This window comes from Notamacropus eugenii, chromosome 4, assembly GCF_028372415.1.
Source record: "Notamacropus eugenii isolate mMacEug1 chromosome 4, mMacEug1.pri_v2, whole genome shotgun sequence".
Classification (NCBI taxonomy): Eukaryota; Metazoa; Chordata; class Mammalia; order Diprotodontia; family Macropodidae; genus Notamacropus; species Notamacropus eugenii.
The window spans coordinates 10,080,038-10,139,447 of NC_092875.1; the positions used below are offsets into that span (position 1 = coordinate 10,080,038).

Sequence of the window (59,410 nt, forward strand, 5' to 3'; positions counted from 1 at the left end):
ATCCATTTATATGTCTTGCTTCTCTGTGTTCTTATGTATAATTTTGTACAGTGTAACAACAGCCTGTGATGTTTACGTACCACATTTTGTTTAGCTATTCCCCAGTGGATGGGCATTTGCTTCACCTCCAATTCTTAGCTATCACAAAAGGGCTACTATGAGTATTTTGGAGTATATAGGGACTTTTCCCTCATCGATGGCTTTCTTGGGGTATAAGCCCACGAATGGAGTCTCTGATTTAAAGGTTATGACCATTTTAGGCACTCTGCTTGCATACATTCAAATTACTTTCCCAAATAGTTGTGCTATTTCACAGCTCTGCCAACAGTGGATTATTCTTCTCCAACCTCTCCAAAACTGACTATTGCTTTTTAAAAAAATTCATTTTATCAATTTGCAGGGTGTGTGGTGAAACCTGAAAGTTGTTTTTATTTTTATTTCATTATTAGTGACTTGGAGCATTTTTCACACGATTGTGAATACTTTTCAGTTCTTCTTTCATGAACTGTTTATTCATATTCTTTGATCATTTATTGGGGAAACGTCTATTTTTAGACTTATGTATCACTTTTGTTTCTATGTTTTAGATGCCAAATCCTTATCACAGAAATTTGATACAAAGCTGTGTTCCATTTTGGTCAATTTCCTTCATAATATCTTAGAATTATTAATGTTGTCTGTGGAGAAGCTTTTCAGTTTCAAGTAAACAAAGTTATCTGTCTTTTATAATGGCTTCTTTGACTTTGGTAAAGAATATACCTCCTACCCACAGCTGTAATAAATTATTATTTCTATTTTTTTGTTGATTCTCTAGGCTTTTATAAGTAGTCTATTTTATTTGCAAGAAATATTCTTCATTGCCTATGTCTATTCCTTCAAAATTTCTTTTGTTTTTTTTGTCTCATTGCTATAGCAAGGTCTCATTTCTAGCACATCAGAGTAATAGTGATGGAATCCTTGCTTTACTTATTAGATATCGGAAAGACCTCTAGTTTATCCCCACTAGAGATATCATTTGTCATATTGGGGCAGCTAGGTGGCACAGTGAATAGAGCACTGGGCTTGAAGTCAGGAGGATCTGAGTTCAAATTTGGCCTCAGACACTTACTAAGATGTGTGACCCTAGGCAAGTCACTTAACCCTGTTTGCCTCAGTTTCCTCATTTCTAAAATGAGTTAGAGAAAGAAATGGCAAACCACTCCAGTATCTTTGCCAAGAAAAGCCCTTCTCAGCAACATAAGTAAGGTTCTAAGAGAACTTCAAAAAGTTCATGATGGAAAATGCTGTCCACATCCAGAGAAAGAACTATGGAGTCTGAGCACAGATTAAAGCCAGACAGTTTGCTTTCTCTCTTTGCTTTGTTTTATTTCTTCTTTCTTATGGTTCATCCCACTGTTTCTAACTCTTCTTTACAACATGATTAATGTGAAAATATGTTCAATATGAATGTATATGTACAGCCTATATCAGATTGTATGCCATCTTGAGGGGAGAGCAGGGGAGGGAGGTGGAGAAATTTTAAAACTCAAAAGCTTATGGAACTGAATGTTGAAAGCTAAAAATAAAAATTTTTTAAATAAATGAAAGGAAAAAAGAGAAGAAAAATAATTTGTTTCCCTGCATTGTAAATTAGTGCTATCTTCTCTCTTCCCTTCAAAAAACTGATTGTCAAACTTTAAAATATAAGGTAACTAACAAGACCCCTTTGTATTTATGTATTCATTTGTAGATTATTCAAGGATTACTCAAAGTAATCTTATTTCATAGGCAAATCAGTTAATATACATTCTAGAAATTATTTTTGAAGTGATGCTTAGTGTCATTTAGGGAAAGACACAGGGAATACATAGCTCCATCAAGAATAGATCATTCCAGACTCAATTTACTTCCCTTTACACAAGATTGCTAGAATTAGAGAACAGCAGAATACTATACATTTAGTTTGCCTCTATTTTGGTAAAGTCATGCCAGCAGAGTGGAGGTGACAAAATTACCCAAATTAGTTTGTTAGGTTTAATATGCCTGTCAAAATCCTGGATTAGAAAAAGAAACAGGAAAAAATAATTATTTTATCTGTTTCTGATATAACAAAATTTACGTGGAGGAAAAAGGAGACAAAAATATCAAGTGGAAGGAAAAACAGACTTGCACTTGTTAGATCTTACTCTATACTACAAAACGGTATTTATAAAAAAAATAATTGGGTACTAATAATTGGATTAAAATAAAATAAATTGGCTAAAATAATTGGATTAAAAAATATGTACTAATGGAATAGAATAGATAATTCAGATAGAAAAAGAAAGGCATATATGAGACAAATATGAGATCATATATCTCAGACCAAGGAAATCATTATTTGATAAAATTTTGAAGGAAACTACATTGAAATGTTAGAATTAATGGTATCAGATTCAAATTTCACACTTTAGAGTAAAGTAAATTCCCAAGGAATCAATGACCAAAATTTAAGAAAACAATAACTTGTAAGCATACTAAAAAAAGAATAAAATAAAATGGCATGTATACGGCAATTGTGGCAAACAACAAATAGAAGAAATTGTAAAAGACAACAGATGTATTTGATTATACAACAGTAAAGAATTGTTGCACAATTTAAAAAATGATGCATTCAGTGGAATAAAAAACTGGTATATGAATCGAAACAGAGTTAGCTAACTTCAAACCTAAGTAACTTCACCTTGTTTTGAACAGAACTGTTGTCATTTGCTAGGAAAGCAAAAACCATAGGAATGCTTACTTGTGAAAAACTCCCTATATCCTATATCCTGTTTGGACAGATGTTTCTGTCTATAGTTAATTGCTTATTCTGCATATCTTTGAACTCCCGTTCTAATTATTTGTATCATATATCACCTATATCCTGTTTTAATTGTCAGCACCATATATTACCCATATCCTGTTTTAACTCTCACCACCACTTATACCTTATGGATAAATTAGGCTTTCGTTATCTGTGCCATATATCACTTTATATCCTATTAAACTAGGTGTTTCTTAATTGTGGGATTTTTTGCACACCCACTCATTCCTGTATCTCATTAGAGTAGGCAACCAGAATAAAGTAAATGCTCCCATTGATTTTCGTCACTTTTCTGTATAAAATGTTGTTGTGTTTGTCCTTCACTCTTGAAGAGGACCATGACATCAAGATGATGACATGACTTATAGCTGACTTTGATCTGAGTGAGGGAGGGCTGTGCAAAGTCACCAACCTCACTGTCTTCTCCTGAGCCATCTGGGTCCAGTGGGCTGATATTCATCAGGATGACTGGAGATGGCCCAAGTTCACAATAAACAGGAAGAGACATATTTTTCTTTATTTGAAAAGATTTATTGATGTGACAATTCATTTCTGAATATATCTCTTTTCATCTCCCTCCCTAAGGAATCTTCCTTTGTAACAAAGATTTTTTTAAAAAACCACAAACAACTTTCAAAAAAGGAAATACCAATTGTTAATTCCACTCAACCTCAGTCATCTTCAAAGAGATGTCAATTAAAATATCTCTGAGGGGCCTCCCCATTCCTTCTAAACTGACAAAAATGATTAAAAGCGATCAAACTGTGAGGGTCATGAGGAGCCAGGTCCACTATTTCCTGTGGGTAAAATGCTCACGTCTAGCCTCTTTCTGGAGAGCAATCTGGTGTAGACCAGGAAAAATGACAAAACCAACCTGACCTTTTGACTCAGATTCCACACAAATCAACAGAAAAAGAGTCATCTACACAAAGAATTTCATAGCAGTGTTATCTGTAACTGAGAAAAACCAGAAGCATCCTCCATGTGAGCTAAAGAAACTGTGGCTCCTTTGTGTCAGGGAACGCTGTGATATGTTTTAGATGGGACGTAAAAAGAATATGAATAAATCTGCAATGTCTCTTCATGGAAGAAGGCAAAGGGAAAGAATCCAGGAAGAAGAGATGACCCACCCAGAAATGGAGTGGGAACAATGGACTGGCCTGGAGATGAGCCTGGGGATGAGCCTGGGGAGGCTGGATCCCTCCTACATAGCTGGCCACCTCCTCAGGGTGTCTCTCCCAATGAGAACATGAGCTTCCTGAGAGCAGAAGCCCTCTCCCTCTTCTACCTACATCCAAGGCCTTGGCTCTTCCTGCCTTCTTCCTGCCTTCACTCACCTTGTCCAGTTATCCTCCATGCCCTGTGAGACCCCAGCCCTGGAGGATTCCCACCATCACCTCCTCCAGCCTACATGTGTGCTGGAGGGCACGGAGGAGTGACTCATCAGGCCCCCTCCAACCTCAGCTGCACTGGCACTGGAGGGGGGCAACCCCCTTGGTCTTCTCTGTCCGTGGCTGTGGGCCCAAACCTCTTCTCCTTAAGCCTCCCCCACTGTAAAATCCCCTCCTCAGACTGAGAAACACAAGGCCATGCCCAGGGAAGCCCCTCTTCCCCCTTTGCCTCTCTGACCTTGGTCTCCTCTACTTCAGTGTCTAATGAGGAGGTGGTCCTCCTCTTCACCAAGGTCATCCCTCTCTATGTGAACCCTTAATTCCATCCCCTACTGTCTCCTGGGGCAGATCACTACCACAATTAACTCCCTTCTCTCCCTAAACATTAATTGCTTCTTCTCCACAGGTCCATTCCCCATAGCCTACAAATACACCCAGGTGTACCCCATGCTTAAAAAATCCTCCTTCATATTTTACCATTCCCTCATGGGAAGGTACCTTTTATGCAGCCAAACTCCTGGAAAAAACTTGTCTGTGACCCACTTTCATTTCCTCTCCTCTCTTAGGCAGCTTGTTAGCACAGAGAGTAGGGGAATCAGAAAGATCCAAGTTCCAACGTGAACTCAGCCACTTACGGGTGGTGTGACCTTGGGCAAGTCACTTGACTTCTGCCTGCCTCACTTTCCTCAACTGTAAAATGGAGACAATGCTAGCTCCTCCCTCCCAGGGTTATTGTGAAGATCCTGTGTGATGAAATTGTGGGCCAGGGCACACTATGGTCCTTAATGTTTGTTTCCTCCCTTTCATCCTTCCTCCCTCCCTTCCTTCCTTCTATCCTCTCACTCACTTTTATAAGTTCCTACAATCAGAGTTAGGACTGATCTTTCTTTATCCACTGGCTCATTCCCTACTGCCTACAAACAAGATCATGTCTCTCTCATCTTAAGACTCCTCCACTCATTCTGTCCATTGTATACCTAGCGTTGCTTTTCTGGTTAAATCCCCAGAGAAGACCATCTTTAATTGGCACCTCCACTTCCTCTCCTCCCTCTTCTCATCTGGTTTCCAGCTTCTCTCCAAAGTTACCCAGGAGTAGCTGGGGGAGAGAGCGACTGAGTGTCAGACAGCAGAGATGCTGAGAAGGATGAGTGAGGACTGAGAGCAGGGCACCAGGCTGAGTGGCAGGGAGATCTCTGGAAGCTTTGCAGCAGGATGAGGGCAGAAGCCAGATGCAAAGGTCAGAGGAATGAGTGAGGAAAATAGAAGCAAGGGAAGAAGCCAGAGGAAAGAAAGTAGCTTTTCCCTCTGGGTTTGGCTGAGTAAGGAAGGAGAGGTAAAGGGTGACGGAGGGAGGAGACAATGAAGTTGGGGGAGGACGGGTGTGTTTGAAGGCCCTAGGGAAGGAACCAGGAAGTTGGGTGGAGACCAAGAATCAAAAAGAGGGGGAATGAGAGGCTTGGATCTGCTGGAGAAGACAGGGGCACATGGAGGGGCTGGCTCGGGCAAGGACTGGAAAGGAAGAGAGCTGATAATGAGGGGAAGTGAAGGGACAGCTCATGAGGAAGGAGCTCAGTTTTCTCAGGAAAGTAAGAAGGGAACCCTCAGCTGAGAGGACAAGAGAGGGCCTGGAATAGCTTCTCTGGGAACCTGGGGAGGAGGAATCAGAGAACCGCCTGCTCCAGGGAGGGCTGATACCACCACCTGAAAGCAGGTGCACATCCTTTCTTGTCTGACCTCTTCTAATCAGCCTCCTCTCCACATCTGTGTTGGGTTTTCATATTTAAATACTTTCCTTGTTTTCAAATCTCTCCCCACTCCAAGCCATCTTCCATCCAGCTGACCAAGTATGATACTCATTTGCTCTACAAACGCCAGTGGCTCCCTATTACCCCAAGGATCATCGACCAATGCCTGTTTTTCTGGGAAAGTCTCACAACCTAGCCCCAGCCTACCTTTCCAGGAACTCCACCATGCCCCCTTTGGTCCAGCCCTGCTGGCTCTCCTGAGGTTCCTCACCCACAGCATCCCATCTCCCAGAGCCTGGAAGCCCTTCCTGCTCACTTCCCCTTCTCAGAATCCCTATCCTCCCTCAAAATCCAATTCACACACGGAGGCTTTACTTCCCTCCAAGCTCTTATCGCCCTCCCCAAAACTGCCCTTTTGGGTTATTGTTAATAATAGTAACATTTATATGATACTTCAACGGCTGCAAAGCCCCTAACAAACTATCTCATTTGATCCATGGGATGCTGGGAGGCAGGTGCTATTATTGTCCCCATTTTACATATGGGGCCCAAAGAGGTTACATGAATTGCTCGGTCACGTAGCTAGTGAGGGTCTGAGGCCAGAAATGAACCCTGAGCTTCCCAACTGGCCCAGTCCTCTGGACACGTCATCTCCTCCTACACTGGGCTAGTTCCTCTAAGGAAGACAGGATTTCATTGTTCCCTCTGGGTCTCAGCCCTTAGCACAGCGCCTGACACATTGTGGGCATGAATCAATGAGTGTCTGTTGATGGCTTCAAGGAGTGGAGAGTACTGATGACGAGTCAGAGGGAGTGACTAAAGGGTTCTTCAGAACCTTCTTTAAATGTAAAGTTGGTTTAATGAACTGTCAGGATGTTTATTTTTAAGTGGCTCATAAAGAACTGGAGAAGGAGAATCGGTGAATGGATGAGTCACAAGGGGGAAAGCTCATGGGAGAAGGTCACAAGGGAAGGTCACAGGTGGGGAAGGTCACAAGAAGGGAAGGTGGGGGGGAGGTCACAGGAAAACGGCTGCTGGAGCCACGATGGTTAGGGGGCTCCATACCTGGCTGAGGGCACTCAGGCCATGGGGAACACATGAACAGAAAGACCTCAGGACAGGACAGCATTGTGCTTTACTGAGTGACAGATGAAATTCAATAGGAAACTGGCAGCCCCAGCCAGAGGAGGGGAAGTCTCTCCCTCTGGAGCCAGAGGACATGGGTCCGAATCCTGCCTCCCTCCCTCCCAGCTCCCTTTGCACCTGCTTCCTCACATGTTAAAGAAGCATTGGCCTTGGAGGTCCCTAAGGGCTTCTTCGTTCTGCTCTGGGTCTGTGAGGTTACAATCTCAGCACAAACAGCCCCAGCTCTTCCTGCAGTCAAGGCCACTTGAGGCAGATCTCCCCGGTCATCACCACCTGCCCCGCCCTACACACACACACACACACACACACACACACACACACACACACACACACACACACACACACACACACACATCCCCCACAGAACAAGGTCAAATTCATCCTGGGAGGCCAGCTCCTCCTGCCCTCCACACAGCTGTGGGCTACTTTCTCCTGGGTGGTGGAGACATCAGAGGGGTGTGGACCATGAGTTCTGCCTAAGAGGCAAGCAGAGCAGGAAGGAAGCCTAGCTGAACTTCTAAACTTTCTCTAAAACATTATCAGAAGGAGAACTTTCCAGGCATCTTCCCTGTGATGCCGATGTGTGTCAGAGCCTTTCTGATCTGCCCACATTTTCCTGAGCTAGGCAGCGCTCCTTGGGTGTGGGGGCAGGCTATCACTATCTTCATCCTCAATCAGTCCAGTTCCTCCTCATTTCCAAAAAGGGAATGAAGAGCAGAAGAGATGTCAGCTGTCTTGTGGCTGCCTGTGCTGGAACCTCTGGTTTCTCAAATAGAGATATCCAAAGGCATCTTCACTTCCTCCAGAGACAAACTGTAAGCAAAGGTGAACGTAGGATTGGTCAACACACCTTCAACCAATAAGGGGTACTATGATTTCATTTGTTTTCCTTGGGACCACTCTGTTCTCCAGCAGAAAGGACTGCTCGGAAGTAAAACCCAGGAATAGAAGAATTTTCAGTTTCTAAAAGACCTAACCTTTTGGCATCACTAATTTGAAATACAGTCGAAATGTTGTCAATATTTTGGAGAGCTGAAGGATTTGGAGTGCAAAAACATTTCTTCCCATTTTTCCTGAACCATAGGAATAGACTCCACATTTAAAGAGCAAAGCCCCAGGAGAAAGAGAGAATCCAGGTACCAGTCAGCCATCAAAAAACAGCACCAGAGAACTGCACAGAGAGCAAAGGAGATGCTCCTAGAGAATCCACAGACTGAAAGGAAGGACAACTTAGCTGTTGTAAAAGAAGGGGGACAACAATGCCCAAACATGTAAAGATTTCATATTGAAACAACTTGCTTGTGTTCTGTGTCCAGCTGTAAGGGTCAGGTTTGGAAATGATCCAAGGATGAGGGCCCCTAAAGGACAGTCATCTCCATTCAAGTGGGCAAGTGAGAGTTGTACCATTGCTGCTTTCCCAGCAGCGAGACGGGGCATCATTTCCTGACTCAGATCTCATCTCTTGGCCCATATCACTAGCAGAGGAATCGAAGAATCACCTGCCTGTTCAGTGTCATCTTCATTGATTCAAGAGAACTAAGTAAAAGGGGACATTTGGTTCTGGCAGAATGGAAGGTTGAAGGTTGGGGGAGATGGAGGTCAGTCTGTGACTTTGCATTTCCAAACCCAAGCAACAGCCTATGAGAGGGCAGCATCAGCTCACCCTACATGTCCCCTGGCCTCAGACCTTGACACAGAGTCTGTATATCACAAAGCAGTGACAATTGTTTCCCCTTTGGAGGAGATCTGAGAGAAAGATGCTCAGAGTGGATGAGTATAGGAACAAGTCTGAAGGAGGAGTATGCAAGATGGCTAACCCAGTCCCTGCATAGAAGGTAGGGAGGAGGGCTGGTGACATCTAGGATGGAACTCAGCTTCCAGAGAAGTGTTTCAGCATCCCCAGCCAGGGGAGAGAGCCCCAACTTGACCTTTCCCAGGAGCACAGAACCCGAAGACCCCAGCCTAGGACTTGTGAGAGAATGTGGCAGAAGCTACCCTGGCTAAAATCACACCAACCCAACAAAAATCACTGATCCCACAATGACAAGGAAAATCTCTCTCAATCCTGGTTAGACTGAAACCTAAAAGAACATGTGGTTGGAGTTCTGGATTACATCAATCAAACAACTGTTGTTATTCATTCTTCATCTCGAATGACATCAGGAAGGTGATGTCTTAACTTACAAGTGAATTGGGTTTAAGTGACAGAAGGATCAAGTGAGGGTTTTTTCAGAATGGTGGAGACAAAGGCAGAAGGGAATGAGCCAGTAGAGAGGGAGAGAAGGTAGCTAAGTGAGAGAGGGGGAGTGATGGAGGCAGGGCACAGCCTGGTGGAGGAGAAGGAATGGAATGAGATCACTCGGTCAGGAGGAGAGGGGTTAGCCTTGAAACAAAGTTTGACGACATACGGGTTGGCACACGGTTTTCTGTGTGCACATGTGAATGCAGTAAAGGATGAGACCAAAGTTACCAGCCTTTGTATCTGGGTGGGGGACGGCAGAAACAGAAACAGAGAATGTGACTCAGCAACAGGGACAGAGAAGTTGGAAAGAAGGGAAAGTTTGCAGGGGAAGACAGTGAGTTCTGCTGAAGGCACCTCTGGGGAGGATCCAAGCCTGGCCCCCTAAGCCTTTGGGTGTTTATTGGGAAGGCTCACAGCCCACCTTTTTGAGGACAGCATCCACTTGGAATCCCCAGCATCGTCTGATGGTTCTGTGGTTCTGTCACTCTCTCTGGGAGATGCTGAAGGGATAACCTAAGGTTCCCCACTATTACAGTTTTTTATTATGTCTTGCTCCCTGTATCTTAACGAACTTTTCATTTATGTATTAGATCCTGTGACATTCAAGTTCATTGGTATTCATTCACTATCTATTGTGCTTTATGCATTTTCTCTGTTTATTTCTTAATGAAGTCTCTTTTTGCTTTTGTCATTTCTGGGATTATTATTTCTACTTTCTGATTTCTACCGTTACTTTGGTTTCTACTTTTCTATTTCTGCTTGAGCAAAACAGGAGCAAAGTAGGTTTCGCTTCATTCTGCGTTCAAATTGTGATGTTTCAAGTGTTCTTTTAGACATATTATATTCTACTTTCTAATCCATTCTGGTATCCTCTTCCTCTTACTTGATGAATTCATCTGATTTACATTCAGGTACAATCATTTATTGTTCATTTCTTTCCAATCTATTCTTTCATATTTCCTTGTCTTTATTTCCTGCCCCTTCTTTAATAATAATGTGAGAAAGAAATAATAAATAGCTTGTGCTAAATTTGGCCTAACAATTAACACCAAGAAAAGACAGGTTCTCCACCAGCCAACACCACACCATCCATAGGTAGAACCATATCCTTCTTGTCTTGCTCAAAAGCCAAACACAGGCTCTTTTCCTTTTTTTTATATTCCTCCTCAAGATCCACCCCATATGGTTAGAATTTAACTTGCTCATGACTAATATCTCCCTTAACCTATTGTCTGTCTTCTTCCACCCCACCCCTTTTTCCCTACTGGAGAAATGTATTTCAGCACACAAGTGTGGGGGGTTTGGGGGGGGGGTATTCTTCCATCCTTTGACCAATTCAGATGAAAGATTCAGGTTGCCCACTCCCCCCACGCCTTCCTTCTTGGCATAGCTTTCTATCCTTCTGATTGCACACCCCACTTACATGATGCGACCGACTCCCCCCTCCCAGCTTCTTTAGTTAATTTGGTAACCATCAGCACAGGTTACAGATGGTAGAGGGAGAAGAGAAGGTGCCCAGGTCAGGGCTTTATGGAGATGCAGCACAGCAGGTGGGCATCATGCCCATGATCACAGCTGGCATTTATAGGGCGCTTCCAGGTTGGTTGTTGGGGGTGCAACTGATAGATCAGAAAACACAGCTGCATCGGATGGGCTTAGAGAACACTAAAAGGGGAAAATGGTGAAGGCTTCTTGGAGGGGGGCCAGGCGTTGCTGCTTCCAGACTGGCCTCAGTTTCCTTCTTTCGCCCTGGACTAAAGGGGATGGATTGCCAGAGCACTGGGGGTCTGGCTCTAAAGAGCATGCGCATAAGCCTCTCCTGGCCTCCACACTACATTTCCCAGCAACCCACCTGTGCCGACAATCAGGCTGTCTCGTGACGTAATTCCGCCACACCCTCCACAGACCGGAAGCTAGTCACTTCCGGGTTTCAGCCGTCTTCAGCTGCTCGTGGCCACCCTGATTCGTCTGGCGCCTTGTTTGAGTTCGGGTCCCGGGTTAGCCCGGGCCAGGGGAGACCCCGGCTGGGACCGAGGTAGGCCCTGGCGGATGCCGCGGTGCAGGAGGAGGCCCGGCCTCGGGCCCCGCACCTCTTGGCTTCACTCGGGCTGTGCCCGGACTCGGGGGGGCGGGGAGAGGCCGACCCAGTTTCTGCGCCTGCGCACTTCCCCCAGCCTTGTCCTGCACTTAGCCCGGGGCTGGGTGCACAGTAGGGGTTCCTCCTCCCCCCTTCACCATCTTTGTCCTCCTTCGCCCCATTTCTCCTTCCTTTTCTTAATGCCTCCCTTCCTTCCTTCTCCCTCTCGTAGACTTCCTCCTCCTTCCTTCCACACCGGCGTGTTTGGTGGCCAAACTTTCAATAAGGGATTTCAGTATGACTTTGTAATCCTGTGTGTTGGATTAATTGTAAACTATTCTGAGAACCGGTCCCCAGGCGTGGTTAGCTTCCCAAAGGGGTCCATCAAACCAAAGGATTAGGAGCCCCCGTTCTTCCCCTCAGACCCTCCTCTTCGCGTGACCACCGTGCTAGCTCCTGGGGAGCAGTGAGACAGCTTTCCTGTTTCCAAGCTCTTCCCTCTCAAATCCACCCTCCACGCAGCTGCCCCGGAGAGCCAGGTCCACAGTCCAGGGAAGCACCTCCTCAGTCTGCCCAGAAGCTTGCAGGACCGACTGGAGAGGACTCCTCTTGATATCAGTGCCTGCCCCCTCCCCCCAGTTCAGCTCCAGATTCGCTTCCCATGACTCTCCTCACCTGCTGGTATCGCAGCCAAGCTGGAGCAGGAAGCTGTTTCCTGCCCTTGATGGTCCACACCCTCGCTGCATGCATTTCTCTCAGGTCCCCTCAGCCCCCACGCCTGGAAGGCTTTCATGCCCACCTCCACCCCTGGTGATCCTCAGCATCCTTCAGGCCTCATGGCAGCCACATCTTCCATGAAGTCTGCTCCTCCCTCTAGTTTTTAGCACTTTCTCCATCTGTTAAGCATCTCCTTTGTTCCTCTCTGTACACGTTGTGTTCCCCCAGTAGAATGTAAGCTCTGGGAGGATGGGCTGCTCTGTTCCTGCTCCTGGATTCCTCAGTGGACAGTAGGATGGTGCCTGGCACTTAGTAGGCACTTCATTTGTGTTGATGGAATGCAATGGTTGGACCCTGTAATCATCTCTAACTAGGAAGAGCGTCAGGATTTCCAGGCATTGGGTCTACACACAGCAGGGGCCAGTCCCTCTAATGTTTGCTTTTTGTTCCCCAGGGCTCACCGCTGAGGATTCCCAGTTTCCCCAGAGGTGAAAGCATTAAGCCAAGCCATGGCCCTTGTCCTTCTCCCTCCTGTGGCTCACCAGGTAAGTGGGAGTAGTTTTTGTTTTTTTCTGAAATAAATACCTTAGGTCTCCACTTGGGAATGTTTCCTTCCCATATCCTCTAACCCAAGAAATTGGGCCCATGAGGAATCAGGCCAAGGTGATGCCTTAGAGATCTTGTGTCTAGGCCCCTCTTTTTATAGAGAAGACTGAGGCCCAGGAAGGGGAAATGACTCAGTCATCCAGGGTCACACAGGTTGTAAGCAGCTGAGCCAGCACCTGTGGCCCTTTCCTCTACACTGTGATGCTTTCCTAGGGGGTGTTTCTTCATTGCCTGCTGCCCCTGCCTTCCCCTCTCCATCCTTTGTCAAGCTGTTGAGGCTTAGTCTCTGGCCACCCAGGGACACCAAAAACTGTTGTGTTTCTTGATGTATTGTGCTGGTACCGTCTCAAAGAATTCAGAGTCAGACCACCTCTGATCCAAGTATAGGTATATACAGTGATTGACGCCTCTCATGGAGCGGGATAAGTTCCAAGAGGAATCAGCAACTTCAGAGAGAGCAAGATGGATTTTATAGGGTAAAGATGTATTCACATAACAGACATTGTGAATATTAAAAAGGCCGGAGGGGTTTGTCAAGGGATTAGGTAACAGGGAAGAGGTTCCTTCTATGGTCTGGTGGTTAAACATTCTGGTCATGCTGCTCTCCAGTTGGCTAGCTATTGTGGTCCTGTCTGGGGCTAAATGGATGGTGTGCTTGTGGTTGAGTGCAAGAACACACCTGCTCAAACATGTGAATTGGATGTGAGGGCAGTGGTTAGCTAGGGGCAGTGGCTATATTGAGTCTGAGGGCCTGAGGTGTGGTTAAATCAGGACATGCCTGCTGTTCAGTGGTACCCAGAAGGAAGCTAGAATGTTGGGGCTGGGGGCAGCTTTATTCAGTCCCCCCATGCACTGAGCTGAGCTGGCTGCTGAGAGGGCTGCCCCAAATGCCTAATGATGATAGGAAATACTTATATCCCACTTGAAGATTTAAAATCTGACTCACAGAAGCCTGCTGGTAATTGAAATAATAATAACCCCATTTTATAGATGAAGAAACTAAATGTCACAGGGGAGATGTTCCTTACCTAGGAGTGTCCCAGTGGTAAGTGTTGGAGCCAGGACTCCAAAGTGGAGAAGAAGCTACAGGCTTCTCTCTGCCCCCAGTCTCTTCCCCTCTCACTGTAAGACCAAAGGAAATCAGGAGCAACCAGGGAGCATTTGTAAGTCGTGTGATATTCTATAGTGTTTAATTGTTACTTCCAAAAGGAGTCTTTTAGTCAGTCAACAAACAGTAAGAATGTGCTATATACCAGGCATTGTGCCTTTAAGTCTCCTTCACAGATTCTCTCTCCTTTTTTGGCGCCACTCTTGTTGTTATGGCACACCATTGTTCACCGCCCCTTCTCCTTCCCCTTGCCCTGCACTGGAAAGCTTCAGACTTTGACTGTGCTGTTCCTGGGACTTTGGAGGTTTATTTCAGGTGATGGTTGATTGTGCTTGTGGTTGAGTGCCTCTGGTTCTGTTATATCAGGGTTGTTTACATCTCCAAAAATCCTCGGAGGATAGTGTTCTTCCAGGCTTTTCCCTCATCAGTGTTTTAAGAAAAAGTTCATTGACTGTAAAATTCTCTCTCCTTGATGTGTTTTCTGAGTCAGTTGTTTTTGATATGTGATATTTTGTTTTCTTCTTACGCTCAGTCTTTCAATTTTGTCCCACAATTTCTTTCTGACTTACGGAGCCATTGATTTTTTTGGATCTGCTCATTTTCTAGGAATCTCTCACTTTGAGTATGAAGTTTAACACTTTCTACTTTCATCTATTTTCCTTCTGTTTCTCTCTTCCAGAGCTTTTCAGGGGTGCCTAAAGGGCGCCATAGTGCACAGAGCACTGGGCCTGGAGCCAGGAGGACCTGAGTTCACATGTGGCCTCAGACATTTACGAGCTGGGTGACCCTGGGCAAGTCACCTTGCCCTGTTTGCCTCAGTTTCCTCATCTGTAAAATGAGCTGGAGAAGGAAATGGCAAACCCCTCCCGTATCTCTGCCAAGAAAACCCCAAAGGGCTCCTGAAAAGTTGGACACCACTGGAAAGCAGCAGGAATCCTTTCAGAAAATCCATAGTTTTCCTTTGAGTCCTGAGTTGTGGTTGTTGTGTAGTTGTCACTGCTTCTTTGGGGGGGCTCTCTAGGTACCCAATAATTTTTGATATTGGTATTTTTGGGTTTATTCATCTCTCCAGCTTTAGTACTGACCAGGTCCTGTGGCCCCCTGCCACACTTCTGGGTGTTGTCACTGTCCTGGGGCTCACTGTGGCTCCCCCAGATTCTTGCAGTGACTCCCCACCCCCCCAGAACAATGGCCAAGTACAGAGCGTACATATCTAAATAACAAGACTGGGCAGGGAGGCCGGCTGTTTTCAAGCATTTGGAAGGTAACCGCATGAAAAAGGGGTTGAGTCCCATTGGCGGGGACCAAATGTGAGTGAGTGAGAGGCTCAGAGAGGTAGGTTTAGTCTTGATCTGGAAGAAACCTCATCAGTAGCTAGAGACCCACTGCCCTGACCCACCAGTCAGTTCCCTCTTGTTTTATGAAGGTCTTTGTTCTGGCAGGACGAGAAGCCCCCAGGGGACGTGTTACTGACCCTTGTTTTGGCCCAGATGACCCTCCCGGCCCTCCCTCTATGACACTTTGACCATGAACATTTGGACACCATGTTGTGGTCAGAAAATGACTTGTCCTCCCCAGAGTGGGGTGTTAGCATAAGCCAATCTTCCTCTTGGGTGGCATGCCTCCAAATCTAGTGTAGACTTATGCATACAGTAGGCTCTTTCTGAATACTCAGCCTGGAGCACACTGAACCTTGGAAGCCCCACCCCCTGTGATTCCTCTGATCTTGGCCTTTCCTCCCAGGGTCATGGGCCACATAGTTCTCAGGTGGTACTCACAGGTATTTCTGCTGTTTCAGGCATCCATGACATTCAGAGACGTGGCCGTGGACTTCACCCCAGAGGAGTGGGGGCACCTGTGTCCTTCCCAGAGGGAGCTGTACCGGGACGTGATGCCGGAAAACTACAGGAACATGGTCTACCTGGGTAAGGACGCAGCCCCACCTCCTTCCCCCCAACCTCAGGACCTGTCTTTTTGGAGGGCTTTGCTTTCTTACTCTGTCACAGGTATCCTTGTGAATGCTTTTGGCTTTGAGGTTGGGTTTCCCTGTCTTGCCTGGGCTGGCCAGGCAGCTGCCACTCACAGGCCTGATCCTAATATTGCTCTGTTTCTCTGGCTTGGACTGGTTCACCCCTCCACAGGCATCTCAGTGGCCCCCTACTCCTGGGGACACACCCAGTCACCTGTCACCCTTCTGCATCTCAGAAGTCTCCCAATCTCAAGGATTCCTCAGCCTCCCCACCCCACCAACTCCCCTGTACCTCCCTGCCTCTTCCTTAGAACCAGGCACTAGAGGCATCCACCACTGTGTCTGGCTCTTGTAAGTGTACCTTAGAAACCCCATGGACCCCAGGGAAAGATTTCCTGCAGCAGCAGTAGGCAACTTCCGCCAGTCTCTGTTTCTTCCCCCAAAGTCCCAGGGCCACTGCTCACAGATGTGAAACCTTCCCATTCTCTGGGTCATATGAATGAATTTTTTTTCTTGGCTCAAATTGACCCTGTGACCCATTTCCCCATACTTCCCAGGAATGCAGTTTTGTGTTTTTCTGGGTCTTCTGTGTCCTGCCCTCTGGGTCTTCCTAATGTATCTGTTTGTCCCCAAAGAGAGGAGGGACAGGGATTCTAGTTGGGGTCTTTCTGAAGCCAGCACTTTTGATTTCCAATGAGCAGGACTTACAGCCTCCAAACCAGATATGATTTACCAGCTGGAGCAAGTTGAAGGCTCTTGGGTGCCTGAGGAAGATATCCCAGCAACCAGCTGTCCAGGTGAGTGAGGGAAAGTCAGATAGACTGGGCCTTGCAGACGATATCCCAGCCTGTCATTCTGGGGGTGATGCTTTTAAGCTGTTGGGCTGTGAGTCCTGCTCCGAGCTCTCTAGAGCTGTGGAGCAGGGCCAGGGGTGGAGTGAGGTGGGGGAGGGAGGTCTGGGCTAGAGCCTCATCTGTACTCCAGTCACCTATAGGCTGACCATGTCTACACACAGGCCACCAGGACAGGCCTGCCCATGTCACTGCCTGCTCAAGAGCCTCATGTGGCTCCCTATAGCCATATCTCTCTACTGGACCTTGAAGCCCTGCTCTGAAGGTCTCTAAATTTCCTTTCCAGGCCAGTTACCCATTACTGGCTGTCAGGCTCCACCAGAATTTTAGCCAGCCTGGCCTTTTTCCTATTCCCTGTCCCAGGATTTTCCATACCTTTTCATTGGCTGCCCCCCTTGCCTGGGAAGCCCTTCCTCCTCATCTCTGCTTCTTGGAACCTCAGGCTCCCCTCAAGGCTCAGCCCAGGGGCTGTCTCCCCCAGGCAGCCTTCCCTGATTTATCCCACCTCCCTCCCCCCATCCCTTTTCTGTTGTATTTGTTTTCTAGTTCCCGCTTGGGAGTCTGTTCTCTGTGTCCACTTGGCCCATGAGCTCCCAGGGCAGGAACTGTCTCATTCATTGTGTGTGCATGCCAGTGCTTGGCGTGGCTCCTGGCACGTGAGAAGTGCTTAAGAAATGCTTGTGATTAAATGGAATTCACCATCCCTCCTGTCTCACAGAGAGGTTCCCCCATAGGGGAGGGGTCGCTTTCTCCCATTGTCTTTGGAGGTCACCTGACCCTCAGCAGCCCTGTGCTCGCTCTTCCTCCCTTGGCCGTTCATTTATTATCTTGTTTTTTAAAAATGACTTTGTTAGTGACCGAATGATCCCCGAGCCCTTAATCAGCATCTGTTCTGTGCCAGACCCTGCCACAAGCAAGGGCGTACAGATACAAAAGAGACTACAATTCCTGGCCTCAGGAGGGGTCTGGTCCATCAGGGGAGATGTGGACGCATGCCCAGAGCTACACAGATAGCCAAGATAAACATGGGGCAGGGAGGAGAGCCCAGCAATGGGGGTGAGCAGGAAGGACTCGGTGTGGGTGCTGCTGGAACTGTGTCTTCTGTGAGAACAGAGGGCATGCCAGGCCTGGGGAATCCTAGGATGTCCTGTGATGGGGGCAGGGCAAGGCAAAGAGGGGCCCAGGGTCCTTCTCCATGGGGCATGATGTGTGTGCAGAGAGGGGCGGGGGCCAGGGCCGTGCTGGAAGGGCTGTATGTGGATTGGGTTTGTTTTGTTTTGGGTTTAGGGCGATGGACCATGAGCTGCAGTGCTGAATGTCTGTGCTAGTTCTGAAACTTACTGTCCACTCACTGACGTCTATACATGAATTTCAGCGCTAGAATCCATCAGGATTTTTTCCTTGTCCGTTTCTTCCCAGCCTACTTCCTGTTTTATGGTCAGTTTGTGTGTGCTCTGTTGTGTTGTGTGGTTCTGCCCGAAAGTCTTTGCACATTCTTTTATCTCTCCTGCCTTAATGGTGTTGTGGTATTCTGTTACCTTTTTCTTCTATGCTCCAGACTTGTTGTGTCATCCATACAGGGAACATACAGTGAGGGAACTCCCCCTGCCCATCCAGATTGGCCCCTCTTGTGGTCCTGAAGGGTAAGTGACTCATCTGTGGTCACACAGCAACTCAGTGTCAGAAGCCAGATTTGAGCCCCACTCTTCCTGACCTAAAGGCTTTCCCTCCATATCTGATACGATGCCCTGGCTCTTGTTTCTCCTGCCTGAACACTACAGAACTAACTGCATTGCATTTATCAAACCATTCCCTTATTCTTATATTCTCGTGTTTTTGTTTTTGGTAACTGTTTCAAAATGCGTGCCCCAGAATAAATGGTTCCAAGCATGTGATTATTTTTGTACCATACTGTGCATTGGCAGGGTGAGCTCAAAGGCGACTGACCGCATGTAGATTGCACTGCCACCAATGACTGGGCTGATTTCTCCTTATCCCTGACAGCTGAGCTGTGGTGCTTTTCATCCTTTGGGGGAGGGCTGCAATTGAAACGATTTGAGAGGGCACCCTGGAATTGTTCTGTTTTGCATCTCTGATTAATAATGACGTAGAATATTTTTTTAAAGGGATTCTTAAGAAGTTGCATTTCTTCTTTTGAAAATGGTTCATCTTTAATCATTTGTCCTTTGTGACTTGGGAGTCACCTTTGTACATTTTTAATAACTTGTATCCTGCTAGCTGGATGATCACAGGCAATCACCTTAACCCTGTTTTCCTCAGGCAGCTCTCTAACATGAAGTTGTAGACAGGTAATCTGCAGGGGTTCTTACCCCGGGGTCAATGAACATGTTTTTTTAATGTTTTGATAACTGTATTTTAATAATTTCATTGCACTTGGTTTGCTTTGTAATCCTCTGCATTTTACTTTGTGCGTTCAAAACCATTTTTGTCCTGAGAAGGGGTCCCAAGGCTTCCTTGAGCTGCTGTAGTGGTCCCTGACCCAAGAAAGGTTCACCACCCCTGGCACTGAGTGCAGTTGCACACTGGAAAACTCACATGCCCATGACGCAAGGGACGTTGTAGATCGCAGAAGTGAGGTTTGTACATGTCGTGTGTGCTCTCTTTAATTATGTTGGAGTGTTTTGTTTTGGCCAAAATGTTTCATTGGGATATAATCAATTATCTTTCCTGTCTCCAGTACATAGAAGTTGTCTCCTTCCCACAGCTGGCCATCCCCTTCCTTTTTAACATGCACATTAACAAAACAACAACTTAAATTATCTTTTTTCTTTCATATTCCCAGGTGATCTTTTTCCTCTGTATTTCTTAGGATTCCGTAACTGGGGGGAAGCAGATTTTTATCTAGTTGTAGACAGAGTCGACTTTCTTCCTGCTACAACAGGTCTTCCCTTATTTCATTTTGTTCTTAAATGACAGAGGTGATGAATAAATCCTGCATATGCTGTTATGTGTTCAACCATAATCAGACCCCAGGATGTGTGGATTGTTTTCCAGCCTGTTGCTATTTCAAATAAAGCTGCCATGAATATTTTTGTAGTAAAAGTTGTTTTCTTTCTGTAATAACCTTCTGATATAATCTTGTTGGAAGGGTCACCACATGAAAGGGTCTGGTTGTGCACATTTCTGTAGTGCTGCCTGAATATTGCCATGATATGTAGCAAAAAGTATTCATTCAGTCAATCAAACATTTATTAAGCACCTACTGTATGCTAAGTGCTGGGGGTACAAAAAAGAGGCATAAGGCAGTCCCTGCCTTCTAGTAGCTTATAATCTAAAGGGGGGATGGGGAGGCACAACATACAATCAAATATATGTATGCCAGTGATGTGCAGGATAGGACTTAATTAAGAGAGGGAAAGCTCTGAAATTAAGAGGAGCTGAGAAAGGATTCCTGTAGAAGGTGAGGTTTTAGTTGGGACGTAAAGCCAGGGAGGTCAGTAGTCAGAGCAGAGGAGGGAGAGTATTCCAGACATGAGGGATGGCCAGAGACAATGCCCAGAGTTGAGAGATGGAGGGTCTTGTTTGTGGAAAAGCCGGCAGGTGAGGGTCACTGGATGAAAGAGTAAAATGTAAGAAGACTGGAAAGGTGGGAAGGGGCGAGGTTATGAAGGGCTTTGATGCCAAACAGGGTTTTGTATTTGCTCCTGGAGGCAAGAGGGAGTCTCTGGAGTTTACTGAGTAGAGGACATGGCATGTGATCAGACCTATGCTTTAGGAAAATCTCTGAGCAGTGATTGTAATTGTCCAAGTTTGAAATCTTTGAAGTCTGTACCAGGATAGAAGCAGTATCAGAGCAAGGGGAGAGGGCTTACTGGGGAGATGGTGTACAGGTGAAATCTATAAAAGGCATCGATTGCCGAAGTGAAATTGCCAGGCTTTGGCAACCACTTGGTTCCCAGGGAGAAAGGGAGAAGAGTCTGGGATGACTCCTAGCTTGTGAGCTTGAGGGACTGGAAAGAGGGTGTTGCCCTTTATAGATATAGGGAAACCAGGAGGAGGAAGGGTTGAGCATACCTCTCTCTCCAAAGCTACACCAACAGTTAGTTTTACTCTTTTAAAAAAAGCCACATTTCCTTTTCCAAATTAATGGGTAGGAAGTGTCTCAGTTAAATATCTGTTCCTTTGATTATTAGAGATTCTGGATAGATTTTCAGGTGCTAGTTGACCTTTTTCACCATTTAACTTTTTTGCAGGTGGAATTCAAAATTATGTCAGTTTCTTTTAGGTTCTGAATGCCAGATTCTTAGCAGAAATAGTTATTACAAATTTTTCTTCCCTTGAACATGCTCCTTTTTCAGGGTTCTTGCTTTCTTTTTTTACGAAGGGGGGAAACACTTTTAATTCTATAAAAATCAATGAATGCATAACAATTCCCTTCTTAATAATTGTGCTATGTGTATGATTTTTATTTCAAATTTTTCTCTGTACTTTCTATTCTCTTATTTGTATGTTGACTCATTGGGAACTTCCCATAACATCCAGTGTGCGATATGGATATATGTGATAGATTGTAACATGACTATGTAATTTTATAGTGAATCTTATTGACTGATTTTCTTACCCATTGTGGCATGATCTTGGATTTGTCAAACCCTGTATCCCACATTCTCGTTCAGATTATCTTTCCCATCCTTTGATGTCTTTTCTTGGATCTTATCAAATACCAGATGATTTTGGTAAAAATTGCTTTGCAGAGTTATTTGAGATGTAGATATATAAGTCCTTTCCTTCTTTTCCCATCTGCCTGCTTCTCCTTAATGATCTTGACCATTTGTTCTTCCACATTTTAATTATTTCTATTAAGATACGTTTTGTTATGTCACTTTTATCAAGAAACTTTGATTTGGTCGGTAGTATCTGATACCTAAAAATGGATTTTACAGTGGTTCTTCCTTGATCTTCCTCAACTGGCTTGAGATACTTTATCTAAATTATCTAAATAGACTTTAATATACCCAAATCTGGATTAACTAGATCTAAGGCCTGATCTCTTAGTATAGTAACCAAAGCAGAAATGAAAGGAAGTTTAGGGTGGGATGTGCTTCCATCATGTCATGGAGTCCTGACTAGGCTCTCAGTCTTCATAGTACTAGGATTGCTGTAAATTAAGTCTGCCTGTATTTTCTTAGCCCTCCTTTTAACAACAGGTTCTAGAAACTTAGGAAACAATCAAGCTCACTGGCTTATAGGATGCAGATTCCATTCTTCTGTCCTTTCCTCATCTTTCTGTCTGTCTCTGTTTCTCTTTCCTTTTTGGTTAAAAATGAGCACATTTGTCCTTGCCCAGGTCTGTGCTGCTCTGTTCTCTAATCTTTCAGAAATTATTGTCTGGGCTGTGCAGTCCATCTCATCAGCCTGTTCTTTGGAAGCCTGGAATAGATGTCATGGATCCCAGAACAAAGAGATCCATAACTTTAGAGCTGGAAGAGGCCTTAGCAGCTGTATAGTTTGATCCCTTCATTTTACAGATAAGGAAATAGATCCAGAACAGTGAAGTGAGTTGCCTAGGATTACACAAATAACAAATGGCAGGGCCAGGATTTGAACCCAGATTGAATCCAATCCTGAAAGTCATATAACCTCTTTTGGGCTCAGTTTCCTTACCTACAATATCAGAAGGTTGGACTGGATAATCACTGTTCTCTCTCTCAGAGCTAGGTTCACCCCCCCCCAACAATTCTATAGCTGCTTATCTGATTCAGGACAGCCCTAGGTATTCAGATATTTGTTGAACTGACAGTGGACTTTCTATAGATTTCACCAGCTTGTCCCAGGACTGTCCTTGACAGTGATACTGCATGATACAAGTTTACTTGTGTCTTGGGTGCCATCTTGGAGAAGCAGAAAGTTGGACTTGGAGTCAAAAGGTCTTGGTTCAGATCCTAGCTTTGACACTTGGACACCTATCCATATGTGTCCTTGAGGGAAGCATTAAGTTACTCTAAACCTCAGTTTTCTCATTTGGAAAACTGAATGATCTATTTAGTGTCACCAAGTTGTTTTGAAGAGCAAGGTGAAAACTGCATTATCATCCGTTCCATGTTTTAAAGTTTGACAGTGGTTTTTCTGGATGGAGAAAACAGAAGATGGGGTTAAGTGTACTATGTGGGGAGCAGGGAATATTTATATTTTTAATTTCTTCCAGATTTTGAAACTAGGCCTGAAACCACACAGTTGTTACCGGAACTGGGCCTTTCTATGGAAGTACCATCCCATGAGAAATTTCTAACAGACGATCCTTGTGTCTCCCCACTGGGAGAAGACTTGGAATGTGGTGCCTGGTTAGAGAGGCAAAGGAGGAATGAAGGAGAGGAACCTTGTGGATATAATGACTGTGAAAAGGTCTTCTGTGGGCATATAAGATTTACTGAAAGAAGACTCCTGCCAGAGAAACTTGTGAATGTAAGCTGTGTGGGAAAGCCTTTCATCAGCGGTCAGGTCTTAGGGACCATCAGAGAATTCGTACTGGAGAAAAGCCTTACTTCCCATTACCGACTTCATATTGGTGACAGATCTTATGAATGTAATGTTTGTGGGAAGGCCTTCCATCAGAGGTCAGGACTTAATGAACATCAGAGAACTCATACAGGAGAAAAGCCTTTTGAGTGTAAAGAATGTGGGAAGGCTTTCTGACAAAATGTACATCTTATTGGTCATCTGAAAATTCACACTCGAGAGAAGCCTTATGTGTGTACTCAATGTGGGAAATCCTTCAGCTGCAAATCAACCCTTACTTCCCATTATAAACTTCACCCTGGTGACAGACCTTGTGAATGTAAGCAATGTGTAAAGGCCTTTCATCAGAGGTCAGGACTTGCTGAACATCAGAAAATGCATACCAGAGTGAAGTCTTACGAATGTAAAGAATGTGGGAAGGCCTTCTGACAGCATGTACACCTAATTTCCCATCAGAAAATTCACATTAAAGATGCTTTTGTATGTACTGTATGTGCGAAGTCCTTCACCTGCAAGTCAACCCTGTCTTCACATTACAAAATTCACTCTGGTGACAGACCTTATCAATGTAGTGAATGTGAGAAGGCTTTCCACCACAGAGTGGAGCTTATTAGCCACCAGAGGATTCATACTGGAGAGAAGCCTTATGAATGTAAGGAATGTAGGAAAGCCTTCCATTAGATTATACAACTTAGTCGACATGGAAGGATTCATACTGGAGAAAAGCCTTTTGGGTGCACTAAATCTGGCAGATTTTTCAACTGCAACTCCTACTTCATTTCTCATTACAGGATTCGTATCGATGACAGACCCTATGAATGCAAAGAATGTGGGAAGGCCTTTCGCCAGAGCACACAGCTTACTCAACATCAGAGAATTCATACTGGAGGGAAACCTTTTGAATGTAATAAATGTGAAAAGGCTTTCTATCGGGGGTCAGGACTTACAGGACATCAGAAAATTCATACTTGAGAGAAACCTTATGGAATGTAAACAGTGTGTCAGTTCTTTCTGCCAGAAGATAGGATTCATTTGACTTATAAGAATTCATACTAGACATTATGGACACACCTTGTATATGTAAAGTTTATGGGAAGGTCTTTCTCAAGAGCAAGTGGTTTGCCCAACACCAAAGGATTCACACTGGAAAGAAGCCTTGTAAGTGCAGAGTCTTAAGATGTAGTATGTATCAGGATTTGACCTGGACCATGCTCTTCACTGAAAAAAATTGAATTCAAACTAAAAGGAAATGCAAAAGAGAAAGAAAATCCCAAATAAATATAAAATTATAGACCTCTGTTCCCCAGTTTTGTAATAAGCTAAACAAAACAGTTGTATTGCAAACATTCTAATAACCACAAAGTTATTGTTTTTGCCTGACCCCTGTGGAGCCAAGTCACCCAAAACCTTTCTCTTTGCAAGTAATGGCCAAACTGGCTTTATTTTTAAGCTTTAGGTAGACATCAAAATATATTTTGAAGCAATTTCTGGCAGTGTTTACCCATATTTCTAACCTAGCAATGAAAATTTTCAAAGAAGGGTAACATCCACAAAGGAGATCTTGGGCTCTTAGGAATTTTGCAAACAACTAAGGTTAATAGGCAGGTAAGAAATTTGTAGCAAATTTCTCTGGTAAAGGTCTGTTATCCAAAATATTTAAGGAATTGATAAAAAATTTTAAGTACAAGGAGCTATTCTCCAATAGATAAATGGTCAAAGGATATAAGTAGGCAGTTCTCAAATGAAAGGCATGCTGTTCATAACAAAATGAAAAAATATCTAAAATGTGAATGAAAAGAACTGAGGCAACACTTCACACATCAGATTGCAGAAATGACATGCACACGAAAAGAAAAATGACAGTTGTTGATGGAGTTGTCAGAGGACAGGCTCACTAATGCACTGTTGGTAGTGCTGTTAAGCAGTCCAACTATTCCGGAAGGTAGTCCAGCCAACCAAGTCACTAAACTTGCATGTCTTTGACCTAGCAATAAAAGGCATATGTAGTGCCAAAGAATGAGTCAGTAAACATTAAGCACTAACAGATCAAAGAGAGCAAATGGACTCATATATCAAGAAATAAATGGAGCACCTTTTTTGTTGGTATAGCAAAAGAACTGGAAACAAAGTGAATGCCCATTATTTGTAATGGAATATTACTGCATTGTAAGGAATGACAAAAGGGATGGAGTCGGAGAAATCTGGGAAGATTTGTATGAACTGTTAGAGAGTAGAGTGAGCAAGATCAGGAGAACAAGTTATACAATGACTGCAACATTGTAGGAAAGACTGTGATTAATATAATAACCAATTATGACTCCAGAAGACTGACGATTAGTCATGGTTCCCACCTCTTAGCAGAGAGGTAATCCACTAGATGTGCAGAATGAAACATGTTTTCAAATGGCCAATATGTAGATCTATTTTTCTTACAATATTTATTAAAGAGGAGGGCTTATATTGGAGTGAGGATGAGGAGTAGGAGTGGAGTGGAGGAGGGACGGGACAGGAAAGTAATGCCAAAAAATAAGGAAGTCAAGATTACAAATGAAACCTTAAGAACACAATCAAAGTAGAAAGAAATGAAGAGGAGGGCATAGACAAGCCAAGAAGTGTTGTAACTACCATGTTTTTTGTTATATACTTTTGACATAAACTTTATACATCATAGAGATTTATGGCAGCATACACAATCCTCTTTCTGTTCTTTGTATAAAGAAATATCCATCGCATTTCAATGTTTGTCAAGTTTATAATAATAAAAAATATTGGTAACAAAACCCACCAAAGCTACACGGTCACACCCTCAAGCAAAAGGGAACCATTTTCCCCTCCTCTTTCCCCAAATCTGGCTTCCTGGATTGTAATCAGTGCAGCTTTGGGGGAAATTCCTGGGGTGGGACTTGGTCTCTTTTGGAGAAATTTTTAACTTTTCACATCTCGAGTCATTTTGGGTTCACAGGGAAGGTGCTTATCACCATCTTCATAGTGCCAAGATTTTGAAAAATCTGCATTTGTTTTACCATTAATACTCCAATAGCATTTCAATATGCTTAAAAATTAACTTTTTTCCCCAAAAGCAGTTACTTTGCTAGCTTTAGGATTGCAAATTTTCTGGGGCTTAGGAGAACCGCAGTAGTAGGAAATGGATTCCTAGGGGAACCTTTAGATGTATTTACATTTGGTTGTGAAAGGTAGCTTTTTGTGGTTTTTTCAAGTTACTGAGATTTTACATAGACACAAAATTCAGGTAACAGATGAATTAAATGTTAGGAGTTTTCTAATGTTAGGATTTAAAGTAATGGAAGGAGACAAGCCATTGTGCTACGTGCTTTATAAATATTTCATCTTCACAACAACCCTGGAAGGTAGGTGATTTCATTATTCCCATTATGTGATTCGTCCAGGATTGCACAGTTATCCAGTGTCGAAGGGTGGATATGGACTCAGGTCTTCCTGACTCCAGGCCCAGTGTTACATCTGCTGCACCATCTAGCTGCCCCTTGGAAAGCATTCATCAGCATTTACAAAATCCTGTCTCTAAAATAGAAATGTGTAATTCCACAGTAACAGAAGCTTCTGTGACAATTGAAGTAAGTGCAGAGAGATTATATTTACTTATGCAAAGTAAACAGTAGGCCTCTGGATGCAAAAGAAATCTAATAGTGCCTGGCTCATAGATATGATTTATCGGCTGCTTAGATCTCAAACTCATAATGTAGATAGCTTTTCATATCAGAGAATGAAATCAAGTCGCACACACACACACACACACACACACACACACACACACACACACACACACACACACACACACACACACACACACACACACACACACACACACACACACACACTTGTTTATAGTCATTTAGTTGTATCTGACTTCATGACTCCATGGACCATAGCATGCCGGTACCATCCATGGGGTTTCTTGGGGAAGATACTGGAATTCCATTTACTTCTTCACTGGACTGAGGCAAGCAGAGTTGAAGCCCAGTGTCACAGAGCTAGAAAGTGTTTGAAGCCAGATCTGAGTTCAGGTCTTTCTGACTAGACCCAGCACTATTCACTAAGCTGTCTAGTTGCTATATATGTGTATCTATATCTATATAGATACAAGTTGTTGAGTCATTTCACTTGTATCTGACTCTTCGTGATCCCATTTGGGGTTTTCTTGGCAAAGATACTGAGGTGGTTTGCCATTTCCTTCTCCAGCTCATTTTGCAGACAAGGAAACTGAGGCAAACAGGGTTAAGTGACTTCCCCGGAGTCACACAGCTAGCTAGTGTCTGATGCTAGATTTGAACTCAGGTCTTCCTGATCCCAGGCCCAGCACCACCTAACTGCCTGCTTATGGGTAGACTGAGCCAATATAATAAAAAATAACAATGCTACTTAAATTAATTTACTTCTTATAGTAATAGACTGATATCTACCAGGGTTTCCTTCTCTTTCATGTAGATTTTCCCCAAAACTTCCCTCCTTTCAAATTTCTCTGTTACTGTCAAGAGCACCCTCATCCTTCCAATCCCTCAGGCTCTTAAATTAGGTTTCGTCATCAACTCCTTACTATCCCTCATCCCTCATATCCAATCTGTTGCCATCTACAAAAAGTGATAGTTGTTTCCCCTTTGCTATACTTGTTCTTTCAATATCTTTTTCTCTCTTACAGTTAACATTTCTTGTACAATATTGAATAATAATGGTGATAATGGGCATCTTGTATGTCACTTGGTCTTCTTGGAAAAGCTAGTTTATCCTGACTACAGATAATAATTGCTCTTGGATTTAGATTGTAGGTATCCTTTCAAGGAAAAAAATCCATTTGTTCATTTGCTTTCTAGCGCTTTTAATGGAAAGGGGTATTTTGTGAAAAGCTTTTTTCTGCATCTATCAAAATAAGCATATGACTTCTGTTATTAATATGGTCAGTTATGCATATAATATTTCTCATAGTAAGCCAGCCCTGTATTCCTGGTATAAATCTAGCCTGGTCATAGCATTTGATCTTTGTGATATTTTGCTGTAATCCTCTTGGTAATGATTTTTTAAATTTTGCGTCAGTATTCAGTAGGAAAATTGAGCTAGAGTTATCTTTCTCTATTTTGACTCTCCTTGACTTAGGTATCAAGACCATATTTGTGTCATAAAAGGAATATAGTAGGACTCCTTTACCTATTTGTTCCCAAATAATTTATGTAATATTGGAATCGTTCTTTACATGTTTGGTAGAATTGGCTTGTAAATCCATCTGGTCCTGGGGTTTTTTTTCTTAGGAAGTTCCTTAATGGCTCGCTCAATTTCTTCTTCTGAGATAAGGTTATTTCAATATTCTGTGTTAGCATTATCCATAACGGAGAGCTACAGAATTGACATTTTTGAACTTTGTTGGAGAAAACTTTTGAATGTCCTTTGGACATCTAGTTGGTATCTAAATAAGAGTAATTCAGGCTATTTATTGGAAGGTCAAATATTGAAGCTGAAGCTTTAATACTTTGATCACATAACAAGGACTTTTTGGAAAAGACCCTGATGTTGGCAAAGATTGAAGGCAGAAAGGAAAGGGGATGGCAGAGAATGAGATAGATAGAGTCATGGAAACAACAAACATGAACTTGGACAGATTTTGACAGAAGGCAGAGGATAGAAGGACCTGGCTTATTGTGGTCCATGGATTCACAAAGAGTCAGACACAACTGAACAGGAACAGCAACAAAGTATTCTATTCTGCTAATCTGGGCAATTTCTATTTTTAAATATTCACTTCAGTTTCACTGGCATATAGTTGGGCAGAAGAGCTCCTAACAATTGCTTTTTTTAGCTTCATTGGTTGTGAAATTTTTCATTTTTGATACTGGTAATTTGATTTTTCTTCATTCTTTTTAAAAAATCAAATTAACCAATGGCTTAACTATTTTATTAGTTTAAAAAAAACAGCTCCTAGTTTTATTAGTTCAGTGGGTTTTATTTTACTTTCAATTTTGTTAGTCCTTTGATTTTCAAGATTTCTGTTTTGGTGTTTAGCATTTTTTAAAAATCTTTTTCTAGGTTTTTTTTTTTTAATGGCAGGTCTAATTCATTAATCTGTTCTTCTCTTTCATTTAGAGATAATTTAGAGATATACATTTAGAGATTTAGATCATATATATATATTTTTTCCTATGTACTATTTTCACTGCATCCCAGAAACTTTGATATGTTATCTCATTGTTGTCATTCTCTTTAATGAAATTATTAGTTATGATTTGTTCTTTGAGCCACTCATTCTTAAGGATTAGGTTATTTAGTTTTCAATTAATTCTTAATTTATGCTTCAGTGGCTCTTTATTGAATATAATTTTTATTGCACTGTGGTTAAAAAAAGTTGTATCAATACTTTTCTGCATTTGTTTGTGAGCTTTTTAATACCCTAATACATGGTGAGCTTTTGTGAGAGTGCCACACATAGCACCTACCAGTAGATATCCTCCTTTCTGTTCCCATTTAATATATTTCAGAGGTCTGTTATAGCTGACTTTTCTAAAATTCTGTTCATCTCTTTTACTTCTTTCTTGTTTATTTTATGGTTAAGTTTATGTAAATCTGAGAGGGGTAAATTGAGGTCCTCCACTATTCTGGTTTTACTATCTATTTCCTCCTGTAATTCAGTCAACTTTTCCTTTAAGAATTTAGATGCTAAGCCATTTGGCACCTATGTTTTCAGTATTGAAATTTATTCATTGTCTGTGGTGCCTTTTAGCAAAATATAGTCTCCCTGCTGATTTTTTAAATTAAATCTATTTTTGCTTTTTACTTTGTCTGACATTATGATTGCTGTCCCTTTCACTTTCTCTTTTCTTTCTTTTTTTTAATAGCGAAATAGATTCTACCTTTGCCCTTATTTTAATTTTATGTTTATCTTTCTGTTTCAAGTATGCTTTTTGTAAATACTATATTATTAGATTCTGGTTTTTAATCCATTCCGCTACATTTTATGGGTGAATTCAACCCACTCACATTCACAGTTATTATTGCTCAGTGTGTATTTCCCTCCTTCCTATTCTTTTGTTCTTTTATGCTTAGCCTTCCCTTTTTTACTCTGTCTCCTCTTTAAGAATGTTTTGTTTCTTACCACTGCCTCTCTTAATCTACCCTCCTTCTTATACTCTCTCCCCTCTTTTATTTTAATTCCTTTCTCTCCTACTGTTATGTTGGAAGACATGAATTTCCGTATCTGTTTTGGGGTGTGTGTATGCGCGCGCGCATGCGTGCATTCTTCCTTCCTTTAACCAGTTCAGATGAACATGAAGTTCAAGTGTTGCCTGCTCTTCCTCATTCCTCCCTCCATTGTATAAACTTTCCCCTGAGTACCTCATTCATGTGAGATAATTTTCTCTGTCCTTCCTCTCCCTTCTCCCTGCTCCCAGTGCATTCCTCTTCACCTTTCCTGTTATGTTTGGATGATGTCAAAAGAATTCTTTTGATGTCATCCAAACATAATAGAATTACATCCAGGCTCTCTTTCTAATTAGAGTCTTTCAAAGAGTCTTAATGATGATAAAATTCTGAGGGGCTACATGTATTATTTCCCCAAATAAGAATGTAAAAAAATTTAATCTTATTTAGTCCCTTGTGATTTCTGGTTCATATTTACCTTTTTATGCTTCACTTGAGTCCTCTGGATGTCAAATTTTCTATCCAGGGATGGTTTTTTTCATCAATAGTGCTTGGAAGTCCTCCATTTCTCTCCTGTAGGGGTATATTCAATTTTTCTGAGTAGGATTTTTTTTTTGTCATAATCCTACAATCTTACAATCCTACAAGCCCCAAAGTCATTAACAGTAGATGAGACAATTCTGAATCATGAGGGGGAATTGCCATTACCCAGAAACACTGGTGCCTATAGTTCTCTAGCATCACATTCCTTTTGACCTGAGTCCAGGTGGTTACTCCTTCCAGATGAATTCCACAATCACATCTTTGAATGTCACAGATGCTGAAATACCGAGTACATTCTTACTCATCCAGAGATCTGCAAATGTAACCACATGAGAACACCTGCGGTTATGTACCCAATACCTTTGCTGAGGCCTGCTGAACTTGATGTGAACCTGCATCTCCCAATCCAGTTCTCCTGCACTGATCCTGCATCAGCATCCATTTGGATTCATAGTGTGTTGACAGTTCACCTTGATCAGTTTACTAGTCTGGAAATTCCATGAGCACATAAGTTGGCACTATTAAATCTTTGTATCACCAGCTTCTAAACCAGTGTCCTACATATAATAAAATGCTTCCTGAACTTAAGCTCACTGACCTGTTTCTTAGAGAGGAGGCATAATCCCTGAGGGAATCAGGCCCTGAAATTCAAGTTCAGAAAACAAGAAGTACCTAGATAGATGTGGGAGGCTGACAATTCACAAAGAACACAGTCCCTTCTCTCAAGGAACTTAAATTCACTAACTGAAGCTCCCAAACCATCCAATTGACACTCCTCTGATAAATGGATAACACATCATCTTTCACACAGTGAATTAACCTATTTGTAATACCTGTTCTTTATTCAATTAATGAACAAGCATTTATTAAGCTCCTACTCTTTTCCCAGACGTTGTGCTTGGCACTGGGAGTACAAACAAAAACAAAATGGTCCCTGCTCTCATAGAACTTGCATGTATAGTAAACACTTAACTGTGTGCCAAGCATTGTGTTAAAAGCCTTAGGAGACCAGGAAATGGCAAAAATAGTCCCTGGCCTGAAGGCGCTTCCATTCTAATGGAGGACTGAAGGAGCGTGAATATAAATGGATATGGAAAAGATACCTCTGGAGTACATGTGATGTAGCCTTGGAAGGGAAGGGCTCCAGAAGTACAGTCATTTTTGGTGGAAGGCTCTGTAGATAGGGTGAAGTGGAAAGGGCTCTGATAGAAGGTGAAACTTTAGCTGAACTATGAACAGGAGAACCAAGAGGGAGGGAAGAGGAGACAAGGATGACCAAAGGGTACTTTAATCAAATAGATGTATTATCTTGCAATTTTATGAAGTTTAAGCTAATGAAAATCTGTATCCCCAAGCCATCTGCCCTTCCACATCTTCCTTCACCCAGAAAATCTCTCCATCTGGCTAAGGACTCAAGCAGCTCTTCTGTATCACTGTTTTCTTAGGCCCATGTACTCCCCACCTCAACCCCCCAAAAAGCAAGAGAGTCTATAAAATCAGGTACCAAAATACATGGAACATGCAATAAATGGTTAAGGAGCCCTGGGAAGAAGCAGCCCCCGAGTATCGAGGAAAGACTCCCGAGGGGATATTTAACTTGAGATATACTTAGAAGGATGGGCAACATTTTGACTGGCAGAGAAGAGGAAAGTATTTAGCTAGCTCAGTCATGCTCAGCCAGAATGGATCATAAATAAACAAGGTTGACAGAGACTCTTCATACAGGGAGAGTGACCTCTAGTGCCCTCCCAGAGAACATTTGTTGTTGAACTCCTTTTGGCCTGCAGAATGGGGTACCATCTTCTCCTTTTTCATATGTCTATTTTCTAAAAGAAGAGAGGAGTGAGGCAATTCCCAGAGACTACATTAACCCTTGGAGCGCCTTTTTTTTGGCATTCCAATCAATTCTGATGGAAATGTTTCTAAATTTATAACAGGATTTCAAGGAAGATGGCAGAGTACATGGCCTCCAGGAAGCCCACTCCACCAAGTTCCCCTGATAAAAGCAGCAGAAACTCTGAAAAGAAACCTTTCGGGGGCTCAAGAAAAACCTCATCTGCAAGGCTCTGTAGAAATGAAAACAACAAAACCAAACCTCTGAGAGAATAAAAAACAAGCAGCAAAGGAGTAGAAAATCTAGCAGAATACACCTACTGTGATGTGAGCTAGATCACTTTCCTTTTTTGTATCCACAGAACTAAGGTCAGGGACTTGAATCTAGGGACCAAGTAAATAAATAACACACGAGAAGCACTTTGCCGATCTTAAAGCTCTCTATGATTGCCAGTTATTGTTATTATTAAAAAGAAACATTTAATCAGTGTTTGCTGCTTTGAACTTCATGCTGAAGCAAAGGCAGAAGCCCAAGGAAAGGATTTCTCTCCTCCCTTGTACTCTCAGTAGCCCCACTTCCTCCTCCATGGATTTCCAGGTGCACCTCTCCTGTTTCCCCCTTTGTGTTTAGGAAACTCTTCCAGTCCCCTTTGCAGGATGATGATGATGATGACTGCCACTTCACAAACCATATTATCTCATCTGAGCCTTCTGACAGCCCCGTAAGATCATTACTACATATAATTCCCATTTCCCTGATGGGGATCTGAAAGGTGAAGTCAGTATCAGAGGTGGGATTTGAGTTCTGGACTCCAAGTCCAGCACTCTATCCACTATAGCTTGCCACCTCCCACCCTGACCATGGGCAGCCCCAAGGGATCTTTCCTTGGTTCTGTTCTGGACCTGAGATCCATGGATTTGTTTTTTCATATATAAGGAATATATGCAGTTACAAAGGAAACCAATTTGTTTCTCCAAGCTCTTTGTTTATCTGGAATTAAAACTAAACTATTCTTCCCACAAAAGCCTTTCTGTCTTTCTTCTAGTATCCATTTCATCCAGGTCGGTGGGGATATGATAAACTGGTTGGCAGCTTGTCCTTGATGCTGTCACAATCGGAATTTAACAAAAGGGGAAACTGAAGCAAATCTCTGAGCATGATAATATTTATTAATAGGGGCATGCTGCCTGCTAATAAATTGGTCAATGGTTTGTCTCCATCTATGCCCAAGATCCTGAACGAGAAGACAGTTCCCCTTCTATAGGTTTTGGGATATAAAGACCAAAGAACAGAACAGGGTAGGTGACAATCATGGGATTGAGGACATGAGAGATTATAAAACAACTACAGGGAACATGATTGATTGGAAGTTTGGAGATGGGGGCTAGTAACAATTGTCCTCCACCCTCCTCTTCTCTCATGAGACATAAGAGTTGCTCATTGTTTGAGTCCAGGTGTGAGACTGCAGCCATATTCTTGGACAGCAGACCAGACATCCTTGAAGGATAGCTTGATGGTGAAAAGATTGCAGTACCTACTCCCTGGTGTTCTCACACATTTCCCAGGGTTAGCTAAATTACTTGATGCAGGAGAACTGGATTTCTAAACCCACTAAAGGCCAGCTGTACTCTGAACTAGTTTCAGAGACAAAGCAGCTGCAGGACAAAAATCGATTACTTGTAAATAGCATCAATAGGAAAATGATACAGGATCAATCTTAATTTTCTCAGTGCTAATATTTGACAAGTCAAGGCAATGCTTTGGGGTTGGCCCTATCCACAAGGATCAACAAACTTGTTGAAATATTTGATAAACACTTCATTGTAATTGTTTTTCTCTGTAATCCTACATATTTTATGCATGTAAAAACATAATTCTGAGAAGGGGTCCATAAGCTTTACCAGACTGCCAAAGGGGTCAGCGGCACAGAAGGGAGGAAAGAAGTACTTATTAAGCACCTACAAGGCACCAGGCACCTGCTTTACAAATTTTGTCTCATCTGATCTTCACAAAACTCTTAAGAAGGAGATGCTATCTCCATTTTACAGATGAAGAAACTGAGGCAGACAGAGATCAGGGTCACACAGCCAATAAGTGTCAGAGACCAGATCTGAACTCAGGTCTTCCTGACTCTAGGCCCAGCTCTCTATCCAGGGCACCACTAGCTTTCTCAAAAAAAAAAAAAGGTTATGAAACTGCTCTGGAATCTCTCCCTGTTGATCTCACCAGTTCATATGGGTCCAATTATCACTTTGCAGATGATATCTGGCCTACATATCCAGCCTGAATCTCTCATGAGTTCAATGCCAACCATCTGCTAGCTAGAGTCCCCATCTAGACTTTCCACAGACAGCAGCAGCTCAAACTCAGTGCATCTAAAACTGTTTTCCCCCTTACCACACCTACTTCTCTGTTTCTGTAGAGTGCAACGCCATCCCCCACGTTCGAAAATGTAAACCAACAGATCCTGTCCTCATAACAAATGCAATATTTAATGACCCCTAAATAAACCTCATTCTGTCTACAACTCCATTCCTCCCAAATAAACAAGCAAACAAGTTTCTTAAGGTGGTGAATGAGGGCAGAGGATGGGGCCAGTTAGGTATTACATTTGGAGAACATAAACTTGGAAACTGCTAAATGTTATAATATCCATCCTACTATTTCTTAATGCATCCCCTCTTTAAATCTATAAAAATATAAAGCAGTGCTTTATAGAATTGGAACAGGGTTCAAGAATAATCTGACTCTATTTCCCCTTGTTTAAACAAGTCACATCTCTTGGTTTGTGTGACTGTGGCCTGGGCTGCTTTTTGGCAGTTTCTCAGGTCCCACCCATCTATACCCTGAGTAAAGGCTGATGAAAAAACACGAACGTCCTCTGGGGTCTGGCCTTTGGAGTCTGACTCCTCTCTGGCCTTGGACCTCCAGCAGCAGGACCAGGGAGGGACTGTTCTCACTAAACTCTGCTAAGGCAGCAGCGGGTGAGGGACTCTGGATCAGTGTATCTGTCTGATTAGTGTCTGTCACCTCTGTCAAAACTCTTTGCTTACTGGCATTTCTTGGTTCTTTGTGGCCTAAGTAGGAAGAGCTGCCAGCCAGCCTGTGGTGGTCCTCTAGAGAGCCCTAGTAAAACATTGCCCTAAACTCAGACTGGCTCTGCAGGGTGAGGGTGTGTGTTTGCAGCAGTGATTGTTCTGAGGCCTGGTTATCTGGACAGGCTTTCTTTGTCCAGGGTCCCATCAGCCAAAAGAAAAGATGTAAAGAGAGAGTTTTTTAACTGAAAGATTCAAAGTCTGATCTCAGAATTCCTAATTCTAGTCAGATAACATTAGATACAGCCAATTTCATTAGTCAGGAATAAGCTTTTTAATGCAGATTTCCAAGTTGAGAAATATCCTAGTGGGATTTAGAGGAATGTAGCTCCATAACATGCTTAGAAATACAAAGTTTATGAATTTGTGTACAATAAACCCAGATCTCTTTCTCTGTGTCTCTGTCTCCAGCTTTCTTTCTATTTCTGCTTCTCTCTCTCTCTCTCTCTCTCTCAGTCTTTCCCTCTGTTTTTTTTCTTTTTATCTTTCATCCTTGCAGAGTAATGAATTTTTATTGCTTTAGTATTAAAGGAAAATTTACAATTTGGTATTGGATCTCTGAGCTCACAACTACCTCTCACATTGAAATATAATTACCAATATTCCTCCCCAAACGTGACTGCAGAAGGTATTGGACAGTGTGTGTGTGTGTGTGTGTGTGTGTGTGTGTGTGTGTGTGAATAATGGGAGCCTTGTGAAATCTAACACGAGACTACAATATTTAAGAACCTGGCTTACAGAAGAACTAACCATGTGCCGTGAGCCTCCATTCAGTTTTCCACTAATTCTAGCAGCTTCTTGGTTTGTCCTTCACAATCTGTTCTGCCTCCACTTCCATCCATGCTTGAAGCCCAGCTGTTAGCTTCTCCTCCATAATCTCTTCTGCATATATCTGGCCTATATGAGTCACCTCACCCATTACAGTGGATGCTCACTGAGAGCAGAGGGTGTTTTTTTCTTCCATTCTTTGTGTCCCCAGCCCTGAGCACGGTGCCTGGCACATCATAAGCAACTAATAGAATGTTCCCAGTAATCAGTCTTCCTTGTTCTGATTGTTTCACTGTCTCTGTTTTATACAAGACTTCCTAGGCTTCTCTACGTTTTTCTCAATTATCACAGTCATATTTTCTTTTTGTACCATCAGTTTGTTATCTAAATCATCCGGGGAAAGGAGACCTGCCCATTTCTGGGTGAGTTATTTTCCCAGGGTATATGAAACCTCCTGAGAGGTCAGAGGTTTCAAGGCCTGAGCAACCCTGCACCAGAGATGACTGGAATAAGGGAGGGTCAGATAGGATGTCCAAGGCTGTCCATCTTCATAGGGTAAGTCTTCCTGGAGGCTGGAGCTGAGAAGCTATTAGACCTGAGAGCTCTCCCCTTTCCTGAAGGGACAGTGATTCATTGTAGACATGGTGCTAGGAAGATGAGAAACTTATACCTGGTACTCAGGGCCACACTGATTAAAGCGGTTATTTAGCGGAGGTACCATTGCCTGAGGTACAGGAAATAGGCAAATTTGCCCATTGAAGGCAGGTGGAAGTTTATAAATTTGTGTAGAATACACCCAGATCTCTCTCTCTGTCTCTCTCTCTCTCTAGCTTTCTCTCTATTTCTGCTTCTCTCTCTGTCTCTCTCTGTCTCTCTCTCTCTCTCTCTTTCTCTCTCCCTCTCTCTGTCTTTCCCTCTGTTTTTTTTTGTTTTATCTTTCATCCTTGGCGAGTAATGAATTTTTATTGACCATGTAGGATAGGAAGAGTCCGCATGGGTAGAAGTAGCCCTGTTATCCTTAGTTAGGGGATCATAATAGTTCCACCCCCAGAACAACACAGCATCATGGCCCATGTATCCAAAATGCCAATATGCCTACTCTCCAACCTTGGTCATTCTTGTACCAGTTTCAACCTGGTTGTTTAGTTGGAGAGAGATAAAGCATTTACTTCCATATCTGTCAAGCACTATGCTAAGTGCTAGGGATACAAAAAACAAGCAAAAAGGCAGTTCTTACCCTCAAGGGACTCACCTTCTAATGAAGGAAGATAGTATAGACCGGAGAGATGGAGAGCAGTGCACTAGGGAAGAGAGAAAAGGGTGCCCACACCCTGAGAGGGAGTCCGGGCAGGGGGGAGGGGAATCGTGGCTGGGGGTCCTTTCATTCATTAACTCTTGGGTCTAATAACAGGTAAGTATTTGTGTCCCCCCCCTTTTTTTGTACTAATGCTACATTTAGTGGTTACATGTAATAAAATACTGGATTAAGCTAAATGGATATTTAAGAATATGATTGTTTAGACATTAACCCACCTTACATTTAAGAATTTTTGGCTGCCAGTACCGTAGAAATATCCAGCATTTATAGGCTTGCTCAATGCTTTACAAATATATCTCATTTGACCCTCATAACAATCCTGGGAATTAGGTGCTGCTATTATCCCCACTTTACAGTTGAAGAAACTGAGGCAGGCAGAGGTTAAGTGATTTGCCCAGGATCACATCTGAACTTGGGTCTTCCTGACTCCAGACCTGGTGCTCTGAGCACTGGACTGCCGCCTGCCTCTCAAAAAGTCTGTAAAAGGGGGTAGAGTTTTATTTCCCTTACTAGGTAAGGGGAAAGCTACACAGCCCACCCCAGACAATGTGGTATGCATTTGGAAAACTGAAAAAGGAGTCTTGTACCAGGTACAATTTCTTCTTTGGTGCTGTTTTAAGCACTTTGCATTTTCTCCTTAGTTATATCTATATTATAAAATATATATATATAATATGTATTTTAGTAGGATCTCATCCAGTGAAACCAGCCAAGCTCACAGAGGGTCTGCCTGGGGTATTTCAGGACTCAGTCATCAGTTAGGTAGCTATGTGCCCCGAATCTCTGACTGAAACGCCGAAGTTACAGATGTGCTCTCTAGGAACCTTCTCTCTAAACAATTCTAGACCTGGTTTGTTTTTAACAGGCTGCTGATAGTGAGAGGAATGAGGGAAAGAGAATTCTTTTCCCAGGAATCACTTCTGAGTGATACCTCCAATTAGCGGAAATTAGACAAAATGGAATCACTCCCTTTCCACTAACTAATGTTTGGCCATCGGCGCCATAACTTCCCCTTGATGTTAAATTTCCACTTCATGCGTCTGGAGCCAATTCTAGTTGCACTAAGGAGTAAACCCTATAGGGGATGTTCATAGAAGCCTGCTCTGTCCCTTAAAAGACACGTATCACCCCATCACTCATCAGGCCTGCTCGGCTCTCTAGAATGACTACATTCAATGGGACAATTTTTCACAGTGTTCTCCTTTTCTAAGAACATATCACCTTGGTTTCCTATGAGGGCCCTGGCTAATTTATTTCTAAATGTCATCAGTTTCAGTGGCTTCCTTGAGGGAACACGGCCCCCTAGCGACTCTTGGGAAGGACTTCAACCATAATCGAACCTAAACTGTCAGCCCAGCTCCACTCCCAGCTTGCCTATGACACAGCAGGTAAGATTTTTAAAGCTGCTGACACACATTTATATCTGAAACAAAAGTTTCAAATACAGTACAGCTCCCTGTCCTTTAGAATTGGGCAGTGTTTGCCCAACAGCCTGAAATCTGGTCTCTGAAGGGTGAATGATATTCCAGAAATAATCTGCATTCCAGGAGGTGTTGTAGAGAATTCTCCCTGGAATGCAAACCCATCACCGAGGGAAGAGGGGACCCAGTTTAAGGAGAGGTGGAGGAATGTGCTGCGTGTTTCTGTCTTACACAATCTAAGGCTGACCTATTTCCCACTCCCACCCCACAGCCCAACAGGGGAGATGAATTTCCAAAGCCACTGCTTACTGAGAAGTAGGGTGGTTCACTTCCAGGCAAGACTGAATTAGCTTTGGGATACTTTGGAAGGAAAAGTGAATGTTTTTCATGCAAAGTAGTCTTCACAGGTTCACTGAAACTTATTTTTTAAGTCTTTAAAATGAGAAGACCTCAGTTTTTGAAAGGATTCTCTACTTATAGTAGTTAGATTCCAGTGAATTTCCAGTATTGAACTGGGCATAATATAGACTCATAATGTGGATTCAGAAAGACCTGACTTCAGATCTGGCCTCCTCAGACACTTACCAACTGTGTGACCCTGGACAAGTCACTTCATTCCAATTTGCCTCAGTTTTCTCAAGTATAAAATTGGGATAATAACAGCCCCTCCCTCCCAGGTTTGTGGTGAGGTCCAAATGAGATAATAATTGTAACGTACTCAGCACAGAGCCTGGAACGTAGCACGCACTTAATCAATGCTTTTCTCCTTCCCCTGCCCCCCTGTTTAACTCGCTGATGCGGCTTCTTCCTCCTATGTGGATTTCACAGCCGCCCTGAAAAGAATCCTCCAAAAATGGCTCCTAAACTCCTGTGAAATTGTGATAGCAGAACAAGCCCATCGCTGCACCCGTTAACCTGTGACTTCAGGGCGGGACCAAAAAGCCAACAGGAATATTTCCTTCATTTTTCAAAAACAGTCTTTTAAAGTTAAACAATCAGATCTGCCCACTGCTGCACCTCTCTGGAAGGCAAGGCCCTGCTTGTCCATCATGGAGCAGATCCCATGCAGTGCTGTAGAAAAGCATGCCTCCTTCAGAATCCGCTTGACGATAACAACAGCTCATATGTACGTAGCACTTAAAGGTTTGCCAAGAGCTTTACATATATATCTCATTTGATCTCCACAACAAGGCTACTGGTGCTACTGTTATTCCCATTTTGCAGGACAGGGAAACTGAGGCAGGCAGAAGTTAAGTGATTTGCTCAGGGTCACATAGCTGGTAAGTGTATCTGAGGCTGGATTCTAACTCGGGTCTTCCTGACTCCCAGTCCAACAATCTAGCCTTAACTGGTTGATATGGTCATAGTGCAGGCTGTTCATGTGGGGCCTGAGGGGTACTGGGTAGGGGTGGAGGCATCTGGTCTAAGTTCTCGCTGGTCCTTTTTTCCTGTCTGGGACAATGAGGCCATTGGTTTGGTCACGCTAGGGGTCCTGGAAGGCAGGGTTTCTGCTACTCTCCTTCGTCTGGGGAAGGTGACTTGTCTTTCTTCCCATGACTTCTTTTCCTGGGGTGGAGGCAGTCACTCAAGGCAGTGGATGGTGGGTTAGGGGGAGAAGAGGCAGGGAGAGTGAAGGGGAGTCTTGTATCCATGTGTTGGTGGTGGTTCTTCTTGGCCAGTTTACCTTGGTGCCTTCAATGTTGAGTATCCCTGGTGGGACTATAGCATCCCCGCTTCCCATGTAACTGTTTCCCAAAAGCTAGTGGCTACCTTGCAGCTCTGGAAGCCTATTAGTCATTTTGTCCGGCCATCCCTGGGTGCCTGGCAAAGGTTCCGCTCAGTCTGGTCTCTGTGGACAGAGACCTCCAAAAACATGGACCTCAAGGAGTCATGAGGGCTGGGAGAGAGACTTCTGGATGACTGGCTTTAGATCTCCAGGGCTAAAGCATATTCTAAGCCCCAAACAAGCCAATCAGTCAACAAGAGTTTATTATGCTCCTGGGGGGTAGATCCTTTGGGGGGCCCTGCTGTGACAGTAGCCTAGGAGGTTCTGTGAAGTACAGAAGTCTTTAAATCCAGGTGTGATGTGGGTGTTAAGGGATGCTTTGAGTTTGAATGAAGTTGAAGAGCCCTGACTGCCTCAGTTCTGAATGTGGAGGTGTGGTTTTATCCATGCCTTCTTATCAGCCTCCATGTTGCCTTACTCCAGGAGCCAAGGCTCCCACAACAGGAGGATGGCAATCCCCTCTCCCAACTAATGGGCCTGGATCCTCATCCATATCCTGTTTGCTGTCCTGGGCCCCCTTCTTTTCTCCCTCTGCACTCACTGGATGATCTCCCATGGAGTCAATCACCCTCTATGCTGATCATTCCCTGATGTACCTCTCCAGTTCTGACCTCTTGGCTCATATCTCCAACTGCCCACACACACCTTGTTCTGTAGGTATTTCAAACCCAGCATATTCAAAATGGAATTATCCCCCCACCCCATCCCCCAAGTTGTCCTCTTTTAAACTTCTCTCTTCACCCCACCTCCCCAGTCATCCAGGCTCACAGTCTGATGCATCCTTGACTACTCACTCTCACCTGCCATCAATCAGTCGTCAGGTCCTGTTATTTCTGCCTTTCCAGTCTCATACATGCTCCTTTCTCTGCTTTGACACTGCCCCCACCCTTCTGTAGGCCCTCATCACTTTGTGCCTAGACAGCATGGACTGCTGGTTCCTATATCTCCTCATCTCTGTCTCCTGGCTTCCTTCAGGTCCCAGCTAAAATCCCATCTTTCCTGGTCCCCATAATGCTAGTGCCTTCCCTCTTAGTATCACTTCTGATTTTATGTACATGTATGTATGTATATGCCTGTATATATGTATGTATGTATGTATGTATATGCATGTATACATCTGCACACACATTCACGTGTTTGTCTTGTTTGTTGGTTGATTGTTGTCCTTCGTTCTCAAAGAGGACCAAAGTGACATCACCATGATAAAGTGAAGTTTCAGTGTGTCCAACTTTGGCTGATCAGACCAATATGAGCTCAGAATGCTCTACCACAGGTTGGGCACAGATAGTCCACATGAATATTTGAGGTGGATACTCCAAATCTGCGCATCCTACGTTTCCTTTGTGCTGTCTCAATTCTGCTTTGCGCATAGAGCACAGCACCCTTTCTGATGTGGGCACACCTGTGCCAGTGTCTCCCATGTTGCACTGTCAAATCCAAAGTTCTTGAGGGAGACCTTGAGAGTGTCCTTGTATCGCTTCTTCTGACCACCACGTGATCTTCTGCCCCATGCAAGTTCTCCATAAAATAGTCTTTTTGGCAAGCATACATTTTGCATTCGAACAATGTGGCCAGCCCATTGGAGTTGTGCTCTCTGAAGCATAGTTTGAATGCTTGGCAGTTCAGCTCAAGCAAGGTCTTCAGTGTCTGGTACCTTATCCTGCCAGGTGATCCTCAGAATCTTCCTAAGACAGTTCAGATGGAAGCGATTCAGTTTCCTGGCATGGTGCTGGTAGATTATCCATGTTTCACAAGCATATAACAATGAGGTCAGCACAGTGGTCCTGTAGACCTTCAGTTTGGTTGGTCAATCTAATATCTCTTCTCTGCCAAACTTTTCTTTGGAGCTAGCTCTGGTAATGAGTGAATCAACCTCATTTTCAATGTGTACATCCCTGGTGACTGGGAGGGTTTGTCTTGTTTGTACATTGTTATGAACTCCTTAAAAGCAGGGCCTAGTTTTCGTTTTGGCTTTTGCCTTTCTATCCTCACCTCTCAGTACACTGCCTAGCTGGAAGATACTAAATAAGGGTATTGCCTCAGGTAGAGTAGACTCAGTTTGCCCAATCACTCTACACAAATGTGTCTGGTCAGCACAGAGAGTGTTGGGACTTGCTCACTCATGAGATAGCCTCCAAGTCTGAAGGGCACTGACTCTGGACCGATCAGCCTCTGTCACCCTTAAGTGGCCAGGAGGTCAGTCAAAAAGCATTTGGTAAGTGCCTTCTATGACTCAGGTACTGTGCTAGGGTGGGGGGAAATCCCAGCCCTCAACAAGGACATACTAAGGGGAAGACACAATGTGCATATAAGACCAGAGAGACTAAAATAAAGGAAAGGTGGTAGGTAGCTGCTGTTAAGGGTTGGGGGGAGAATGGGAAAGGCAGAATCTCCTACAGAAAGCGGATTTCAATGGAGTCTTGAAAAAAGGTAGAGAAGCTCAGAGTGAGAGGTGAGGAGGGAGAATATTCTGGGCATGGGGGATGAAGCTGGAATGTCTTTTAGGGGGATCAGCCAGGAAGTCAGACTTCAGTGTGTAAAGTGGAGTGAGATGCAAGAAGACTGAAAGGGCAAGACAGAGCCAGGGCATGAACAGCTTTCAATGGCAGGTAGGATTTAATACTTGATGCTGAAGGTAAAAGGGAGCTACTGGAGGTTTTTGTGTAGGGGATAACATAGGCATCTGCACTTTAGAAAAATCACTTTAGTGGCTGAATGGAGGACAGACTGCAGTGGGGAGAGCCTGGAGGCAGCAGACCCACTTGTGGATTATAGCATTGGTCTGGGCATGAGGTGATGAGGGTCTATATGCGGGTGGGGGCGGGGCACAGGAGAGGAGGGGGAAGCTTGAGAAATGTTATAAAGGTAGACAACACCTGACAATAGACTGCATATGTGAAGTATGTATAAGGAGTTGGGGATGACACAGGTTATGAAGCTGAGTACCTGGGAGGATGGTGGCATCCTCATCAGTAATAGGGAAGTTAGAAAAATAAGTGGGTTTGGTGGAGACAGAGATAACATGTTGGGTTAATTTGAGATGCCTCTAGAACCCTGAATTCAAGATGCTCAAAAGGTAAATGGTGATGCAGGACAGGACTAGAAGTCAAGAGAAAGATCAGGGCTGGATGTACATTGCATGGAGATGATAACTGAACTCAAGGGATCTGATGAGATCACCATGGGAGATAGTAAAAAGGGAAAATTTGGGGTAACACCCAAGTTAAGGAGAGGACAGAGTACCCAGGAGAAGATGGTGATGGACAAAGGCTGTGGAAGGGTAAAGAAGGATGAGGACTGAGAAAAGGCCATTAGAATGAGGTATTTGGTAACTTTGGGAGGTGAAGTTTCAGTGTGTGTATTCGTCCTTCGTTGCCTAAGAAGGCCATGCCAGTTTCAGATGAATGATGAAGTCAGAGTATAGAGACCAGACAATGGATAAAATGAAAAGTGAAAGAGAGGACATGAAGGCACCAAGTGTAGATGAAAAGGAGGAGAGACATGGGGCAATAGCTATCAAGGATGGACAGATCATGAGGGGATTCTGAAGATGGAGAAGACACAAACCTCTATGTAGGTGTCAGAGATGGAGTCAATAGACACAGATAGATTGAAGAAGACAGAATACAATGAGACCAAGACAGGGGTAAGCTAGTTAATGGTTAATATGTTAAACATGTTGAACAAATATTCAACTGGTTCTCTGGGGAAAAAAATCTGTGTGCAACATTTTTAGGCTTAATCTGCATTACTAACATTTTCTCTGTTACTTTCTGAGTTTAGACAATCACTAAAACAAACCACACTCTAATTTGTTTGCAAGCAAGGTATGTGTTCACACTGAAAACAACAATCAGCTGGTTTGAGCTGGCCCAGCATATCCCGCGAAAAGGGCTTTGGCAAGGAGAAATGTATCAATGATTCCAATCTTTGTCCCTTGGGCCAATCAAATCTCAGGTGTTTCCTTGGCTTTTAGGGAAAATATTAGCCTTGCCTATATGACAGGGTCTCTGGTTCCTACTGGGGATACAATAGAATTAACTTTCTCCATGTTAGAGAAATATTATAAATATTAATTATATTAAATTATATATAAAAATATATATTATATATAAAAATATTATAAATACATTAATTCATTCCAGCCATTACTTCAAAACCTTAACTCTCTTGATTTCATATATACGGTTATTTGTCTCTAAGAAAAATTTGTGTAAGTATAGAATGCTGACACTTATTTGAAATCAGCTTGAGCCTCAGAAAATTTGCTGTCCTGAAGCTGAATGCGTAACTCTTCTGAACCTGTCCTGGCTCCATGGAGGTGGTCCTGGGCATTTTTCCTGTGGATCTGGAAAGTAGCTTCAGATTGATAAAAGTTATTAAAACAGCTCAAAATCTCTCAAAAAAGGACTAAAGAAAAACATTTTCTCCCCAAAGATAAAGTGATTATAATCCAGAAAGACAGATTTTGGGGGTGAAAATGGATTCTTTTTGCCTGTGGTTGTCACAGGGTAGCCTTGTTTGTCTGTAAGAAAAACCTTCTTTGGGCAGGGCGGAGGGGACCAGAGGAGCCCGAGAGTGGCGGGCAAGACCAGCGGAGCAGGAGATAAGCCAGGCCGAGCCGGTGAGAGCCACTGAGTGCCAGACATCAGCGCAGCAGTCCTTGAAATCTTCAGCCTGAAGACGGACTTCGGTGGGTCACTACTTGAACTTCCAGGAACTGGGATGGCAGAGTGATCAGTAAGTGCTCTCTCCTCCCCCCTGATGACCCTGAGGGAACCATAAAATTCTTCCCCAGATTAATCCTGGATCAGCAGGAACAGCAGAAGGGGGCGGGTGGTCTCATAACACCAGAGGCTGGAGAGGTGGCAAAGGGGGATTCTTCCTACCGTGGTGGAGGCTATCTGGAGGGACAGACGACCCAGGGCAGAGAAAAATTCGCACTGAGACCCAAGCAAGCCTCAGCCCGGGAGACGAGCCCCAGGAGGGGCGGGAACACGCATTAGCCTCTAGGCGTGCCCCAGCCCTCCAGGGGAAAGGGAAGACAATAGGGAAGCTGGGATCAGCATCCCCGGACCTTGCCTTTGCCTCAGGCCAGCTGAGGAGATATCCTGAGACCAGACCACACCTCCCACACACCTATCAAGCTAAACCCAGGGTTGATCTGGGAAACAAACAAAAAAAAAAAAAAAAAAAAAAAAAAAGCCTGCTTTTAGCCTAGACAAACATCAACTCAACTTAAAAGATCTGTATCTTCTGACTGAAAGAACCAAAAGCTACAACACTCAGCCAACATCATGAATCGGAAAAAGCAGACGAAAAGTGAAAAAACCATAGAATCTTTCTATGGGGATAAGGACCAAAACACAAACACCAAAGAGGTCAGAGCTGAGACTGTACTTCCATCTGAAACCTCAGATGGGACTATGAATTTCTCGCAAGCACAACTAGATTACCTGGAACGTCTGAAGAAGGATATAAAAGAAAAACTGGCCAATGATTTTAAAACCATAAAAAAAGAATTCACTGATGAGAACATCAATCTGAAAAAGAAAATTGAAGAAATGGAAAAGGAAGTTCAAAAATTAACTGGAGAGAATAATTCCCTAAAAGGAAGAGTTAATCAAACGGAAAAGGAAACTCAAAACCTAATAGGGAAAATTGATCAGATGGAAAAGGAAACCCAAAACCTAACTGGGAAAATTGGTCGAATGGAAAAAGAAGTACAAAAATTAAATGGAGAAAATAGCTCCTTAAAGGGAAAAATTGGCCAGATGGAAAAGGAGATGCGAAAGCTAACTGAAGAAAACAATACGATCAAGATTAGAATTGGGCAAGTAGAAACTAATGACTCAATGAGGCAACAAGAATCAGTCAAACAAAATCTAAAGAACGAAAAGATAGAAGAAAATCTAAAATATTTAATTGGAAAAACAACTGACCTGGAAAATAGATCCAGGAGAGAAAATCTAAGAATTATTGGCCTGCCAGAAACCCATGATGAAGAAAAGAGTCTGGACAATATCTTCCAGGAAATCATCAAGGAAAACTGCCCAGAAGTACTAGACTCAGAGGGCAAAATAGTCATCGAAAGAATCCACCGTTCCCCACCGGAAAGGGATCCCAAACTCAAAACCCCAAGAAATATAGTTGCCAAATTCCAGAGCTATCAAGTGAAGGAGAAAATACTACAAGCAGCCAGAAAGAAACAATTTAAATATCAAGGTCACACAGTCAGGATCACACAGGACCTTGCAGCTTCTACATTAAAAGATCGAAAGAATTGGAACCCAATATTCCGTAAGGCAAAGGAGTTGGGACTCCAACCGAGGATCAACTACCCAGCAAAGTTCAGCATAACATTTCAGGCAAGGAGAAAGTCATTCAACGAAATAAGGGATTTCCAGAGCTTCCTGACCAAAACACCAGAACTCAATAGACAATTTGATCTTCAAATGCAGGTCTCCAGAGAACCATAAAAAGGTAAACAGAGGGGAAAAAACAAAAACAAAAACTTGCAACTCAATTAGGGCAATCTGTTTACCTCCCTGTAAGGGAAGATGATACCTGTTAATCTTGAGAACTGTGCAGCTATTATGATAAAAGGGATATATGTAGAGGGAACGGGCATAAAGTAAATGATGTCATGGCAAAAATATGATTTAAGTATGAGAAGGGAATGTAATAGGAGGTGTGGAAAGGGGGAAGCAGAAAATGGCAAATTATATCACATGAAGAAGTACAAAACTATAGTAGAGGGAAGGAGGGGAGGGAGATGAGCATTGTTTGAGAGGTACTCTCATCTGATTTGTTCAAAGGAGGGAACAATAATCTTAAGTAGATAAGCCTAACTAGCTCTATAGGTAGTAGGAGGGGAAGGGGGAAGAAAGGGGAGGGTGGCTAAAAGGGAGGAAAGAAGCAATAAGAGTAAAGGGGACTAAAAGGGAGGGGGGCTAAAAGAAGGAGGGGAAGGCTGCAGGAGGAGGGGGAGAAAAGTGAATACTATTGAGGAGGGGAAGGGAGACGGGAGAGTTAAAAGCACAAATGGTGGGAAAGAGGTTGGAGGGAAATACACAGATTGTAATCATAACTGTGAATGTGAATGGGATGAACTCTCCCATAAAACGGAGACGGATAGCAGAATGGATTAAAAGCCATAATCCAACAATATGCTGCTTACAAGAAACACATTTGAAACGGGGGGATACACATAGGATAAAGGTCAAAGGATGGAGCAGAATATATTGTGCTTCAGCTCATGTAAGAAAGGCAGGAGTAGCAATCCTAATCTCAGACAAAGCAAAAGCAGAAATAGATCTAATCAAAAGGGATAAGGATGGAAACTATATCCTGCTAAAAGGCACCATAGACAATGAAGCAATATCATTACTAAACATGTATGCTCCAAGTGGTATAGCATCCAGATTCTTAGAGGAGAGGTTGGGGGAGTTGAAGGAAGAAATTGATAGCAAAACTATACTAGTGGGGGACCTCAACCTCCCCCTCTCTGAACTCGATAAATCCAACCTTAAAATAAACAAGAAAGAGGTTAAGGAGGTAAATAAAACTCTGGATAAGGTAGATATGATAGATCTTTGGAGAAAAATAAATGGGAATAGAAAGGAATATACCTTTTTCTCAGCGGTACATGGAACATTTACAAAAATTGACCATGTACTAGGACATAAAAATCTCACAATCCAGTGCAGAAAGGTAGAGATAATCAATGCATCCTTTTCAGATCATAATGCATTAAAAATTACATGTAATAAAAGGCCATGGAAAGAGAAACCAAAAATCAATTGGAAACTAAATAATCTAATTCTAAAGAAGGATTGGGTTAAAGAAGAAATCATAGAAACAATCAACAACTTCATTCAAGAGAATGACAATAGTGAGACAACGTACCAAAACTTATGGGACACTGCAAAAGCAGTTATTAGGGGAAGTTTTATATCTCTGAATGCTTACATAAATAAAATAGAGAAAGAGGAGATCAATGACTTAGGCTTGCAGTTGAAAAAGCTAGAAAAAGAACAAATTGAAAATCCCCAAGTAAATACCAAATTAGAAATACTGAAAACCAAAGGAGAGATTAATAAAATTGAAATAAAGAAAATTATTGAATTAATAAATAAAACCAATAGTTGGTTTTATGAAAAAACTAATAAAATTGATAAACCTTTGGTTAATCTGATCAAAAAAAAGAAAGAAGAAAACCAAATTACTAACATTAAAAATGAAAGGGGTGAACTCACCTCCAATGAGGAGGAAATTAAAACAATAATTAGAAACTACTTTGCCCAACTTTATGCCCACAAATTCGACAATCTAAACGAGATGGATGAATATTTTAAAAAATACAAATTGCCCAGATTAACAGAAGAGGAAGTTGAATACTTAAACAACCCCATCTCAGAAAAAGAAATTGAACAAGCCATCAATGAACTCCCTAGGAAAAAATCTCCAGGGCCAGATGGATTCACAAGTGAATTCTATCAAACATTTAAAGAACAGTTAATTCCAATACTACATACACTATTCTTGAAAATTGGGGAAGAAGGAGTCCTCCCAAATTCTTTCTATGATACAAATATGGTTTTGATACCCAAACCAGGAAGAGACAAAACAGAGAAAGAAAATTATAGACCAATTTCCCTAATGAATATAGATGCAAAAATTTTAAATAAGATTTTAGCAAAACGAATACAGCATCTTATCACGAGATTAATACATTATGATCAGGTAGGATTCATACCAGGACTACAGGGCTGGTTCAATATTAGGAAAACTATTAGCATTATCGACCACATCAACAACAAAGCTAACAAAAACCACATGATTATCTCAATAGATGCAGAAAAAGCTTTTGACAAAATACAACATCCATTCCTACTAAAAACATTGGAGAACGTAGGAATAAAGGGAACTTTCCATAAAATAATAAGCAGTATCTATCTAAAACCTTCAGCAAGCATTATATGCAATGGGGATAAGCTAGATGCATTCCCAATAAGATCAGGGGTGAAACAAGGTTGTCCATTATCACCACTATTATTCAATATGGTACTAGAAATGTTAGCTGTAGCAATTAGACAAGATAAAGATATTCAAGGAATTAGAATAGCCAAAGAAGAAACTAAGTTATCACTCTTTGCAGATGATATGATGATTTACCTAGAGAATCCCAGAGATTCAAGTAAAAAATTACTTGAATTAATAAACAACTTTGGCAAAGTTGCAGGGTACAAAATAAACCCACACAAATCCTCTGCATTCCTATACATTAGCAACAAAGTTCAACAGCAAGAGATAGAAAGAGAAATCCCATTTAAAGTTAGGGTAGACAGTATAAAATACTTAGGAGTCTACCTGCCAAAACAAACCCAGGGACTATATGAACACAATTACAAGACACTTTTTGCACAAATAAAGTCAGATTTAAGTAAGTGGAAAAACATTAGTTGCTCATGGGTAGGCCGTGCTAATATAATAAAAATGACAATTCTACCCAAATTAATATACTTATTTAGTGCCATACCAATTAAACTATCAGACAATTACTTTCTAGAGCTGGATAAAATAATATCAAAATTCATTTGGAAAAACAAAAGGTCCAGAATATCAAAGGGACTAATGAAAAGAAATGCTTGGGAAGGTGGCCTAGCGCTACCAGACCTTAAACTGTACTATAAAGCAGCAATTATCAAAACCACTTGGTATTGGCTAAGAAACAGAGAGGTAGACAAGTGGAATAGACTTGGCACTCAAGATGCAGTAGGCAAGGAATATAGCAACCTTCTGTTTGATAAACCCAAGGACCCCAGCTTCTGGGATAAGAACTCATTGTTTGACAAAAATTGCTGGGAAAACTGGATAACAGTGTGGCGGAAATTAGGCATAGACCCATACCTGACACCGTACACAAGAATAAAGTCCAAATGGGTACATGATTTAGGTATAAAGATTGATACCATGAATAAACTGGAGAAGCAAGGAATAGTGTATTTATCAGATCTATGGAGAAGGGAAGAATTCTTTACTAAAGGAGAGATAGAATGCATTATGAAATGCAAAATGGATAACTTTGAGTACATTAAACTGAGAAGTTTTTGCACAACCAAACCCAATGCAACCAAAATCCGGAGGGATGTAGTAAATTGGGAAAAAATTTTCACAGCTAAGCTCGGGGATAAAGGCCTCATTTCTAGAATATATAGAGAACTGACCCAAATGTATAATCATACAAGTCATTCCCCAATTGATAAATGGTCAAAGGATATGAACAGGCAATTTTCAGAGGAAGAAATTAAAGCTATCTATAATCATATGAAAAAATGCTCTAAATCACTATTGGTTAGAGAGATGCAAATCAAAACAACTCTGAGGTACCACATCACACCTATAAGATTGGCAAACATGACAGAACAAGAAAATGATAAATGCTGGAGAGGATGTGGGAGAGTTGGAACACTAATTCATTGTTGGTGGAGCTGTGAGCGCATCCAACCATTCTGGAGAGCAATTTGGAACTATGCCCAAAGGGCTACAAAAATGTGCATACCCTTTGACCCAGCAATATCGCTACTAGGACTATATCCCCAAGAGATCATAAAAAGGGGAAAGGGTCCCACATGTACAAAAATATTTATAGCAGCACTCTATGTAGTTGCCAAAAACTGGAAGTCAAGGGGATGTCCATCAATTGGGGAATGGCTGAATAAATTATGGTATATGAATGTAATGGAGTACTATTGTGCCATAAGAAATGATGAACAAGAAGACTTCAGAGAGGCCTGGAAGGACTTATATGACCTGATGCTGAGTGAAAGGAGCAGAACCAGGAGAACTTTATGCACAGCAACAACCACAGTGTGTGAGAGCTTTTTCTGGTAGACTTAGATTTTTGTAATAACACAAGAACTTCTGAAAAAAAAAAAAATCCCAATGGTGGACCTCAAGGCAAAATGCCTTCCACACTCAGAGAGAGAAATATGGAAGTCACTCACATAATGTAGCAGATCATGTTTGTGTATGTGTATCTGTTTGTGTATCATGTTCTGATTTGTTATACGGATTCTTTCATTTATCTTAGTCTGACTACATAGCATGACTATAGTGAAAATATACTCAATAGGAAAGTATATGTAGAATCTATACAGAATTGTATGCAGTCGTGGGGAGGGAGGGAGGTAGTGGGGGGTGGGTGGGGAGGGATAAAATCGCAATTGTATGGCAGTGATTGTTAAACATTAAAAAAATAAAAAAATATTAAAAAAAAAAAAAAAAAAGAAAAACCTTCTTTGAAAAGGTTTACCCAACCAGGTGTGGGGACACATGCCTGTAATCCACACTACTGGGGCGCTGAGGCTGGTGGATCACTTGAGTGCCAGAGTCCTAAGTTGCATGGGCTAAGCCAATCAGATGTCTGCGCAAGGTCTGGCACCAATATTGTGAGCATCATGGAGCAGGGGGCCAGGAGGCTGCTGAAGGAGGGGCAAACCAGCATAGGCTGGAAACAGAACAAACCAATAGTCCTGTGCCCATCAGTACTGAGATCAAGCCCATGAGTGGTTGCTGCACTTCCAGCTACAGGAAAGAGCTAATCTGAGAGAGAGAGAGAGAGAGAGAGAGAGGGAGGGAGGGAGGAAGGAAGGAAGATTTAAATCCTAGATTTGAAACATGGTAAATGGTGCCAGAATTTATTTTAAAATGTGTCTTAATATTTACATCACTTATAATAACCATTTCAGATAAGATTTTTCAAAGAGAAAAAGTTACATTTCCTGTTTTGGAAAATGAGGACCGTACATCTTCACTAACTAAAGGGTCTGTTTCCTATCACGCAGTAATGACCCTATCTGATGGACCTTTAATATTTTTCAGATAAAGGCGGGCACTGGGGGGGGGTGTTCTGTTTTCCTAACTATGGGCACCGATGAGGGATAAGCAAACACACCAAGGCTTTTGTAGTCTTCTTTGCTACTGACAAGCATTTTTGCATTTCTTTGTCCCAACCCATCACGTGAACATACTGAACCAGCCTTTTTAGCACGTGGGTTCAGGGCTCCAGAGGAGTCAGGCAAAAACAAAGGATTGTAGGCACTGGGATATAATACAACTCTATATTGTTTATTATACATAGTGATGAACAGTGGTCAATAAATAGTTTCATGTTCTTATTTAAAAGAACAAAGAAAAGCCAATATGAGAAATCTGAGATTTCTCTGTTTGTTCATTGACTTTCCTTTCAGTCTGAATTCTACATTTTTCAGCAAAATGAATGTTTGACTGAAATCGTTCTGATGTGCATTACTTAATAAGACTTTATATCTATAAGGTTTCTTTCCATTTTAAGTTCTTTAATGATTAAATTATTTGTTCTTGAGGAAAGAAAACCTTACAACAAATATTACAAGCATATGTTTAGAATAGTACAAATTTTCATGTCAAATAAATCTTATTTTGGACAGAAGCTATTTTCATAATCATGTGATTTCTTTCCACCATGAACTGTCTGATGTCATGTAACTCCCATGCTCCAGTGAAAGACCTTTCCACATTCATGACATTCGTATGGCTTCTCACCAGAATGAATTCTCAGAAAGTCCCATCTTCTGATAGAAGCCCTTCCCATATTCATTACATTCATAAAGTTTCTCTTTAGTATGAATTTTCTCATGATCTGTAAGTCCTGTCCTCTGATGGAAGGTCTTTCCATACTCATCACATTCATAAGGCTTCTCTCCAGTATGAATTCTCTGATGTTGAGTCAATATTGTGCTCCTATGGAAAGCCTTCCCACACTCCTTACATTCATAAAGTGTGTCTCCAGTATGAATTCTCCAATGTCAAGTAAACTGTGTGCTCTGATGGAAGGCCTTCCCACATTCCTTACATTCATAAGGTCTGTCACCAAGATGAATTCTGTGATGGGAGGTAAGGAATGAGTTGCAGTTAAAGGATTTTCCACATTTAGTACATACATAAGGCTTTTCTCCAGTGTGAATTTTCTGATGGCAGGTGTGGTGTATGTTCTCTCAGAAGGCCTTCCCACATTCTTTACATGCATAAGGCTTCTCTCCTGTATGAACTCTTTGATGTAGAGTCAGAGCAGTGCTCTGGGGAAGGCTTTCCCACATTCCTTACATACACAAGGTTTTTCTCTAGTATGAATTATCTGGTATTGACTAAGTCCTGTCCACCAGCAAAATGCTTTCCCACATTTTTTACATTCTTAAGTTTTCTCACCAGTATGAATTTTCTGATGTCCAGTAAATTCTACCCTATGATGGAAGGCCTTCCTATATTCCTTACATTCATAAGATTTCTCTCCAGAATGAACTTTCTGATGTTCAGTGAGTCTTCTGCTCCTAGAGAAGGTTTTCCCACATTCTTTACATTTTTAATATTTCTCCACACAGCTTTGCTGCCTTTCTAGTCAGAAGTCACGTTCCAAGGCTTCACCTGATCTGGAGATATAAGAATCATCCCTTGTGAGTATTTTATGGGACAATACTCCTACAGAAAGATCCAACTCTGGAGGTGACTGCTTGCTTTTAAATTCTGAGATAAATTTAAAAGTGTAAATATTCACTGATCTACCTGTAATATATTTAATACCATCTTCTGTTTCTTCTATCAAGAAAAATCACTGTCAAACTTTAAACTATAGACTAGATAAGACTATATCTGTAGAGTTATTTATAATTTATAAGTAGACTTCACGCTGCTCCAAAGAACACCCTCTAACACACATTCCAAAGAATCTGGTAAGGTAGGCAAGTCAGTTATTAAATTTTTTCAAAGAGGAAACTGGAACTGAATGTAATTTAATAGTTCACTGAAGGTCAGATCACTAACTTGTGCACACATGTCATAGCTGGAACTCGAACCCAGGTCTTTGGTTTCCAAGTCCAGAGCTCTTTTTCACTATATGATGAAACCTCCTGAAACTATGATGTAAACTTCTTGTGCATCATTGTCAAGGCCAGTATTAGGACCAAAATGTGAAGATCCAGGAGGTCACTTTCTGAATGAATATTTACAACAAAGAGTTGCTCCAAGTCAGGTGACCAGTCCCACAGAATCACAACATTACTGATTATTTAGAATAACTCCCTTATTTTGTAGGCAAGGAAACTGAGTCCAAAAGAAAAGATGTGACTATGCAATTGCAAGTAACACATGTGTACCAAACCTCAGACTAGAGCCCAGGAGAAGCATCCAGCCGGTGGTCAGTGTGCCACACTGTGGTATTTCTCATCATGTTGCCAGATAAATTCATTATATCTGAAATGTCTATGCCCACCCTGGCCAAAAAGAACTGAATAAAAATGACTAACAATGAGCTGATATTCATAACAGATGGGGAGAAAGTAAGAGAGCCCAAGCCCTGCACCGAGCTGACCTGGATGACTTCAAGTTATGAGGTCCAAGATCTGGTGTCAGAGTGCCGGGATGTGCAACTTAGACCTATGTAACCTTCAGCAAGTCAGTGAGCCTCAGTTTCCTTATCTGCAAAAGGAAGGCACTGGAATAAATGGTTTCTGAGGCCCCTTCCATCTCTAAATCTACAATTGTATGATCAATGATCCCATGAAGTAAATGATGGGGCATTAAAAGACAAGACCTGTGTAACTGCAATACTTCTGAGAATGATTTTTGAACAACAGTGGAAAGTGAAAGCATCACAGGACTAGAAATGGGCAGATCTGCTCATTTCCTCCCAAAAGAAAAGAGAATTTAATTTGCTAACAAGGGACCAGTGAGTTTGACTGATGCCCAGAGAAAAGTCTAGACCCTTTTGTTAAAAGGGATGGTTACTGAAACAGAAGCAGTGATCACATGACTTCATCAAGACTAGACATGACAAGATTAACCCAATTTCCTTTGTAATAACGATCATTTGACCGGGAGATCAGGGGAAGTTCTTTTGGTTTAGTTTGCCTAAATTCTGACAAATTCTCTCATTCAATTATAGAAAAGATATCACAGAATCAATTTATAGATGTAATATAATGCCAATCAAGATATCAATGGATAATGTTCTCTTTCCTCATGTCTCCCTGACTTTCAAGTCCTAGCTACAATCCCACCTTCTACAGGAAGACTTCCCTAACCCCTCTTAATCCTAGTGCCTTCTCTCTGAAAAAATTAAATTGTTTTTATAACCAATTCTATTCTGTAATTGATTCTACTGTTACTGCCCCATTCTGTACGCTTGTTCAAGCCACATTTCTTTGTCTAAAAGCTAAGTTTAGAATTTCAGTTCTCCTGTTAATCACTGCTGTCCTTGAGGGATGCAGGTGGACACCAGGGAGTCTGGTACACTATCTCTGACCTTGCAGGTGGACTCAAACAATGAACATTTCTTAGTTGTAGGAGTTTAGTTACCCCTCTGAATTAGTGAAATGAAAACTTGTTATACCTCATAACTTCAGTGCCTGAAAAACTCCATGACATCTGTTTGCTATCTGATGACCTGGAACATTTCCACAAGACAATTAAAGAGGATTGTATCTCCCTCCTAGGAGCCAGGGAGTCTGCTATCTCTGGTTCACTATCAATAACCTCTAGAAGCAGATGAGTCCCTTAAATCAATCAAGCATTCCTCTATGACCGAGAGGAGTGGTTACTAGCCCTACATGGGTACTAGCCTGCTTTTCTTGATGTAACCAATCATGTTGTCCCCATCCCTATAATGATATCTGTTCTGTAACCAATAATATTGTCTTTTCCACCTATCCAAATCTGAACTCCCCAAAACTAAATTAAGGCCATACCTTGGGGCCTCTGGTCATTCAGAGAGGCCATTGACCCAATTTATTGGTTACTGCTAGTCTAACTAATAAATCGATAATGCTCAGACTATTTTCAAATGTAACACTGCTTTTCATTATTTCCTGTTTCTCCTGTCTATAGCTCATCTGTATATATTTGTTTGCATGTTGTCTCCCCCGTTAGCCTGTAGGCTCCTTGAGGGCAGGGACCATTTTCTCCTTTCTTTGTATCCCCAGTGATCAGCACAGTGCCCGACACATAATAGATGTTTAATAAATACCTATTGACTGAATTAGTAGAAATAAAGTGATAAGAAAAGTTTATATGGAAGAACAGCAAATCCACAAGAAGGCATTGGGGTAGGGGAAAATCAAAGGAACACGCACAGTGAGAGCTCACATTTGCCAGATTTGATTTGATTGCTATGAGCTAGAAAAATAATTCAGTGGAGAGAACAAATAATCTAGAATGAGAAAGAAAGGACTAGAAGAGATCAGTGCTAGACAACTCCAAGGTGTTAAACCTGGGCAAAGGAGTTATTCCTATTTAGTAAGATTTGTTATGAAAACTGGATAGCAGTGTAATAACTGGGATCCCATCCACATCTCACAGTACAGATAATGGGAAATTCCCAAAAGATTATGGGATGAAATAGAGAAAAGGAAAAGCACAAGCCAAGAAATGAAAACAAAACAAAATGATAAATGTATTCCAAGTGTGGAGAAACGGGAAATTCTTACACCTGAAAAACAGGAGAAATTGTGAAATAAAATGAATGGATTCAATGATATAAAATCAACAATGTTTTTCACAGCAGAAAGCAAAGTGTCCAAAATTAAAGAGAACATACAAAAATATTTTAAATACATTTTTCTGCTAAAAATCTGACATGTCCAACCTATAATACATTGATATCAAGTTTCAACTTTGAAAAGACCAAAGAGTACAAGCAGACATTTCTCTGAAGCAGAAACACAAAATGACCAACTGGCCCCTAGAAATCTGTTCAAACCCTCTAATGATAAATGCCAATAAACAAATGAAATGAGCTCTGAGATGTCATCTCCCACCCATTAATTGGGCAAAGGGATCACTTCTTTTGTCAGTCTTCTAATAAACATTTATTAAGCACCTACTATGTTCCAGGCACTGTGCTAAACAATGAAGTGAAACTAACTGTTGGTGGAGTTTTGGAGAAATGGGCTTGTGAGTATCCTGCTGGTGGAGTGGTGAATAAGCTCAGCCATTTTGGGAAGAAAGTATTCAGCCAGAGTTACCAAAGTGCTCATGCCCTTTTTTCATAATGATCCCACCAACAAGAGTAAATCAAAAGGAAGGTAAGAAAAGGAAACAAGGAAGTCTTACTACAAAAATATTCAGAGGAGCTTTATTTGTAACAGCAAAAGGATGGAAGCAGCCACATGCTCCGTGGGTGGGTGATGGCTGAATTGCGTTAAGTGGAAGAATAAATGAGTTCTCCCAAGAGTCAGTGAAGAACACAGATAAATATGAGAAGAGCTAGAAGATGCGATTCAGGAAGAAGAAAACAATCAGAAGAGACGCTTTTGCTACAACTACATCAAAATCTGATTTTATCAGTAGCACAAGTCTAAAATTATTTTCACAGAAGAAAAACATGAGATGGGGATATGAAGGCAACAGGTAATTTGGGTTGTTCTTTGGTGATGGTGAATATACACACTGTACAGCAAGGGGTGCTCAGATGTGGTAGGAGATGAACTGTTTTCTCTTATGGCAGCACTTTGAACAACATAGATTTGATGGACTTCATTAAATATTTTATTTCTGTGAAACAAAAAATTATTAAAAGAAAAAATTGATGCCATGAAAAGCAGATAAAAATTAGACATCTAAAGTATCTAATGTCACATTAAGGGATTGTGATTTTCCTGCTATGGGCGCTCCCTCCATTAATATGGGTTGAATTCTTTGTCTATAACTTCTCATCTTGGAGAGCTGCCTATGGCACAAGCAGCTTGTCTCTGGTCACCCACAGCCATCAGGTGTCAAAGGCAGAACATAAAGAATTGTTTTACATATATATATATCTACATATATACTCACACATATAAACATGTATATACACATATGTGTATATGTATGTGTACTTATGTATTTATATGTACGTGTGTGTATATACATGTGTGTGTATATATGTATGATTAAAACAACAACATACAAAGCTGGGTCCCAGTCCACAATGGACAAGTGGTTATAGAATATGGCTCCCATGGATCCAACCCATTATCATCTCTGATGATTTTCAAATCTACTTATTTAGCCATAATTTCTCTCCTCACCTCCAGACTCCTATTTCTAGCTGCCTATAAGACGGCATGAACTGGATGTCCTGTAGACATTTTAAGCTCAGCATGTCCAAAACTGAACTCAGTATCTTTCCCCCAAAACCCTCCCCTCTTCCTGATATCCCTGTTACTATGGAAAACATCATCGTCCTCCCAGGGTCTCAATCTAGGTGTCATCCTTGACTCCACACTCTCTCAACCCCCCAATATCCAATCTCCTATCA

General features: G+C 42.1%; 1 long non-coding RNA gene and 2 pseudogenes across 1 annotated transcript; 2 read left to right on the forward strand and 1 right to left on the reverse strand.

Annotated features, from left to right (window-relative positions):
* The first annotated feature begins 11,251 nt into the window (after positions 1 to 11,251).
* On the forward strand, positions 11,252 to 24,233 carry LOC140498940 (uncharacterized; annotated as a pseudogene).
* LOC140498945 (uncharacterized) lies at positions 19,136 to 19,725 on the forward strand. The gene is made up of 2 exons (XR_011965223.1): positions 19,136 to 19,273; positions 19,480 to 19,725. It is a non-coding gene; the product is annotated as an uncharacterized lncRNA (long non-coding RNA).
* Positions 24,234 to 53,574: 29,341 nt separating the features above from the next.
* Positions 53,575 to 54,478, reverse strand: LOC140502153 (uncharacterized; annotated as a pseudogene).
* Positions 54,479 to 59,410: the final 4,932 nt, after the last annotated feature.